Source organism: Nicotiana sylvestris, chromosome 4 (assembly GCF_000393655.2).
Source record: "Nicotiana sylvestris chromosome 4, ASM39365v2, whole genome shotgun sequence".
NCBI lineage: Eukaryota > Viridiplantae > Streptophyta > Magnoliopsida > Solanales > Solanaceae > Nicotiana > Nicotiana sylvestris.
Genome location: NC_091060.1, coordinates 52251940 through 52324028, shown reverse-complemented (window position 1 = coordinate 52324028; position 72089 = coordinate 52251940). Strand labels below are relative to the sequence as shown.

At 36.5% G+C, this 72089-nt stretch overlaps 2 protein-coding genes across 2 annotated transcripts; one reads left to right on the top strand and one right to left on the bottom strand.

Moving 5' to 3' along the window:
• Window positions 1-12403: 12403 nt before the first annotated feature.
• LOC104244239 (uncharacterized) lies at window positions 12404-20740 on the bottom strand. Its single transcript, XM_009799628.2, has 8 exons — window positions 20726-20740; window positions 17918-17974; window positions 16812-16867; window positions 14092-14403; window positions 13905-14010; window positions 13607-13821; window positions 13349-13444; window positions 12404-12908 (listed from the first exon to the last, which is right to left on the bottom strand). Exons 1-8 carry the CDS (start codon window positions 20738-20740, stop codon window positions 12818-12820), a joined length of 948 nt encoding a protein of 315 aa, XP_009797930.1. The 3' UTR covers window positions 12404-12817.
• A 474-nt stretch (window positions 20741-21214) lies between these two features.
• Window positions 21215-69312, top strand: LOC104238347 (agamous-like MADS-box protein AP1). The gene is made up of 8 exons (XM_070171922.1): window positions 21215-21512; window positions 60767-60848; window positions 60956-61020; window positions 61445-61544; window positions 61863-61904; window positions 67339-67380; window positions 67593-67708; window positions 69016-69312. Exons 1-8 carry the CDS (start codon window positions 21328-21330, stop codon window positions 69113-69115), a joined length of 732 nt encoding a protein of 243 aa, XP_070028023.1. The 5' UTR covers window positions 21215-21327; the 3' UTR covers window positions 69116-69312.
• Window positions 69313-72089: the final 2777 nt, after the last annotated feature.

The window sequence follows — 72089 nt, the reverse complement described above, 5'->3', positions numbered from 1 at the left end:
GTTGTTGATTCTCTGTGTTGATCAAGGATTATGATTATTCTCGTGGAAATTAATTATGATTGAGTATCGATGCTAGTTGAGGTAGTTAGATGTTGGAACAAGTTTGGTTATAGCTGAATTTCCCTTGCCGGGACGTACTTACTTATACTGTCGATTCCCTTGCCGGGATAGTGTTGTTTCTTTATTGATCCCTTGTCGGGACTTTCATTGTGATTGGTGTTGAACTGTATATGTGGATCGGGTTGCACGCCGCAATAATATTATATTTGGATCGAGTTGCACGCCGCAACAATTATATAAATGGATCGGGTTGCACGCCATAACAGTGATAAATGATATAGATCGGGTTACACGCCGCAACAATGTTAATATTATATTTGGATCGAGTTGCATGCTGCAAAAATTATATAAATTGATCGGGTTGCACGCGGCAACAGTGATAATGATATGGATCGGGTTGCACACCGCAACACTGTTACTATTTTTTTTGGAACGGGTTGCACATCGCAATAATAGATAATACGAAGTGCTCATAGATTGGTGACGAGTTCCTTATTATTTTGCTATAAATTCTAAGTTGTCCTTATGTTTTTCTATTAAATTACTGTTGGTATTGATATCTCCCCCAGTATGTACCCCCTCCCATCTTTACTTGTCTATTCCTGTTTTATTTTCTGTTGCATAATATATAACTGCACAGGTTTACTTGGTAGTCTTGTCCTAGCCTCATCACTAATTCGACGGGGTTAGGCTATGCACTTACCAGCACATGTGGTCGGTTGTGCTGATACTACACTATGCACTATGTGCAGATTCCGGAGCGGTGGCTTTTGGACCTTAGAATTGGGTGGCTGCCTTCAGTCCAGTTAGAGATCTCGAGGTAGTCCTGCAGGCGTCCGCAGGCCCGACGTTCTCTTCTATCTTTATATGTATTCTGTTTTCATTTACTTCAGAGACAGATTGTACTTTTCTTTCCAGACATTTGTATGTAGTACTCGTAGTTGGTCTGTGATATTGTGACACTGTATTTCGGGTAGAGATGTATGTTGGTATTGTCGTACTGGTTTTGGCTAGTTATCAGATTAAGTCTTCCGCATGTAATTATTTATTGTTAATATTTCATTATTAATTTAAATTGTTAAAAAGGTTAAATAAAAGAGTTAGTGATTCTATATTGTGTGGTTTGCCTAGCTTTCACGAGTAGGCGCCATCACGACTCCCGAGGGTGGGAAATTCGTGTCGTGACAAGTTGGTATCAGAGCTCTAGGTTACATATGTCTCATAATTCATGGACAAGCTTAGTAGAGTCAGAGGGATCAGTACGGAGACGTCTGTATTTATCCCCTAAAGGCTACAGAGTTAGGAAAAACTTCACATTTATTCTTTCTTATCGTGCAGTTTGGTTTCTTAATGCTATTTGAATTTTTACTCTGTTCTTTCGCAGATGGCGAGAACACGTGCTTCCTCATCCACCGATCAGCAGCCCGAGCCCCTAGCAGTAGCTCCCACGAGGGGCAGAGGGCGAGGCCGAGGCTGTGCTAGAGGCCGAGGTAGGAGCATAGCTCAGCCCGGAGCACCAGCACCAGCGGCAGAGCCTCAGGTTGACTTTGATGATGAGGTTCCGGCCCAGATAGTTTCGGTGGGCCCAACTCAGGTCCTAGAGGGGTTTATTGCTACCCTAGTACTCTAGGATGTTCTGGTCCATCTAGTGGGCCTTATGGAGAGTGTCACCCGGTTAGGCTTACTTCCTGTAGCACCAGCCGTCTCTCAGGCTGGAGGAGGAGCCTAGACTCCTGCTACTCGCACTCCGGGACAAACGACTCCCCAGTTTTAGACTCCAGCAGCTTAGCCAGTTGGACTAGTTCAGCAGGGTGTGGTAGCTCAGACCGGTGAGGGAGCAGCTATGTCTGTTGATGCTTTGTGGAGATTGGACAGGTTCACCAAGCTCTTCCCCTACTACTTTCAGCGGTGCATCTTCTGAGGATCCCCGGGATTTTCTAGACAGCTGTCATGAGGTTCTTAGGAACATGGGGATAGTGGAGACCAATGGGGTCGATTTTGCTACTTTTCGCTTATCTGGATCCGCCAAAACTTGGTGGAGATATTACTGTCTGGATAGACCAGCAGATTGCCAACTTTGACTTGGGAGCAGTTTACTCAGCTATTCTTGGAGAAATTTCTCCCCATTACTTAGAGAGAGATCTATAGTAGGCAGTTCGAGCGTCTCTAGTAAGGTTCTATGACTGTTACACAATATGAGACCAGATTCATCGACTTGGCCCATCATGCTCTTATCATACTTCCTACCGAGATAGAGAGAAGGTGAGGAGGTTCATTAAGGGATTTATCCAGCCTATTCAACTTCAGATGGCCAAGGAGACTGGGAGTGAGATTTCTTTCCAAGAGGCGGCTAATGTGGCCAGGAGAGTTGAGATGGTTCTATCGCAGGAAGGTGGTCAGGGGTCTGACAAGAGGCCTCATCATTCAGGCCGATTCAGTGGTATCTCATCTGGAGGTAGAGATTCGTATGGTAGAGGCTATCCTCCTAGGCCTTTTTAGTCAGCCCTTCAGGTTTCTCACGGTGCCTCAGGTGGTCGTGGATCTTATATGCAGTATTCTGATCAGCAGCCCTATAGTGCACCACCAGCTTCTATCAGTGCGTCGTCGCTCCAAAGTTTTTGGGGTGGTCATTCAGGTCTCCAGGGTGATTCTCAGTTTCCTCAGCCACAACATTCAGGTGGATGCTTTGAGTGTTGTGAGTATGGTCACATTCGGAGGGCTTGTCCAAGATTAGTGGGTAATCAGTTGCAGCAGCAGGGTTCTCGTGCTATGGTTCAGGCACCAGGTGTTCCGCCACCCGCTCCACCAACTAGGGGTGGGGGTAGAGGTAGAGGTAGAGGTGTTAGAGGTAGAGCTCAGACCGCTAGAGATGGAGGCTAGCCAGCTGCAGGCCATCCTAGAGATGTAGTCTAGGGTGGTGGGTCCCAGCCCCGATGTTATGCTCTTCCAGCCAAGCCTGAGGTTGAGGCTTCTAATGTAGTTATCACAGGTATTGTTCTGGTTTGTGGCAGAGATGCTTCAGTTTTATTTGATCCAGTATCTACATACTCCTATGTGTCATCTTATTTCGCACCGTATCTGGTCATGCCTAGTGATTCCTTGAGTGTCCCTGTATATGTGTCTACACCGGTGGGTGATTCTATTGTGGTAAATCGAGTCCATCGTTCTTGTGTAGTTATGATTCGCGGTCTTGAGACTCGTGTAGATTTGTTACTTCTGGATATGGTTGATTTTGATGTCATACTAGGATGGACTGGTTATCACCTTACCATGCTATCTTGGATTGTCATGCCAAGACTATGACCTTAGCCTTGCCGGGTTTACCTCGTTTGGATTGGAGAGGGACTCCTGGTCATTCTACCTGTAGTGTCATCTCTTATGTGAAGGTTCGGAGTATGGTCGAGAAGGGGTGTTTGGCCTATTTGGCATATGTTCGTGATTCTAGTGGTGAGGTTCCTCCTATTGATTCTGTGCCGGTTTTTCGTGAGTTCCCTAAGGTATTTCCTTTAGACCTGCTGGGTATGCCACCTGACAAGGATATTGACTTTTGCATTGATTTGGCTCCGGGCACTTAGCCCATTTCTATCCAGCCGTATCGTATGGCCCCGCCTGAGTCGAAAGAGTTGAAGGAGCAGTTGCAAGACTTTCTTGAAAAAGGTTTCATTAGACCTAGTGTTTGGCCTTGGGGTGTGCCCGTGTTGTTTGTTAAGAAGAAGGACGGATTGATGAGGATGTGTATTGATTATCGACAATTGAACAAGGTTACAATCAAGAATATGTATCCTTTGCCGAGGATTGATGATTTGTTTGATCAGCTTTAGGGTGGCAAGGTATTTTCATAGATTGACTTGAGATCTAGCTACCATCAATTGAGGATTAGGGCATCTGATGTCCCTAAGATAGCTTTCTGCACTCGGTATGGGCATTATGAGTTCTTGGTAATGTCATTTGGGTTGACAAATGCCCCAGCAGCTTTTATGGATTTGATGAATCAAGTGTTCAGGCCTTATCTGGATTCATTCGTGATAGTCTTCATTGATGATATTTTGATCTATTCCCACAGCCGGGAGGAGCACGAGCAACACCTTAGAGTGGTTCTTCAGACTCTGAGGGATAGTCAGTTGTATGCCAAGTTTTCGTAGTGTGAGTTCTGGTTGAGTTCAGTTGCATTCCTGGGTCATGTTGCATCCGCAGAGGGTATTCAGGTTGATCTGAAGAAGATTGAGGCAGTCAAGATTTGGCCTAGACCAGCATCAGCTACAGAGATCCGGAGTTTCTTGGGTTTGGCAGGCTATTATCGTCGGTTTGTGGAGGGGGTTTTGTCCATTGCAATCCCAATGACCAGGTTGACCCAGAAGGGTGCCCAGTTTAGGTGGTCGAATGAGTGCGAGGCGAGCTTTCAGAAGCTCAAGAGAGCTTTGATTACGGAACCGGTGTTGGTTATGCCCACAAGTTCAGGGACTTATACAGATTATTGTGATGTATCTCGTATTGGACTTGGTGCGGTGTTGATGTAGGATGGTAAGGTCATTGCCTATGTTTCGTGGCAGTTGAAGATTCATGAGAAGAACTATCCGGTTCATGATTTGGAGTTGGCAGCCATTGTTCACGCATTAAAGATTTGGAGGCATTATCTGTATGGTGTGGCTTGTGAGGTGTTCACGGATCACAAGATCCTGTAGTACTTGTTCAAGCAGAAGGAGTTGAATTTAAGGCAGAGAAGGTGGTTGAAGTTGTTGAAAGACTATGATATCACCATCTTATATCATCCGGGAAAGGCCAATGTGGTGACCGATGCTTAGAGTAGGAAGTCAGCCAGTATGGGCAGCCTTGCTTATATTCCAGTCGGTGACAGGCTGCTTGCTTTGGATGTTCAGTCTTTGGCCAATCAGTTCGTAAGGTTGGATGTTTCTGAGCCAAGCCATGTGTTAGCTTGCACAGTCACTCGTTCTTCTTTATTGGAGCGTATCTGAGATCTGCAGTATGATGATCCCCATTTGTGTGTTCTTAGAGACACGGTGCAGCATGGAGGTGCCAAGCAGGTTACCTTAGGGGATGATGGAGTTCTGAGATTACAGGGTCAAGTTTGTGTGCCTAATGTGGATAGGCTTCGAGAGTTGATTTTAGAGGAGGCCCATAGCTTCCGGTACTCCATTCATCCGAGTGCCACTAAGATGTATCAGGATTTGCGGAAGCATTATTGGTGGAGGAGAATGAAGAAGGATATCATTGCATATATGGCTCGGTGTTTAACTGTCAGCAGGTTAAGTACGAGCATCAGAGGCCCGGTGGTTTATTCAAGAAGATTGAGATTCCCGAGTGGAAGTGGGAGCGTATCACTATGGACTTCGTTTTAGGATTCCCACGGACTCAGAGGAAGTTCGACGCAGTGTGGGTTATTGTTGATAGGCTGACCAAGTCAGCACATTTCATTCCTATGGTAGTCTCCTACTCTTTCGAGAGGTTACCTGAGATCTATATCCAGGAGATTGTTCGTTTTCATGGTGTGCCCGAGTCTATCATTTCGGATCGAGGTATGCAGTTTACCTCCCAATTCTGGAAAGCAGTTAATTGAGGGTTGGGCACATGGGTTGAGTTGAGCACACTGTTTCATCCTCAGACGGACGGGCAGTCCGAGCGGACTATTCAGATTTTGGAAGATATGCTTCGAGCTTGTGTCATTGATTTTGGAGGCTTGTGTGATAAGTTTTTGCCTTTAGCAGAGTTTGCCTACAACAACAGCTACAAGTCGAGTATACATATAGCTCCTTATGAGGCTTTGTATGGTAGGCGGTGTCGGTCGCCGGTTGGATGGTTTAAGCCGGGGAAGGCTCGGTTGTTGGGTACAGATCTGGTTCAGGATGCCTTAAACAAGGTTAGGATTATTCAGGATAGGCTTCGTACAGCTCAGTCCAGGCAAAAGAGTTATGCCGACTGTAAGGTTCGAGATTTGGCATTCATGGTTGGTGAGCGGGTATTGCTTCGGGTGTCGCATATGAAGGGCGTGATGAGATTTGGAAAGAAGGGCAAGCTTAGCCCTAGGTTCATTGGCCCGTTTGAGATTCCTGATTGAGTGGAAGAGGTGGCTTACAGACTTGCGTTGCCGCCGAGCTTATCAGTCGTGCATCCAGTGTTTCATGTGTCCATGCTTCGGAAATATCACGGTGATTCATCCCACGTGTTAGATTTCAGGACTGTCCAATTGGACAAGGACTTGTCTTATGAGGAGGGGCCGGTAGCTATTCTAGACCGGCAGGTTCGTCAGTTGAGACGAAGAGTTTTCCTTCTGTTCGTGTTCAGTGGGGAGGTCAGACCGCTGAGGCATCGACCTAGTAGTCCGAGTCCGATATGCAGAGTTGTTATCCTCATCTTTTCCCCGACTCAAGTGCTTCCTTCTTCTATCCGTTCGAGGACGAACGGTTGTTTTAGAGGTGGAGGATGTGAAGAGTCATCACTTGTTTTAATAGTAAATTTTGCTTTTCGAGGCCTGAAAAACCTCTTTCGACATCACCTCAATTTGTGTGCACAATTCGGTGCATAGCCGGAAAGCTATTATATGAAAATGATGAATTTTGACTTTAAAATGGATTTAAGTTGACTTCGGTCAACATTTTGGGTAAACGGACTCGAACCCATGATTTGATGGTCTCGGAGGGTCCGTAGGAAAATATGGGACTTGGGCATATGCCCGAAATCGAATTCCGAGGTCGCAAGCCCGAGACATGAATTTTTAAAGAAAATTATTTTCTGAAATTATTTATGAGTTTTGAAAATGAAATGTGTTTAAAATTTGATGGTATCGGGCCCATATTTTGGTTCCGGCGCCCGGTGCAGGTCTTATATGTGATTTAAGATAAGTTTGTGAAATTTGTTAAGAAACGGACTTGAAATGACTTGAATCGGATTGTATTTGAGAGAACTAGAAATTTTGAAGTTTTTAAGAAATTTCATTATTTTGATGCTAAATTCATAGTTGTTGATGTTATATTAGTGATTTTAGTGCACGAGCGAGTCTGTATAATGTTTTTAGGTTGGTGTGCATGTTTGGTTTGGGGCCCTGAGGGCTCGGGTGAGTTTTGGATAGGCCACGAGATGAATTTTGGACTTGGAAAGTTGCAGACTTCAGCTGTTTCATTGCAGGCTTCGCATTTGCGAGTTCGCAATTGCGAAGGCTGAGTCGCAAATGCGAAACAGCCCAGGCCAGCCCCTCCTCGCAAATGTGAGATTTTCCTTCGGAAATGCGATGCTCCCCATTCGGGCTTGTCATCACAAATGCGACTGTTTGTTCGCAAATGCGAGCTTAGCAGAGCTTGGGTTCGCAATTGCGAACCCTGATCGCAATTGCGATACCTGCAACCTGTAAGTTCATAACTTAGACGCATTTTCAATCATTTTTCACATCTTTTCAAAACCAAAACATTCTAGGGCGATTTTTCAAAGGCAATTTTTTCTCCAAATCAATTGTAAGTAATTTCTAACTAGTTTTCTTCAATCTTTAACATCTTTTCACATGATTTCAACTCAAAATCAATGATTTTCATGGGGGAAATTGGGTGTTTTGGGTAGAACCTAGGTTTTTCAAAAATTGGGGATTTGGACCTCTATTTGAGGTCCGATTTCAAAACAAGTTATATATTTGAGTTCGTGGGGGGAATGGGTAATCAGGTTTTGGTTCAAACCTCGGGTTTTGACCATGTGGGTCGGGGCAATTTTTGACTTTTTGGGTAAAACTTTAGAAAACTTATTTTAATGCATTAAATTTGATTCATTTAGCGTTTATTGATGTAATTAAGTAACTTGTGGCTAGATACGAGTGAATTGGTGGTGGAATCAAGAGGTAAAGCGATAGTAGAGACTTGAATTGTGTTCATGGCATCGAGGTAAATGTTTAGTCTAATCTTAGCTTGAGGAATTAGGAGTTGTGTCCTATTTGCTATATGTTACTTGTTGAGTACGACATATAGGCATGGTGATAAGTATCTATACGTTGGTGTCAAACATGACTGTGAGTCTTACACTACAAAAATGCTAAATTTGCGGAGGTTTTATTTACATATTGCGGGGGTCAGAAACCTCCGCAATTTGCTTTTACGGCGGTTTCCAAAAACCCCACAAAAATGTTCGCCGCAATCAATTTGTGGGGGTTTTATGGGAGACCGTCGTTATCATATAGCGGCGGATATTTAGCGGCGGTCTAACCTCCGCAATTTGTTAGTTTGACTTTTTAAGACCACACGTTTAAAAATATAGAGGCAGTCAAAACCCCTACAATATTTTCATTTAACTCCGCAAGTTTAAACACAATATTATTATACATTAAATTGCGGTAGTTTTAACCTCCGCTATTCATTGAATATTTTTTTTTGGCAATTGTTATACCCATAACTGATCCAATTTTAACTATGTTAATATAATGAAACATCATCAGATTATATAGAATCAAGTAACATCAATATATTAATAAACCGTAAATACATTAAAGTAAATTATCATTAGTTTCAAAAACTTGATTTAAACACAACTACTCCATCCACTAAACACAAAACATCAGTATTATAGTTAGTCTTAAAACTAACTTTAAACAGAACATCTACTCCAACTATTAATTAAGGACAAAAGATCTCCTATGGCCATTCAATCGAGTAAGATACATTTGCAAGAAACTTCAATGGTTGTCGTTAGGATTACTTCCACTATATGATCTTCTTGCATCCATGGGTGAAATGGATCCGCTAGCCGCATCACCTGGCTAAAAAATCAAAATAAAATATAATTAACGAACCTTGGTTGTTGTAATGATTTGGGCTACTGGAATTCTCCGACTATAAACCACAATAATGTAAAGCTAGTTTTCAATAAGACTACTGCTACTATGTTTATTGTGAATGGAAGCTCAATCATATCTAACATGACAGTAGACCAGCCTTCTCCAGTTCAAGATTATTACCACCTGGAGATGGTCACTGACAAGGGAGGTTTCTAATAGCTTTACTGTAGCAAAGAAAATGGGAACGGTTGGGATGTTGCATGGTAAGCTATCACACAGCCTTGTGTTGTGAGTAACATTTGTGGTGTATATGGCTTTTGCCAATCACCTGATAACAAGGTAATCAATTGCAGTTGCTTGCCAGGCTATTCTCCCAAAGATCACTATGATCCATCTCGAGAGTGTTATCCAAATGAGGTAAAAGATTATTACTACTACTACTTTGGTTGTTGTAATGATTATGATGATGAGATGATGACAAAGACAAAGACAAACCTTGAGCAGTTGTAACATTATTGTTACTATTACTACTGTCATTAATAATAATATTAGTCTCAGGAGATGCAGCAACTGAAGATAATGGTTCTTGTTTATATACCACATCAACATCACTACTATGAAAAGATTGATCAAGAAACCTAAAGTATTGATGACTGTAGAGAAAAGGGTTGCCATTAATTTCTTGAAATGAAACACCATATGATAATTGTAGATCCATCAACTTAAAGCCTTTTTCTTTAGGATAAAAAATAAGAAGCAAATCTAAAGGGATAAGTGAGGGATTATCAACAAACGGAAGTAAACCAGCAGTGAAAACAGAAGGCAACATTGTGAGTGCTAATTTGCTGTAGCTAGAACAACATGAAAGATAAAAAATGCACATTTGATGAGAATGCATGTGCAGATATCGGAGTGAAGAAAGTGAGAAAAAGAGTCAAACACCACATATAGCACAAAAGTTTTCAAAATTAAATAAGAAAGTTATGAACTTTTCTTACCGTTGAATGAGGAGGAGAAACAAAGATCCCTGCAAATTCTTCAGGTATCCTCCCTTCTTTCATTATCATATGCACCTTAAAAGCATTCATCATTTGGGTGTTAGCATTCATCATTTGGGTGTTAATATTCATCATTTCTCTGTAGTTTTCTTGGATTTGATTGTGAGCATTCAACATTTGATTGTACTTCTTTTGGCATTGGGAAAAACATGAACCGTTATTATAACTTGAAGCATTCAAATCACTATAATGAGGTCTTGTTTGTCTAAAAGCTCTACCAGGAACAGCTCCTAATCCCAAGCACCTTACCCTTCCAAAGTGCTCTTTTCCTAGCACCTTACCAATGGTATCATTTGGCGAAATTTCAGACTCATCCACGGTGCTTTGACTCAATACTGGTTCAATTTTTTCCTAAATACATTACACACCAAAAGTTAGTGTCCTAACTTCAATCAGTGATTGATAAGTTATTAAAAAAAGAAAAATAAGAGTAGAAGGATATCCAGCTTCTGAACAAGATCAATTTGCCTCATATAGAAGGTTATGCATTTAGTTTTGCCTCAATGTATATGAATGTAAAGATAAGAAAATTGCTATAAACTGTTACTACCTCCTAATAATCAATTGGCCTCAATTTGTTAAAGGCAAGAAAATCAACAGAAGTAAATATATTTAATCTTATAAAATGATTAAGCCTCCATAAATCAAAATTATTGCTCTTTCCTCTAAAACTCCATATCAAAAATCCACTTTTAACTGGATCACAGAATTGTATTATTCCTTCTGATTCCCATAAAATTTGAGAATAGACACATTTTCTTGATTTTTTTCCACTATGATTTCTTGGCAAAGGAAATAGTGTAAAGAACTCTCCTTTACTATCATATCTTAACAGATTTAGAACCAATAACTTACTAGGTACTAAATAATTGCAAATTTGATGGAAGAAATTAAAAACTTACACATATCTCTTTTGCCGCCTCATTAACATATGATCTATCTTTATTCCTATGTGTAGCGAGATAAAGCTGTCCTCGTCCAGACTTTAGTCCAGTCTCAACCATCTATAAATGAAAAGTTAAAGTCGCATTAACTTAACTAACTAAAATAGTTTTTAGTTCAATTAAAGTATTCAAAATGAATCAACACCATTTCAGCCCTTCTTCTGGAGTTATATTTGGAGCCACCGATATGTGAAACAATTTGTTTCTTCCGGATTTCAGCATTTCTTTTACAAATTTCCTTACAAAAAGATACCACAAATTACACATAATTGCCTGTTGTATATTTGTAAAACCATAATATCTGTTTAACAAAAGAACAAAGGCACAAACAAACTTTAATTTCATTTCTTTATTTGTTTAGATCTTATACATAATAGTTGTTTAGATCTTATACATAACAGATTAGGAGAAAAGTTATAAACTTTGAACAAGTAAAGCAGAATTGGTGATCAAGTAAAGAATAATAATAGGCACGAAGCAATCTCTTATGGAACCTCCGAAGGTTTAACCTCTTGAAATAAATACATGTGTCTTTTCTTTAAAGCGGTAATCAACATAAGAAATCCATTGATCCGGTGGAATTCCCAGTGGAACGCTATCCATTATCTCAGCTCTGCTCTTAAGTGGATCATAGACCTTATCAAACAACTTTAGCCTTCTTGCGCCCCACTTCTTACACATAGAATTATAAACATATCGTCTTGCATTTGACTCAGTTGTTCGAAAACAAAATCGTGGCTTCAAGAATAAACCAATGGTTAGATAATTATTATATGCAAATATAAAATCTAGTGACATAAAATAGAGATATTGTATGCCTCAGAAATACCTTTATAAATCGATCATAACAACGGTTGAAGGTTGTCACAGGTAAATCCAGCCATTTCTCAAAGTGAATTGGAAAAATGGAGCAGTCAGTTGCTAAAATTCCAAAAAAACCTGCAAGAACGCCTTGTCCTTCACTGATGGGAGAATTCATGTCGTCAAAATTAACCACAATAGGTTCTCCATTAGATAAATTTAACATGTACCTTTTCTTCACTTTAAGTATCTTGCTGGATCCTTGTGAATCTTAAAAGATAAAAACAAAAATCAATCTGGTTCTCTATTCTTTGATGGCCAAGTCAACAACGAAATTTATGAAGCTGTTGAATTCCATTCTAAGATCTGAGGGGAAGTGTTTTAAGGTCACTTTTCACAAGAAATACATGGACCTTGCTCTTCACTCTTACTTACCTTATATCATGAAAGAAGCAAAAATATTGCAAAAATATTAAAATAACTCAATCAAGATTTCACACTGGATGATGAGAACATCTATGAATTGATCAAATTCTAGCAACTTCAGAGCTATATGTAATGTTTGTCACCTCCTGGATTATTTATATCCGCACGTGTACTTCTAATTTTTCATCTAAGATATTTTCTTAATATGTTAAAGTAGACTTCTCTACCAAGTATATTAAATAAGGAGAAGGTAGCAAATAAGAGGAGATTTAATTAATTGTCAAATATCATTTTGTGGTTTCACTTTGTCAGAACGTAAAGTCAAACAGAAAACTCTTCAGATGATTAATCCATATCTAAAGCAGACAAATTCAACCCTTGAAGACTAAGGTGACAAAAAAAATATTTTTGGAGAATAAACAGAGAGATTTTTCTGTAAAGTGTACAATAGAGGAAATAGAGAGAGGATTCTTAGTAGGTGGAAGAAGTCACGAAGAAAGAGAATTTGTGGTGGCAGAGAGATTTAAAGTGGTGGCTTTAATGGAAATAACATATATATTGCATCTACAGTCCAATATTGCGAAGACACACGTCCACGACGCTTTCTAGATGGTGGTTGTTGTGACGCGGCCCGGACTGATGGAACCTGCTGTGTTGTTGTCTGATCTGACAGAATTGGATTTGTTGCAACATGACTTGAAGGTGTTGGTCGTGTTATTGGTTGAACTTGTGGTGTATCATCAAAATGCGAAGGTGTTGATTCAGTTGATAAAGGTTGTGTTACACCTTGTGATGCATATGCTGACTGAATTGAGTTCTGGAAGTTCTCGTAACGCTTGGGCTTCGGCATACCTGCAAGCAATAAAAGAAAAGCAGGAGTTCACAAAATTAGTAGAAGAAAAGTCGAATGATTTAAGAAGAAACAATCCACATATGTATTATAAGAAAGATGTTCAAATAATCAAAAAAATTAGATGAATTCTTATATATCTTCAATGCGGGGTAGAACAAAATCTGATGCAAATTTTATAATGATATAAAATTAAATATTTCTTTGACTCTCAGAGGGATGAAAAATACTCACCATGAAGAACTGGAGGAAAACCTAAGGACGGGACTAATTCCTATTCAAACATATGCTCATCTATTGCAAGTTGAACATTTTCATAATTAACATCAAAAAATTGTTCAAATTCTTGAAGTTGGAATGGCTCATTCTCGTATATTTCTCCTTCAACCACCTCTCCCATATCAAATAAATCTCTTGGCTTTAAATGTACCGCCACACTCACCCTTCATCAGTTTCATCATTAACATAGTACACCATATTTGCTTGAGATGCTTCAATATAAGGATCATGCTCCTCACGATCACCAGTGTGAATCAATCTAGAAAAGTTAACACAGTTAAAATTCCAAGCATCTCTTTTGAACCCTTTATATCGAGTAGTGTCAGCCTACTGGCATTTGAAGAGCACAACCTTAAACTGACCATAATAATTAAGCTCAATAATATCTTCCAACTTCCCATAATATGGCAAGTCTGCTTACCTCGCACTTCTGTCAGTGTTGGATGCAATACAAGAGGTGTCAGACATAAGAAAAACTCCACTATTTTGAGTTTGAGATCCTTGTTCTCTAGACAATGTCCGAAATTTGAATTCATTAATATTATAAGCAGTGAACCTTCCCGCATCTGGATATGGACCTTGTGCTAGAAACTCCAAATCAGTCGAGATTGTGTTTGCTAAATCCGGATTCATAATCTAAATAGATAAATTTATTTTTGTCAAATATTCAAAATTAAAACAAGAAAGTTAATTAAGCATAGATAAGCATTTTCACTCACTCGCTTTGGAAACCAATCAGGAAACTCTTTATTAACTCTCCTTTCTACTTCGATTGTCGAAGGTCTCCGGCCTCTTGAATTCCTTCTTATGTAATCCCTAAATTCACTACAAAGGAGTTAATTGTATCAATTTTAATCACTTCACTCAAAGTTTTTGTAAATAATTAAATTAATTTATTTTTCTTACCTAATAAACGGCTTTACTGCTGCACAATTAAGTAACACATATCGATGAGCTTGAGTCTTCTCAAGTTGAGTCATGGTGAATGTTTCAGAACCTCCGATAGGTTTACCTTGTGTAGGGAATATAAATGACATTTCAGAAGCCTCATTAAGATTTGGTCCATTGTTTACACGTTTAGGCCTATTTACCCTCGACTCAATATCCTCAAAATAACGAGAAAAAAGAGTTAGGGCTTCTTCAACAATGTAACCCTCAGCTATGGAACCTTCTTGTTGTGCTTTATTCCCTATAAGGGACTTGAAATGACCTAACAATCTATAACCAAAATAAAAAGGTATTAGAATAAGTATTTACTTTGAATTACTATTATAAGATTGATTGAAATTATGTTGAGTAAGTAATGTTTACCTTTCAACAAAATACATCCACCGCTAATGTACCGGTCTACCTTGTATTACTTCATCCACTAGATGGACAGTTAAATGAATCATTACAGTAAAAAAGGATGTAGGTAACAACATCTCTAAATGGCAAAGTGTGAGTACAATCCGATCTTGAAGCTTTTCTAGGTCCGAGAGGCTCAAGCTTTTCGAACAAAGTTGTCTAAAAAGGATGAAAGCTCTATCAAGACTGCAACAACATGATTTGGAAGCACATTTCGAATTGCTATGGGCAACAATTGTTCCATAATGATATGACAATCATGGATTTTTAGTCCAAATATCCTCTTTTTATCTAGATCAACACAACGAGAGATATTACTTGAATAACCATCCGGCACCGAGATTTTTTTAAAAGTTTTGAGAAAGTCAACTCTTTTATTTGTTGGAATTGCAAATGAAGCAAGCCGGCAATTCTCATTCTCAACTAGCCAAAGATCACGCCATATACCCATATCTTGTAGATCTTTTCGAGCCTTAACATGATCCTTTGATTTGTCTTTATCATGTAGCAAAGTGTATATAATATTACCAAACACATACTTCTCAATGTGCATAACGTCTAAATTATGGCGCAACAAGTTGAATTCCCAATATGGAAGATTGAAGAATATGCTTTTTTCTCAATTGTTGAGTTGCACTTTCCTCGGTACCTTTTTGTTGATTTCTTTTCCTTCTTTCATTCAATTCCGCTGGTTTTCCAAATGTAACATTAATTTCTTCCACTTGATTCAAAATATCTGACCTAGTTAACTTCCTTGGAGGGTTTCTCTCTTCCATATTGCCAAAAAAATGAAGCCTCATCAATCTAAATTTATGGTTTCTTGACAAAAACCGGCGATGACCAATAAAGCACCACTTTCTACTATGACGAAGTCGGCAAGGTTCTGTGTCAAAATTACAAGATCGACATGCAAAACCGGTATGTGTGTTCCAACCAGATAAAATTTCAAGTCCAACAAAGTCACTAACTGTCCATATAAGAGCTGCTCGCATTATAAATATTTCATTCTTTGATGAATCAAAAGTTTCCACACCTTCACACCACAACTCATTCAACTCTTTAATAAGCGGTTGTAGGTATACATCTATATTATTCCCCACCGTACGTGGACCTAGAATGATCATTGAGAGGATAAAATTTGGTTGCTTCATACACAACCAAGGTGGAAGGTTATATGGAACTAAAATCACTGGCCAAATGCTATAATTAGTACTCATCATCCCAAAAGGATTGAAACCATCACTAGCTAGGCCTAATCGAACATTTCTAGGATCAGAAGCAAATTCAGGAAAAGTAATATAAAATCTCTTCCATGCCTCACCATATATGGGATGCCTCATAATTCCATCTCTGTTACTATCTTTCACATGCCATCTCATATGCTCTGCAATTTTAGAGCACATGAACGATCTCTGCAACCTTGGTTTCAGTGGAAAGTAACACAAACTTTTTGCGGGCATCTTTTGCTTCTTTTTCTTCTTTCCTTTAGTAGACATGTGATTATCATTGCTCTTCTTAGTTGGCTTCCATCTAGAAGTATGACAATGCTTGCATGTTTCCCCATTAGTATCATCTCCCCAGTACAACATGCAATCGTTTGGACAAGCATCTATCTTGATATAATCAAGACAAAGCTTTTTTATGGTATTCTTGGCCTCATAAAAAGTATTAGGTATCTTTGCAAATCCAAATGCATCCTTAAGTAAATCTAGCATCATAGTCATTCCTTTGTCACTTAGCCCAGATAAACACTTTATGTGATACAACTTTAACAAAAATTCTAGCTTCGAGTACTTGGACCCTTCATATAATTCTTCACTTCCATCTCTAAGCAACTCAAAAAATTCTTTGTTATTTGAAAAAGATAGATCATTTAACATTTCTTCTTCTCCTACTACTTGTGACGGACCTGAATCAATACCCTCATGCCTTAAACCCGGGAATGCTTCATTTATCAATAATTCCATAGGATTTTCAGGAGCCAGTGCATCTATGATAACCTCTGTGCTTGTAGAGTTCTCCAACACTTCTGCTTTCCCATGAAGAATCCAAGTAATATAATTTTGAGGGAATGGCTTGCTAATCAAATGATCGTACACTATCTCTCTGGTCTGCCACTTCCCAAAACTACATTTAGGACACGAATATTTTATTCTATCTCCTATACAAGCATTCTTAAATGCAAAATTTAGAAATTGATTCAAACCAAGTAAATATTTTGTTGTATTTCTAGGCATTCCAATCCAAGATTTATCCATTGGAGAGTATTGATATATAACCTTTCAGAAGTGATCCACCAATAAGGATTTCTCTGAGCAAGAGTGTTTACTATAACCTACAATATTTCCATGAGAAAGGATGATTTAGTAACCTATCAACGCAATAACATTATAATATTTTGTAAGATAATGTAGCTTGGACTGCTATATGTATAAATAAATGCAAATTAGCAGTTGATGTGAATTGATACAAGAAGTCCAAATTACAAGATAGAACCAAATACATACACATACACATATTGATTGTTATTACCAATCTCTATGTTACTTCGGTCCTTTACTTTGCTTTTCTTCTAAACATTTCCACATTTCCACACTTCTATTATAGGAGAAATGCAGCAGATTTCTCTTAATTTCTTAATTGCTAGGACTCCTCGATGAGTCACTTATATGTTGTTGACCCGTTTTCATACTCATATAGCTATGATTCTACTGATCTTAAACCACTATATAGAAGTGTAGCCAGTTATGATATGTTCCCACTTGTTCTGTGCCTATACTGAAATTTTTATTTGGATAGCTGAAGCCATTTTCCTTGTAGAGGTAATGATATGTTCCTACTTGTTCTGTGCCTATACAAAAGTATTTACATATATGAAAAGAGCCTCAGCACCACCTTAAGAACAACAAAATAATATAGTAAAGGAAAAGAGGGAAATATACAAACTAAAATATCAAAGATAAACAACAAATTAATTACAAAAGGCTCCTCATTGGGGAGTCAGTAACCTGCGATAGGAGGAATAAGAGGTGCCCCAAAAATCACTAAGGTGACTAGAGTTTAGGCTACTATATGATATTTCCTGTCAAAATTAGCATATTTGCAGAACAAACAGCTCTACAGATGCGACTAAGATAGCAATTCAAAAGAAACTACAACCACTTGAAATAAACACAGGCTCAAATGCAGTACTTACTGCACTTCAAATAGGTAATGTTCATTTTCTGCCGGTTGGAAAGTAGTACTGTAGTTTTTGTACAGAAAAATAACTAAAGTTCATATATGTAATATTCAAATAGGTAATGTTCAAATAATGCACTTCAAATAGGTAAGATATATTTTTGTGACTCCAATATTATTAAACAGAAAAACAAAAAAAATTTACCTTGAGAGGAAAAGCAACCAGTGACAATTGTATCCTCTCTGAAGGTCCGCAGGAGTTCTAAAATGCACATGCAAAAGAAAAATATTTCAGTTAAGACCCAAATCACAGAAAGGAACCTACAAAATACACAAAAAATCTAAATTCTAGTACCTATAATACCTAATGCAAAAGGAGAAAGAGGACTTACATCTCGATTTCAACAAAGAGTGTTATATCCTTATTCAAAATGCACTGATTCTACTAAATTTCTGCTACTTTCTGTTGAGAATTGAAAAACATCAAGATGAAAGAAAGAGAAAAAATCAGTAAAGGAAAAATAGAAATTAACTGAGAAAATAAACTTAAAACCCACATGCATGATGAAAGAAAGACAAAAAAGCAAAATCAAAGAATGAAAGAGCAAAATCAGAGCAAAATTAAAGAGGAATTTGTATGAAAGTGGGTTGTTATGAAAGCAAAATCGAAGAGGAATTTTTGAGGAATTTGTTTGCTAATCGAGGAGCAAAATCACATAAACTTAATCCAATTAAAGGAATTTTTGAGGAATTTGTATGCTGCTCATTTTCATCCCTTGTCTGCTAGGTCTGTTATGGATTTGGTTAAAAGAACGTTTCTGAAAATGATAGAGGGGTCTTTTTTAGTTTGTAACTGAAAATGAGAAAGGGGTTTGGGAAAAAAAAGAGGGAAAGAATTAAAAAAACGAGGGAAACATTGGGGTTAGTGGGTGCTATTTCTTTTGTGTTGCGGAGGTTACCGACTGCCATAAATATATTATATTTGCGGAGGTAAATAAACCCCCACAATTTGATATAGATTGCGGAGGTTATAGTAACCGCCACAATAAAACCTACGCAAATTTAGCGTTTTTTTGTAGGGTTAAATTGAAATTTGTTGTGCTCTTAATAAATACTACAAATGTCTAAGTTGTTGATTCTCTATGTTGAGCAAGGATTATGATTATTCTCGTGGAAATTAATTACGATTGAGTATCGGTGCTAGTTGAGGTAGTTAGATGTTGGAACAAGTTTGGTTATAGCTGAAGTTCCCTTGCCGGGATGTACTTACTTATACTGTCGATTTCCTTGCCGGGATAGTGTTGTTTCTTTATTGATCCCTTGTCGGGAATTTCGTTGTGATTGGTATTGAATTGTATATGTGGATCGGGTTGCACGCCGCAACAATATTATATTTGGATCGGGTTGCACGCTGCAACAATTATATAAATGGATCGGGTTGCACGACGCAACAGTGATAAATGATATGGATCGGGTTGCATGCCGCAACAATGTTAATATTATATTTGGATCGGGTTGCACGCCGCAACAGTGATAAATGATATGGATCGGGTTGCACGCCGCAACAGTGTTACTATTTTTATTGGAACGGGTTGCGCGCCGTAACAATAGATAATACGAAGTGCTCATAGATTGGTGACGAGTTCCTTATTGTTTTGCTATGAATTCCAAGTTGTCCTTATGTTTTTCTCTTAAATTACTGTTGGTATTGATATTTCCCCCAGCATGTACTCCTTCCCATCTTTACTTGTCTATTCCTGTTTTATTTTCCGTTGCATATTATATAACTGCACAGGTTTACTTGGTAGTCTGGTCGTAGCATCGTCACTACTTCGTCAGGGTTAGGCAAGACACTAACCAGAACATGGGGCCGGTTGTGCTGATACTACATTATGCACTATGTGCAAATTCCGGAGCGGCAACTTTTGGAACTTAGCATTGGGTGGCTGCCTTCAGTCCAATTAGAGATCCCGAGGTAGTCCTGCAGGCATCCGCCGGCCCGACGTTCTCTTCTATCTTTATATGTATTCTGTTTTCATTTACTTCAGAGACAGATTGTAGTTTTCTTTCCAGACATTTGTATGTTGTACTCGTAGTTGGTCCGTGATATTGTGGCACTGTATTCTGGGTAGGAATGTATGTTGGTATTGCCATACTGGTTTTGGCTAGTTATTAGATTAAGTCTTCCGCATGTAATTATTTATCGTTAATATTTCATTGTTAATTTAAATTGTTAAAAAGGCTAAATAAAAGAGTTAGTGATTATATATTACGCGGCTTGCCTAGCTTTCACGAGTAGGCACCATCACGGCTCCCGAGGATGGGAAATCTGGGTCGTGACACCACTATAATAAAAGAGAATACAAAATATCGAGAGAACAACCTCACGAAGAGGCAAACACAAGTGATACACTAACACTTGTCCCGTAAAGTTCTCCCCCTAAACAGGACTCTCAAATCCCATACGGCTATATTATAGATGCTACTGAATGAGAAGAATGGATCTTCAATTTATAAAACTCCAAACTTTTTCCTACAAGAAAAGGGACTAGCCAAATATGGAAGATTTATAATTTCCTTACAAGAAGGAAAATCGAATCAAGGTAAATATGTTGCACTTCCCTTTAAGAGATAGGAAAATTAAATATGATTAAAAAAAAACAAGACAACGCTTAACAGGTTTAACAATATATAAACGTAAAATACATTATAGACCCAAGTAAATCAAGGGGTCAAATTATTGCACTAATGCATGTTTAAGTGTGTAATCATGTTACGTAGAGGGTTAAATTGTTAGAAAGCACACATTCAATTAATTTAGTTACTATATTATATCCCAACAAAATAAAGCAGATGAAGGAGTTCACTAGTCAAAGCTTAATGAGAAAGAAGCTAAAGAAAGTGAAAGTACAAATAGACTTGACAAAAGAGAAAAAATACAAGAGGCTTTCACATAGCCTTACTCTGAAAAGGACAAATTAAAGAAGTAAAGATCACAAATCAGAAGACATACAGCTACAGTTCCCATTATACGGAAACTTGTATAATAACTGTGAGGGGTGCATGTATCCACCACACTAACGGACTATAGTTGTGTTAGCCATTCACTACTCGACAACAAATCCTTAAAAACACCACCTTGTTCCTTAATACACAACAGACTATATATCTTGTCTTATCTTTTCTTGTACTTTCTTTTTCAGACAATCTCTCCTTTCTTAACCTAATAATCCTCCCCATTTTGAAACAATAAAAAAGTAGTAGTTCTACATTATTTTTCTTTTATAAAAATGTGTATTTGTCCATTTTTGTGAAAAAAAACTCCTACCTAGGGTTGTTGCCCTTTCTTTTTCTCTCTCCCCTTTTGTTCAATAATTTCAAGGTTTTCATTTTTTTTGTTGGCAATTCGCTAGGCAAGTGCCTAGGGCTAGTTTTTATTAATAAAAGAAAATAAAAATACAACAATTGAGAAAAATACAAATAAGGGGAACAATAGCACCGGTCTTGTTACCCATATGTCTTGGCTATATAATCACTCCTCTGCGCCTCACATTGCCTTATGATGACAGCCTCATGTAGAGGATTCATTTTGAGATCATCTGTTGAGAGAGAAAGATGGGAAGAGGGAAAGTGGAACTGAGGCGTATAGAGAATAAGATAAATAGACAAGTGACATTCTCGAAGATGAAAGGTGGTTTAGTGAAGAAAGCTCATGAAATCTCAGTGCTTTGTGATGCAGAGGTGGCTTTGATTGTTTTCTCTCACAAAGGGAAGCTCTTTGACTACTCTTCTGATTCTTGGTACGAATTATAATCCAATCCTCCATTACTATCTTAGTTTGTTTGAGTTCTCCGTTGAGATATGGTCTCGAGTAGGATCTCTTCTTGCATGATTCGGTTCTTAACCTTTTGCGTGATCATGTTTGGCAAAGCATAAAATTTAAGAAAGAAAAAATAATTTCTAAAATTTGTGGTCCGAGACATGTCAAAATGTTTGTGTAATTTTGTGGTGTTTAATGTGCTACTTATAATATTGTGTGACTATAAAAGTATGGAAGTAAAGGTTTTATTGAATGTTTAAGTTATATTATCTTCAAATTTTGGAAAAGGTAATTCTTATTTGAATAGATTAAACGGAAAAGGCCTAAAAATGCCACTCAACTTTCAGAAATGGTCTATCGATGTCATCCGTTAAAAATTTGCTATTTCCATGCCATTGCCGTTAAAGAAATGGCCTGTCTATGCCATTATTTGACTAACAGATGGAATTTGTTTTTAAATTTTTTTTATAAGACTTGAATTTCCACGTGTCCTGTTATTATTTGCCCGAATTAACCCCTGCCCCACTTAATTCTAACCTTAGTTAGATTCATCTACCCATACCCAAACACAACCCGGTTAAAACAAAACAAATCCCTAACCCAAACCTAACCCTTCATACCAAATCCCCACTCTCCAGTCGTCTCTTTCATAAAAAAAACCCCATTTCTCAAAATTCCCTCTTTAGTCTTACTAGGTTTTCGAACGGAAGCAAAGCTATTGTCGAAGGTGGCTTCAAAAATTGATTTTGTTGGAAGATTAATGTAATTATCAAGGTTAGTAGATCCAAAAACTTATTTAATTTGGTGGTTGGGGTTTAATAGGGTGGGTGTAAATTCAGTTCATATGGGGATTGTTGTGCATGTGAGGTTACATGTTTTTGTCTTTTATTTGGAGTTGTCTTTCAAATGTTGTGCATGTGGGGTTTAATTTTATATTTTTGTTCTTTACTATGCCGGTCCCCCCAAAAAATTGTCTTTCTAGGGTTTTGTTATTCTTGTATTTTTAATTGCCGAAATGTGTAATTCTGATTTATTCCTTCAATTTTCTATTTTGTTTTCCTTTTGCATGTGAACTTTATTGAAGCCTGACTGACACAATTGATGTGTATTTCAACTATGGGGGTGAATGGGTAATTTCTCCAGAAGTATTGTATAATAAGAGGCTAGTCCATATATGGAATAAGTTTGACCCAGATTTGTTGTCTTATAAAGATTTACGTGAAGAGTTCACAAAAGAGTTAGGGTTTATTGAAGTGAAACAACTTTTAGTTGTTGGGCTGTCGGGAGGTTCTATATAATTGATGGAGATGATGGTATCAGGGCATTACAGTCTCTTGTTACAGGTTCTATATATAGCTTCAAAATCATAAACTTGTTTGTTGTAGATGAGTTAGAGTCGATTGTCCATACTCAAAGTATTCTGCACCATACTGAAACATTCCGTGTAGATGTTGAAGCAGTATCTGAAAATGAGCATGTTATTGGGGACTATGATTTTGATGTTGATGCTCCATCTGATGTTGAATATGATTCTGAAGGACTTGAGGTTATTAGCAAACAAAGGAGGAGGGTAGTGAGTGATAGGTTTGAGAACTTTAAGGAGTTGGATAAGGGCATGACATTTAAAGATATTGTGGAAGCTAGAAGAGTCGTGAACTATTATGCAATTGCCAATGGATATGGCTTGAAGATTGAAAAAATAGATCCTACTAGAACTAGATATATTTGTGATGTTGGATGCCCTTTTAGATGTTCTATCTCAAGGGATAAAAAGACTAATGAGTTTAGTATCAAAAACTTGAAGGCAAAACATAATTGTAATCCTTGTTATAAAAATCCAAGGGCTGATGCAAAAGACATTAGCACAATACTTTAAGAATAAACTATAAAACAATCCCAAGTATACTATTAAGGATATGATAGGGGAATTAGAGAATGATTTTAAGCTTAATATGACAAGATCTAAGCTTAAAAGGGCTAAGGTGATGATCCTTGAGAAGTTAGATGGGAGTTTCAATGATGAATATAACAAGCTTAAAGCCTATGGTCAAGAACTAAGACTATCTAATCCTGGGAGTAATGTTGCAATCAACATATCAAAGGATACTTTGGAAGAAGGAAAAAGGAGGTTCTTGAGATTGTACATATGTTTCCAAGCTTTGAAGCTAGGCTTCAAAAGTGGTCTGAGACCACTTATTGGTTTGGATGGTACTTTTTTGAAGGGAAAATGCAAGGGTCAGCTATTGGTGGCAATGGGACAGGATTCTATGAATCAGTTCTATCCACTTGCTTAGGCAGTGGTTGACAAGGAAACAAGCAGGACCTGGAGTTGGTTTGTTGATCTTTTGAAGAGGTCTTTGGACCTAAATAATGGGGCTGGAGTGACATTTATATCAGACATGCAAAAGGTACCATACTCTTATTTCAATTCTGATTTTGCTTCTGATTTTTCTTCTGTTTTTATTTGTTTTTATCTGTTTTCAACTGCTGTTTTTACTTCTGTTTTCAACTGCTATTTTTTTTTTTTTTTTCTGCTGTTCTCATCTGTTACAACTGTTGTTTTTACTTCTATTTTTTTCTGTTTTCAACTGCTATTTTTTATTCTGTTTTTTCTTTTGTTCTCTATTGTTTCAATTATGTTCTGTTCTCATCTATTTCAAGTATGTTTAGTTTCTATTTTTTTCTTCTGTTCTCATCTGCCATCACAGGGGTTATTAGATGCTGTGAGTACTGTACTACCTGATGCTCATCACAGGTATTGTGCTAGACACATTGAAGTCAACTGGTTAAAAAAAATAGAGGAGTGGAGAAATGAGGAAGTTGATGTGGTGGTGTACTTGGAGTACTTATGAAGAAGAGTTTAAAGATCAGTTGTTGAAGCTTGGGGGGATGTGAGAGGATGTTGCAAGGGACTTGATCAACTATCCACCAAAAGCATGGTGTAGAGCCTACTTTGATACACAATGTAAAAATCTAATGGTGGATAACAATTTTACTGAGCCCTTCAATTCATGGATTCTAGATGCCAGACATATGCCAATTATCAAGATGTTGGAGAACATAAGGATCAAGGTAATGGAAAGGCTTGCAGACTATTAAGGCAAAGCTATGAGCTGGACTAACAATTTCAGTCCACCATGTATGAAACTATACCATGACTATAGGGCAATATCACATGCTTGCACTTTGAACTTTAATGGAGACAATGGCTATGAAATAATAGAAGGTAAACACAAACATATAGTGAATCTTGAGAAGAAGAGATGTACCTGTAGGTTGTGGGATTTATCTGGAATACCTTGTCCCTATGATATTAAGGCATTGATGCATGAGAAGGTTGAACCAGTGACACAAATACACTGGTGGTATAGTAAGGAGGCTTACTTGCTAACATACAAGTACAAAATTAGCCTGTTAGAGGGGTGCAATTCTGGAAAATTCTGCCTAGTCAAGCCATGAAGCCACCTGAAATTGTCAATATGGTTAGAAGACCCAAAGTAAAGAGGAATAGGGTTGCTGATGAAGATTTGAAGAGAAAAGGTGAGTGGAGTAGTTCAAGGAAGGGAATTATAATGACATGCAGACAATGTGGTGATGAAAATTATAATGCAAGAGGATGTTACAAGGTAAAGCTTTATATTTATTGTAGTTTATGAAAAAATTACAATTTTTGTAGATTATTTACTAACTATTGTCTTTGGTTGGCAGGGTAGTGGGGCTGGACTTGGTTCAAACAAGGGGAAAGTTGTGGACACAACCCCCACATTGATATCTTCATAAGATGAAATACAAGAGTTTGGTGAAGCATTCTTTGAAACTGAAGTGGGAACACAACAGTCACAATAGTTAGTATTTAACAATCAAGCTGGAACACAAGAGTTCAATAGTTATGGACCTGATGAAGACCCAAAAATTAGGCCAATGGTTATAGCTGAAACTAACACAAGACTAGCCATGAGGAAGGTACAGATGATTGCAACTGGTACAAAAAGGATCCAGTTTACTGGAGATGAAACAGGTGCAGCAACACCAACAAACCTGCCTTATTCACCCACAAAGGCTACTTGGAATGGAAAACCAGCAATTACTTCAAGCCAACTTCAAGCAGAAGTTAGAAAAAAGAAGTACAAAATGAAGGCAATGAAGGGCCAAGGAGAACCAGCAGATTGATTGAAAGCTAGTTTACTGTTTTTGTAATTAGCACTAGCAGCTAGACTGTTTAAAGTATTATTTTTTGTAATTAGCACTAGTAACTAGAGTGTTTAAAGTACTATTTTTATAATTAGCACTGGCAGCTAACCTACTATTTTTTGTAATGTTTAGCTAAGCAAAATACTGTGTGAATACAATTTGACACTGCTGAATGTGCAGTTTTTATGTCCAGTTTTTGCAGTATTGTTTAGTTTCAATTATGTGCAGTTATTGCAGTGTTCAGCTTCAATTCTGTGCAGTTTTATGTCCAGTTTTTGCAGTGTTGTATGGCATCAATTATGTGTAGTTTTAATGTCTAGTTATTGCAGTGTTTAGCTTCAATTCTGTGCAGTTTTATGTCCAGTTTTTGCAGTGTTGTATGGCATCAATTATGTGTAGTTTTAATGTCCAGTTATTGCTTCCATGTTTGAAAAGGATAAGAGCAAATTCACAAGTCTTTTTATCTCATGCCATCCAAACAGTCCTAATTCATAAAATGTTCAGCAAGCCTATCAACTTCAAAACTGCACAATGATTGTACATTAGCTTTACCAAGTCTAGCTATTACAAGTTCACAATATAGACTATTACATGATTCGGAAAGATTGGAAACATGTCCAAATTACATAGAACAAACATATACCTAACAAAAGACCAAACTTTTGAAATTCTAAGCAATGATCATTACATTGATCATTTGGTAGCCCATGCTGCCATGAACACAATAAGGCAAGTGAACAACCAAACCAAGAAAATCGACTGTCGGAATACTTTTCCTCTCAACTCCACAATCTTCAAGTTATCCTCAATAGCAGATGCTTCAAGTGCATCCAATCTTTCCCTCAACTCTGTTATCGTTGCAGCATCAATAACAGCAGAAGCTTCTAAATCTTCTATCTTCTTCAACAACCTATTTCTTTTAATTTCAAAAGCTTCCAATTTTCTCTTTTGATTGTTAATGACGATTACAGCTCGCGGGGGAACTTCAACATCGTCCCATTCCCAATACCCACAACCTTGTTTTTGCCAAGTAATTATACAATAAAATCTCCGATTATGTTCCGATAAAAATAAAACATTACACAAAAAATGCCGAATTGCATTATGTAAATTATACTTACTTCAGGCAATGTACACTTGTAAAAACGTCTCCCACAGTTCATAGGAGTTGTCGCCGTAAAATGATGCGCTACAAATCCACAACGACACTTCCTCTTTGAGTCAATTGAGCTGCTTGACCCATCAGACATTTTTGAAGCCACCTTCGACAATAGCTTTGCCTTCATTCGAAAACCTAGTAAGACTAAAGAGGGAATTTTGAGAAATGAGTTTTTTTTTATGAAAGAGACAACTGGAGAGTGAGGATTTGGTATGAAGGGTTAGGTTTGGGTTAGGGATTTGTTTTGTTTTAACCGGGTTGGGTTTGGGTATGGGTAGATGGATCTAACTAAAGTTAGAATTAAGTGGGGCAGGGGTTAATTCGGACAAATAATAATAGGACACGTGGAAATTCAAGTCTTATAAAAAAAAATTAAAAACAAATTCCATCCGTTAGTCAAATAATGGCATAGATAGGTCATTTCTTTAACGGCAATGTCATGGAAATAGCAAATTTTTAACGGATGACATCGATAGGCCATTTCTGAAAGTTGAATGGCATTTATAGGACTTTTCCGTAGATTAAAAAGGAAATAGGATAAGAAAAACTATAATAGGGGTATTTATTTGTTTTGTGCTACAGATTGGTTGTCTTAGAAATACATGGATCTTCGATTTCATCATTTATATGAGTATTTCTGTTGCTTGCAGTAGTGTCTTTTGCTGTTAGTTTTTAGTGTTTGGTTGAATATTACTCCCATGGTCCAAAGTAAGTGATTTTTTGGTTTTTTTTATTGTGATCCAAAATAAGTGATTTTTCCAGATTTCAAGAATAAATTAATTATTTTTTTCTACATTGCCCTTCGAGTAAATAGGGTTGGAGTATGTGTCAGGACTTAAGATTGTTTATGTGAAGAGATAGTAAAGGTTAATATGGTCAATTTTATTGCTAATTAACGTTAAAAGGTGAATTTCTTAATCTGTGTGAAAACAGCCAAAAAATCACTTATTTTGAACCGGAGAGAGTATTACTGATAAAAGAACTTTACTACGTTATCTTGGATCTGATCATCTTTTACTCTGCTAAGTGTCTATGCTTGGAAGGGAAAAGCTATTCTCTTTATGGTGATAATGTCTGAATCATACAGAAATAAATGCATGCATATTTCCGAAGAAAAAGATCGATGGGAATATAAACTGTTCTCTTGTGATTAGGTTGTCTCACAATTTTCATTAATTAAGTTTTCGTACCCTCAGAGATGTAACAAAAATTATTGAGGACCCGTTTAGCCATAGATTTTGCCAAAATGAATTTGAATTTTATTTGGCAAACATATGTTTGGCCATAGATTTTGCCTACATTTTAGAAATATTCCAACTCCCAAAACCAGCTCAATAGCTGGTTTGGTCCAAAATATCACTTTATATCTTTTAAAAATTGCTCCAAATTTTTGTATTTTATAAAAGAGCCCACAATTTATTATTTTGTAACAATATTATATTATTTCGTCTTCTCGATCATATGATAGTGTATCATGTAGTTCATTAATGAAAGCTATGAGACAACCTAATCACAAAAGAACAGTTTAAATTCCCATCGATCTTTTTCTTTTTCTTTAGTATCTCCTCAGAACTACTATTAAATATACTTTGGTACACTGGTTTATAGAGGTAAGAGGTAGGAATTTGTTAGTATCTTCTGTCTATATTATTTGTCGATTTTGATAAATTGAATATGTTGTAATATATGCGATATATAAAAAAAATTGAAGTCACTCTTTTACAAAAATCAATCTTATTGCTCCAATTAGTGGGTGAATTTATGAAGTGGGGCGTTTAGGAAAGAAATAAACGATAATTTATGAATTCTCTTGGCTATTACATATATTTGTTAAATGTGTGTAAAACCTTTAAATACAGATAATATTAATTATACCACTAGTACATGTTAGGTAACTCTATCCAAAATTAAAATAGATGAGAAGAAATCATCTAATGTTTTATCTCTCCTAAAATTTGAGCTCTCACTATAAATTAAGTATTACACATATGTTTGCTTTTTTTTTCAAGAAATCTTTATAGAGGAAAACCAATTTTCTGAAAAACCATTTTCAAAATCCATGGTCACCTGGCCAACATGCCAGACATTTAGCAAAAATGGGGTTAGTTGGACAGCAGTTTGTAACTAGAGAAAAGAGATCAATTGAATAGTATTTAGAGGAAATTTTGAAGGGTCGATAGAATATAAATTTGAAAAGCAAGGGGCTGCTAATAGTATCGAAATATTGTCCATCAAAATTTTTACGAACAATAATCCATCCATGCATAGATGGTTTACTTAAACAATTGCATACCTTTTGGAATGCGAACACATTTGATTAGGAATTCTTTTATGTTATTGAAAAATTATTGGAGCTTTTCACTTTTGGCTATAAGAGATATATTACACAAATAATGTCTGTGCTTCATCTAGATCAAAAAATAACCGTTGTACGTATGATATAGATGTACAATCTGTGTATAATCGTGTATTATTTATGTATACTGGTTAAAAAATCAAACAGTGAATCTAATGGCTATTTGTGTAAAGACCCTTTAAATAGACGGGTTCGATAAAATCTAGTAACTTTGGCCAAATCTTGCGAGGCATTTGCATCTATACCCGCTTTTTGGGTCACGTTTTAACTTGTGGCCGCTTTGTAAAAAAAATTGCAAGCGTACCCACTTTTTCGCATAAATTTAGCATACGGGGCTGAAGTAGCAAAGTCAATCACGCAAAACTTCAACATACTAGTAGACAGGCCTGAAGTAGTAAGTGTGTTGAATCAAGTGTGCTGGAGTTTTTGTTTGTAATTGCTGAACTTAAGCATAGTAGCTGAGGTTTTGTTCTCTATTTGCTGAAGTTTTTTTTTATCCTGGATTCATTAGTTTTGTCACTAAGCTTTTTCAAAAACTTTAGTAGAAGATGCTGAAGTTATTTAGTTCATTTATAAAAACTTTAGCACTAAATAAGCTGAAGTTTTTTTGTCCTGGATAAGCATTTTCAAAAACTTCAGCAGAAGATGCTGAAGTTATTTAGTTCATTTGTAAAAACTTCAGCACTAAATAAGCTGAAGTTTTTTGTCCCGGCTTCATTAGTTTTGTCATAAAGCTTTTTCAAAAACTTCAACAGAAGATGCTAAAGTTATTTAGTTCATTTATAAAAACTTCAACACTATATAAGTTGATGTTTTTGAAAAGCTTTTTAACATACTAGATAAATAATCAGATTGTCAACAGTATCTAAATCATAAATTTTGGAAACAATAAACGTGAAAAGAACAGAATTATCTTGAAAAGAATCACTAAGTGTCACCTTAAACTTTCCGTACGTGGAAATATTCACAAATTATTGTCTACTAACTTACGTAATTATTTATAATTTATTTTTAAATAATCTGATAAACATACTTATGACAATCATCCCATGAATTGAAGTTTCATAGCAGCACCAACAACAGCAGAAGAAAGAAGAAGAAGAAGAAGAAGAAGAAGAAGAAGAAGAAGAAAACGAAGGAGGAGAAGGATGAGGAGAAAAGGGGCTGAAGTTGTTTAAAAAGTGGGTACAAGTTAAAACTTCTAAAAAAAATGGATATAAGTTAAATGGGAGCGACCAAATAGAGCGTCCCCTGCAATTTTTACAAATCCTGCATATATGTTAAAAATTTACTAAATATATACTAGCACTTGAGATCTTTATCCTAGAATCTAATAACCATAAAATTCAATTCATAAATCCACCTCTGATAATGTGAGACAAGTCTAGCCTATTCAAGATATTCAGCGGCAACCTACAGTCCACAACCTGCAAAATTATTGGAGGGTGTTGATCAATAAATCGTACGTTTAGGCTACAGGGGGTAAGATAAGATGTTTCGATAATATCAATCTAAGTTATTCGCACTCTTTCACTTTTGATGCCGTACTAGTATCAACACGACATGGGTATGGGGTAGCTGTGGAATTCATACCGAATATGGTCAACTAATTTTAGGTACTTTGAGAAATATGGACGGAGAATTTGGGACGGATAAAAGGACTTTTGAAATCAAAACAAAAGCTAGGATGAAATTAAAGAAAATAAAATACTGTGTATAGAAGTTTCTATGTTAGTCATTTTCCTTTTATCTCCTTTCCCTCTTGATTAATATTTTATTCTTTTCATAATACATTGAATTTTTTTTTACATAATGTCTCATAATTTAGATATACTTTTATAACTCTATTTTTATATATTTAAATTATTTTAAATTGAGTCCCTGCACTCATGCTTGAATTCATACCCCAGAATCTTATAATTTTGATCATGAAGGATCTGACCTCTAAATCCATACCCGTATCGGATATCCGCAGCACCCGAGTCCAAGCAACATAGATATCAACTTCCTTACAAAATGCACCTGTTTGAGGAATGCATGAAGTATTTCTCTACGGTCCCCTTGAAAGATTGCATATAGGTGTTCGTAACACGCTGCGCAAGACAATAGCAATCCTAGACAGATCTTTTCGTGTTTAAAATTTATTTACATGTCAAAGATCGGATCTAAGACGTACTTGGTGAAGAGAGTCTCGTTTCAAAATTTCTTCGATAGTGCGAAGACTCTATGCGTATCCATACCGATACCGATCCTTGCTATCAACTCTTTGATCAATAAAACCCGCGAACAAATTGAACGAAAAACTTGTGCTGAAATTTTTCTCAAAAATTTCATTTCAAATTAGAAGAACAAGAAACACTTTTCTTGTAATTGTATTTGTCACACTACTTTTTTTACAACCTCACTTAACCCTCTTAAAATAAATAAAAAGATTAGTAAAGCTCAAACAAAGGTTTTCAATTAGAAAGTAACAAAAATTTGTATTCAAAAGGATTAACTCAGAGTCGCCACCTGATATTTAATTTCGGTGTGTCAGGTCACTGTTTTTCTAAAAATAATAATTTTCCTTTCAAAACACTTTGAACTCTAAAACTAAGTCTACACTAGAGATTTGGGCAAGAGTGTTCATTTGACTCGGGGAGAAGGTGTTAGGCACTCCCCAAGTCCCGTAACCAGTACGGTTGCATACTTGATCTAGTCAGCTTTTAAATTATTCAATTGAGGTAATAACACAGAAAAAGAAAACAAACACAAAGAGGCTTGAGGTCATCCCCACCTAAATGAAAGAAAATTAAAAGAAAGAAAATTAAAGTTCTAAATTATCCTACGCTACTTCTTCTACGATGTTCGCCACGGCCTTCAATTACATTCACTTAAGGGCATACCCCTGATAAAAGAACACAAATATATATATATATATATATATATATATATATATATATATATATATATATATATATATATATATATATATATACACACACACAAACTCTACGGGGCATTCCCCTGATGAATTAACTAACTAAAAGGGACGACCTCTCACCTCGAATGAACAAATCCTAAAGAATGCCTACCCAGGTGTGGTCGGCCTAAACATGCTCCTAACGATAATATGTTAAAATGCAATAAATAAAAGAGAACTAAATAAAAGTAGGATTCAATTCATGCTCAAATTCTTTTAATCCATTTAAACCCAAACCCCGTGAGCCATTTCAAGCAATTTATCCAAATTGTCCACACAAATAAAGACAAGGGAAACATCAGAAAAGTAACTATTCAAAAGACACACAATATTTGTAGCAAATGAACGAGCAGACACAGAACACCAAGAATTACTATAGGAGGGGAAAGGAAAGATAAAATGAATTAAAATATTGATACGCACCATAACCCTATATTAATCCCAATTCATGTATATTATCTCTTAATTTGCTAAGAATAGAAAATTCCCAAATGACATCTAACCAGTAATCCTGTCGTAATTCAAGTCCAAAAATAAGATCACAAATCAATTATATAAGCTAATCAATTTACTTTCACCTAATGTAACTTCTATATATATTAATTTCACTCAAAAACAAATACCTACTAATTTTCAGTCCACTCCTAAACTCCACACAATTTTAGAATGCATTTTAAGCTTATCCGAAGCTAGCAGCAAATAAGATCTTGGGAACGAATTTGTCTCACCTTTTAAACGGAAAAGAATAGAAAAGGTACTGGTAAAAAGAATTTTAACTTGAAGCAAGCAATGGAACTATTTCTTAATCTAATAGCAAAAGGTTAATGAAACGGATAACCAAAGGTAGAGTTGATAGAATATATAAGCAGTTTTAAAACATCTATCCAAGCAATATGCCAACTCCGAATTTGAGGTCCAGTTTCTTCACTTACAGCAGCCAAAATAAGACCCGAACAAACACACAACAGGACATACAGAAACTTATAACCAGAAACATCTATAATCAAGCACGAGCCAGCGAATTCGGAGAAATCAGTGGACATTAGCTCGCTCAGATTTCAGAACTTCAAGCACATTATCAAAGGAGTAAACTAATAGTCACAAAAAGGATTCGACATCGCGTCTGACCTTGCAAAAGATAGCCTTGAATAAGAATAAACTCATAAAGCGCACACGTTTCAACTAGACAGGTTTTACAAATACTAAATTCTTCTCAACCTTTGGCTCTTATCACATTGAGATCAGCACCAAGGCAGCAAACAAAACGAGAAGGACAGAGGAATACCTGTAACGAAATCTTCCAATATATTTCTATCCATTAAGAAGTACAAGTAGAAGATCGAATGACGAATTCAACTAGAAATGGATGGAACAACGGCAATCGATTCTGGATCCGCGAGCTCGAACTCGAAGGCCACCTCGACACAGCGTCAAGCTTCAGAAATCTCCATTTTTGAAAATCACCATTAAGCTCCGAATAGAAGAAACAGAAATCTATTTTCAATTTTTGTTCGAAATCAGAAAGAACAAAGAAAAAAAAATCTGAAAACCTCCAAGAAAGAACCCTAGTTTTATTCTCAAACCAAAAATTTCTCCCCACCCTCCCTCTTCTGTCCGAAAAATCCCCATATATATATGGGATCCTAGAAGCTTCTTCTTTCTTCCTTTCCAAGGAATTCGGAAATTATCTCCTCTCTCTTTTTTTTTTTTAAAAATCCGAAAAATACAAAAACCTTAAAAGTAAAATCCGAAATTCTTCTATATAGACAAATTCTAGACAAGTGGAGGTCTAGGATCAAAGAATCTTAATCCTACGGCCTCCAATTTTCCAAAAATCGTCTAAAAAGATTTTGGATTTGATTAATAGAGGAAAAACAATGATGGAAGATTGTGGTGAGTGAGGAGTTTGTTGTGATTTGGGTGACGTAGAAGGAAAGAATGAGAGGAGTGGACCATGAGAGAAGGGACCACAAAGCGCGTCACCGGAAAGGGAGTTTTCCGGCGACTGGACGCAGTGGCACATTGGATTAAAATTGATTGATGGCCAGGATTAAAACAAAAGAGTGGGGCGGGTCAAGCTGACCGGGTCGGCGGATTAGGGGTATTGGGTTGGGTTGTTGAATTTTGGGCTCATATTTGAATTGGGCTCCGAAATTTACAAAATTGGGCCAAAAGCAAGCTGAAAATCCAATTTAAATACCTACAAAAATATAAAACTCTTAATTGAAATTGATAAACTATTCATATTAAAAATAAAAGCTAAAAATGAAAGTTGAAACTATTTTTTGGTATTTTTTAAGGATTATATTAGAATAAAAATAGGTTGAAAGTAATATGTCTTTCTAAAAATACCTAATACTAAATAAAATAAAAAATGATTTTTTTTTGTATTTTTCAATTTTTGTACCTTAAAAATAGAATTAAAACTAGTAATAAAGTAAAATTCTATAGAAATAAACTCATATAAATATCCTAAAAATACTAGGACTATTAAAAGTGATTCTAATGTATGGGTCAAAAATTACATGTCTACAGTATTTTCTCTCTTGGCTTTGTATTGCACTCTGACTTTCACAAAGTGTTTTTCTCTTCTCAAGAATTAATGAGATAAATTTTCTCTATCACCCTTTATATAATATCACATAGAAACCCTTTTTTTATTTGATTGATGTAATGATTTAGTTAGGTTAAAAGTTTAATTAAAAAACAAACTTATGGAAAAATTGAATCACGTTTCCCTCTGCCGAAGGTATTTTATGGACTTTCCATTAGTCTTGGAAAGTCCAATTCCAAATTAGACACCTCAAAGGTTTTTCAATGATAATGTATATTCCATCCCTAATGGGAATTACGCGTACGTCGTGGTCCTTTTGTGGACTTTCATCTAGAATTCCAAATTGGTAAGGGTAAATTAATTTTTATATATAACATTTATATAAATCAATTTTATTTTATATTATATATATCACATATATATTTCGACCAAGAGATATAATTTAATTTTCTATTTCAAATAGAAAACTTCAATTTGTTCACAACATTAATTTTATTCCATGTGATAGCAAGGAATATAATAATATTTCATTTGGACTAATAATTTAATTTAGTTGACTAATTAAATTCTTTAATTTAATTATCAAATAATTTAATTAATCCTTTAGCAAAGATCAGAACACTCGTTAGTGTGTGACTCTATATGTTCAATATTAAATCAGTAGAAAATTGATCACATCAATATACTAGTCAAGGGTGGCGTCTAACAAATTACTTTAACGATCGGATAACATGAAGTGTACAATTTACTCTCAAGAACCCGTAGAAGAATAATATCGTATTTCTGTCTGTCTTTATAGCTCCGGGTCACCCTAGGATATGGTTCAACTGTCAAATCCTAACAAGCGACCAATTATGTGTTCATGTCAAATATAATTAACCATTGAATGACCTAAAAAACTCCTTCTTTCATTCAATTGCCCTGGCCAAGGTCTTAGTTTGGTCGTTTATAATTCATGACAACATAGAGCTTAAACTCATTACCAAGAGTTGACAGATTCCATCTTGATCAATCACTAATTTTACAAATATTCAATCGTACCTAATATCCTTTCAACTATCGCCCTAGGCCATAAGTGTCTAATATCAAAGCAGAATAAATAACTTGTTAATTACTATGACGATCTCAGGTCAAAGGAAACTTTTACATCACATTCTTCAAGAGAATATCCTATTGACGGTTTATGGTAATTCTAACCATCAGGAATTATCCAATGAATCGGTTCAATGATTATATCTCTATATGCATCATCTATCTATGTAATTTAGTTAATAAGATCAGCTAATTTTTATCTCATAAAGACGATCACATAAATATGATCTAACCGAATTACTAATGTCCAAATTAATAATCCTACTATCAAGAACAAAATTTAGATTAAATTGTAAGAAACTTTTCTCTCATTATCTTTTTTTTTTGTCAAAAGAGATATTATATTAGTACTAGTTAAACGGGTGGGGTTACATTTGGGATGTTAATGGGGTACCTTATGGAATCCATTGCTGCAATATTTTGCATAATTGTACTTAAGCTACAACTCACAAAAGATCTAGTAAGTTCAGTTCCTGGGATGTCTGTCCAAAATACATCATTGGCAAACATCGGAGGAACTGATATAGACAAAGACTTGTTCAAAAAACTTTCTTTTGCTGCTTCCTTTGCTAGCACATCAGCTACTCTATTCTACTCCAGGTAGATGTGCCTCACCACCACGCTGCCCATCATTTGGATGATTGATCTGCATTCACAAATTAGAGGGTCAAAAATAAGATTTTCATTTAATAGCATATTTATTGTTTCTGTTGAATCGATGTCTATTTCCAGCGGAACTAGGTTGTTTAGTTCTGCTAGTTGTAGACCCCGGATAAGGGCCTGGATTTCTGCCCTTATGTTTGTTGTTTGAGGTATGTTGTCCATGTAGCCCAATATCCAGTCTCCATTGTGGTTTCTGAATATCCCCCCTGATCCTCCTATTCCTAGATTTCCTTTTGCTGCACCATCAGTGTTCAGTTTAAAGGAGCCTCTGGGTGGGGGTATCCATTTTAGCATAATCTGATGTGTTACCATTGTTGAATTGTTTTTTGTAAGCACATGGTACTCTGTTCCTTTTGATATAGTGTTGTTTGCATTAATGCGTTCTTTTTTGTTATTGAAAACATTGTTGTTTCTCGTCAACCAAATGTGCCAAAGGTATAAAGAGATAAGGTTGTCCCAACAGAGGCAACTGTTGTACTTCATAACTTTGAGAGTTTGCCAAGATGATTGCCACATGTGGCTATCAAAGACTGGTTGGGACGAGGTAGGACCTGAGGATTTTGATAAGATATCATTCCAGAAATGGGCAGCATTGGGACATTGGAAGAAAATGTGGTCAATGTCTTCCTGATCATTGCTACAATAGTGGCATTGAGGGGGACAATTGATTCCAATAGAGTGGAGAAAGCTCCTAGTCGGGAGTCTTTTATGGGTTAAGAGCTATAGAAAGTGCTTGATTTTGTTGGGGGGTTTGAAGCTTCCAGATCCATTTGAAGGGTGCTTCTTCCCCAGAAGGGAGGTCAGTTATATTCCTGCTCATGAAGGAGTAAGCAGAGCTATTGGAGAGCTGGTCATTGGCAGTCAAGTCTCATATTAGGTTGTCCTCCTTAGTGGTAGTACTGAGAATGAACATAGAATTGAGAAGGTTCAGGGCACCTGGGGGATGGTGATGGACAAAGTTGAGGTATCCCAAGTGCCCATATTGTGAATTGATTCAACCCTGACTTGGAGGCCATTTTGGGTTAAGGTGCCTTCTATCATTTGCCTGATTGCTGGCTGGTTAGGGATCCAAGTGTCATTTAAGAAATTTACCCTATTCCCTTTATTAACTACCCATCTGCTCGATTTGCTACAGATCTCCTAACCCTTTAGTATGCCCTTCCAAGTTGGGGATCTAGGGTTCTTTGGATGTTTAAAAGCATGGGCTGGTCTAGTCATGTTACAGTGCTTGTGAATCAGGACTCTAGCCCAAAGACTATTGGTATTCTTATAAGCTCTCCATGCCAGATTTGAGAGAGCAACTTTGTTTTTTATGCTAGATTTTGATACCCTAGCCCTACCTCAGTCTTGGTGTTGACGACTACATCCCACTTAATCAGATAAAGCTTTTTCCTGTCAGGGGTGGTGCCCCAAATTAAATTTCTCTGTATTCTATCAATCTGGTTGGTGACTTTGATAGGAAGGTTGATGTATTGTATTACATGCCTTGGGATGCTGCTCAGGGTGGTCTTGGCCAGGACTGTTCTCCCAGCCATGTTAAGGCATTTGGTTTTCCAGCCAGCCAGTTTGGTTTGCATGTTGTCAATGATGAATTGGAAGTCTGAAGCTACTTGCTTTTTATGGAAAATGGGGAACTCTAGGTATTTTTCAAAGGAGGTTATGTATTTGATGGACAGAAGGTTGGTGAGATGTTAGGAGGTATCTTGGGTAATGTTTGAGCAAAACAGGACTCTAGATTTGGTTAGATTTATTTTTTGTCCTGACTGGTTATTGAAGTTGTGCATTATAGAGAAGATGGTATTGCAGTTCCTGATATTTTCTTTGGCAAAGAGAGTGAGGTCATCTGCAAAGAATATGTGTGAGATTTTTGGTCTAGACCTACTTATGCTTATGGGGTGCCATTGATTTTGCACAACTGCCTTGTCAATGGATCTAGAAAGTCTTTCCATGCACATAATGAATAGATAGGGGGACATAGGGTCTCCTTGTCTAATGCCTCTTGAGGGGTTGAAAGATTAAGTTTTACCCCCATTGACAAGAATGGAGATGGAGGAAGTACTAATGCATGACATGATGAGCTTAGATAAACCCTTGGGGAAGTTGAAGGCATCCAGAGTGTCTCTAATAAAAGACCATTCCAGGCTATCAAAGGCCTTCTCTAGGTCTACTTTTAGAATCATGTTGCTACTCTTGCCCTTCATTTTCCTGAAGTGGTTGATCTATTTCTGGACAATGATGGCATTTTCACAGGCTCTTCTGTTAGTCAGGAAGCTTGCTTGGCTTGGTCCAATGATGTGCGGTAGGATAGGTTTTATCCTGTTCACAATGATTTTTGTGACTGATTTGTAGATGGTGTTGTAGAGGCCAACGGGTCTGAAGTTTTTCAGCATTGAAGCTTGTGGGCATTTAGGTATTAGGCACAAAAGGGTTTGGTTCATAGTGCTATCCATAGAGCTTGTGGAGAAGCATTTTTGGCAAAATTCTGTGACAGAGTCCCCTACAATATCCCAGTACTTTTGATCGAAGAAAGGGTCGAGGCCATCTGGGCCTAGGGATTTGAAAGATTTATTGGAGAAGATAGCCCTTTTTATCTCACTCACTTGAATGGTTCTGTCCATAAAAGCCCTTTGGCTTTGGGACATGATGGGTTCCATGGTGTGGTGATTAGTGGTTGCCCAAGGGTCTTCAGTGTGAGAAGTTGTGTATAGCTCAGTAAAGAAACTTACAATCGCTGACTGAATATCCTTTTGGTCATGAAGCCAATTACTATTCTCTTTTTTGAGGGATAAGATTCTATTTCTCCTTCTTCTATTAAGTGTTGAAGTGTGACAAAATTTAGTGCTAGCATCACCCTCATTTAGCCAGTTGATTCTAGACTTTAGTTTCCAAAAGTCATCCTCACTCCTAAGGATGCGGTTTAGCTTAGCATTTAGATCTGTTTCAAGATTTAGCAGGTAGCTACTGAATTGGTAGCTAGGAGACTTTTGAATACCAGAGATTCTGTCCATTAGTCTCTTTTTTTGATGGAAAATGTTTCCAAAGACTTCCCGGTTCCATTTGGTTACTAGAGTCTTGAAACTTTTAGTGGATTAGAGGAGAGTGGATTGGTCAGAGAAATCCCTATTGATGATGCTGGGGAAAGAAGGGTGGCTAGCCCATATTGTTTCAAATCTGAAGGGCCTTGATGGTTTGTTGTTTGGAGGCCCTACCAATTGAATTTGCAAAGGGCAGTGGTCTGAGTGGATCCTAAGGAGGTGTAGTACAGTAGCCTCAGGGTACTGTTCTATCCAAACTTCATTGGCAAAGTACCTATCTATTCTTTCCATAATTAGGGAGGTTTTGTTGTTATACCTTTTATTAGTCCAAGTGTATTTGCTCCCTTTATACCCTTGGTCTATTAGGTTACACTTGTTTATACAATTCCAGAATAGGTTGCTGCAGCTCAGGTTTATAGGGTTACCCCCAAACTTGTCCCTGGCCTTTAAGACTTCATTGAAGTCTCCTCCTATGAACCAGTTTGTTTTTATGTTGTTAGAAATTGTGATTAACTGCTCCCATATGAGCTTTCTCTCTGTTAAGAGGTTACTAGCATAGCTGAAAAGAGCCATTGAGGGTGGCGTAGTCTTACCTTCACCATTGTGTGGATACCTTGGGAGTAGTTGCCACTTCTTCCACAGCCACGATCTCTACTTTCCACATAAACACAATACCCCTAGATGAGCCTACCACTACTAACAAATCAGGTTTTAGCGACGGACAAATTCTGTAGCTAAACAGAAAAATCCGTCACTAATTTCATTTAGAGACAGATTATCAAAAGATTCTGCTAGCTACGAGCATTTTAGCGACAGATTAGCGAAGACGTTCGTAGCTAATTCCTGGCAGTTGGGGAGATGGTGACTTCCTCTTTAAACTCAGGATTGGGGTTAGGTTTAGCAGTGGTTTCAATGGGCCGTGTGTTTGGGTTGAGACTAAGCTCATTCCACACTTGTTCATTGATTTGGGGCACAGAACCACTACTATCTCGCTTGCTTCCGTGCTGAATTCTATCGACCTTACTGAGTGGAGGAGTAGTGAGTCCGTCCTTGGTGTTGGGTAAGACTGTTCCAGCTCTTTTGAGGCATTCGTCTTCTTGAGTATTGTCACACCTCCTTTTTCCGCCTCCGCGAGGGGCGTAGGGAGTTTTTTCCAATTAAAGGACAGTCGAAACGAGATTTATTTGTTTATTTCAGAGTCGCCACTTGGGAGATTTAGGGTGTCCCAAGTCACCTATTTTAATCCCGAATCGAGGAAAAGAATGACTCTGTATTACAGTCTGCGCATCAGAAATCCGGATAAGGAATTCTGTTAACCCGGGAGAAGGTGTTAGGCATTCCCGAGTTCCGTGGTTCTAGCACGGTCGCTCAACTGTTATATTTGGCTTGATTATCTGATTTTATACAAATATGGACTCATGTGCAAGTTTTATCTTTTTACCGCTTTCATTATTATATTTTTTAAAGAATGTGAACATCGTTTAAAAACATGTCTTTGGATTGGGTCACATAAAATGCATCCACGATCCGGAACGTATTTTTATTCAATGTTTTGGGATTTGGATTTGGGTCGCATAAATGCATACCCGTGTTTAAGAATGTATTATTATTATATCGCGCCTAAAGCAATTAGCGATTTATTACTTTGGGGTAGAGCCGTGAAATTTGCTAAAACGACTCCTCCTTAATTCTAAGCAATTAAATGTACATTTATTGAGGGCCCCGCAATCTATACATTTTATTAAGCGAGGCTCATCTCATTTATTTTCCTAAATGGATAAATCTTAAAGCGACTACATTTTGCTATTTAAAATTAGTCTCTAAAATGAATAAAGAAAATCCTAATTAATTACGTTTTTTTTATTATTATTATTTAAGAAAACATGACACGCTAATTGCTTGATTCATACAAATATTGATGAAAAAGGGATTTTATTCTTAATTTCGAAAATTATAAATTAAATAAAAATTCAACAACTAATATTCAAAATAAACAAATATAGCTAGATTAAAACTTAGCATTGTTATTTTTTTAAAAAAATATTATTGAGATTAATTATTCACAATCATTTGAAACTAGATTTAACCATATTTACTAAAGCTTATTAGAAAGTTTATTAGACTTAAACGTTCTTCTAATCTTGCTTAAGCTTAAGTCATGCCTTAATGCCTAATTTACGATATTTAATTTAAATTCGTGTCTTAGCTAAATTTAGCTACTTGTTCATGATCAACCTATAATCTTGAAACCTTCATAACTAGTGAATTAACCTGTTTTGTCGAACTGATTTATTACAGACTAACTTATGATATTATTTTCTTATTCCAGTTATTATTTAGTAATTCATGAAATAGCTTAAATAAAATCAACAAAAGGAACAAAGAAAAACGAAATTAAAACTTCAAATTTTCATTCTTCATATGTATTCATGCTTCATATTTCGGATTACAATAACCAGCATTTCAGTTGTGTACCTGATATTGGAAGCAAAAGAAAATGAATATGAGAATCAGCAGCAACAGTAAAATCAGTACAACACAGCAACAATAGCCCAGCAACAGTAACAACCCAGGAAAAGAGTTTGCAAACCAGTAGAGCAGTAGTCCCAAAAACAAAAGCTTCAAGCTTTGAATGAAACAACAACAATTAATATTGATTTCAAACAAAGAAAGCAGAAGATTTTTTTTTTTAGCTTTTATTTTATTTTGAAAGCTTAAATATTTTCGGAATTTTTCTTTCTCTTAAATGTTCAGCCCTTTTTTCTCTCTATTTCTGTATTCTCTGTCCGTTTTTTCTCTCTATCTGTATGTGTATTTTTTCTTCTCTCGTATCTCCCTCTGTCCTCTTTGATTTCAAGACTTCTTATATAACTCATCCCATAAATCTTTCAATTAATTAAAATCAATACTTTTTCTCTACCCAACCCATTATCTTCCCACTCATCCCCATTACATTAAATAAACATATCACACCACCCCATTATATTTTGTCCCCCATGCCTAACATAAAATAATGCAAGATTCCCCCCACTAAATTTTGTCTTGTCCCCCCTTTATATTAAATAACCATATCACAACCCACCCCATTTCATTTTGTCCCCCATGCTTCATATAAACAATTACAAAATGTACAATTCCTAAACCACCCCTCCGACCTTACTGAAATTACCAAACTACCCCTGAACGTACTACAAATTACCAAACTACCCATCAGCTATAACACATCATTTAATCAAACTTAACCAAAATATAGACAATATGATTAATTTCTAACAATGTTCAAACAACAAATTTCATGAACATGATTTCTTCAACATTTCAACAACAAAGCACATGAACATGATTTCAACAACATTTCAACAACAAATCACATGAACACAAATTGAACAACAAAGAACAACTAAAATTTGATTGAACAATATTTTAGCAACAAACAATCCTATTTTCGGATTCAACAACTACAACAAACAAGTATATTTAGATTTCTAACTTCAATCATATTGAACTTAAAATCAATTCTAACAACATTACAACCAACAATTCCTATATTAAACTTTATGAGACAAATTCAAGAAATAATCACAAATGGTAAACAAGAAATCAAACTATACAAAATTCGGATTCAAGATCATCCAAACAAAGTATGAACATGAATGAATCTATTTTAACACAACAAACATGACGGATTAAACGATTAAATCAATATATTTCCTTTAACACAACTAAATTCTTTTTAGACAAATAACAAGATCGACGAATAAACAATTATGAACTTAAGCTTGAACTTAACAATATTAACAATTTCTAACAATACATAAACACATGAAACAAATTGAAGAAACAATTAATTAAACTTCAATTTGTATCTAACAAACATTAAACTAACAAATATTCACTTAAACAACAATACAAACATGAAATAAACATGAAAAATAACTAATTAATCTTTCATTTGAAATCTGAAAAATTAATTTAACAAACAACACATGAGCATGAACTAAAAATTAATTCAAACGATAAACAAAACAAACATTTGCCGATTTTAGATTCGAAAATATCAAAGCAAAATACGGACAAAATAAAACTCAAAAACTACTAACCAGATCGAAATGAAATATGTACGGACTGTTTCGACGAACCTCGAATGGGAATGAATCTGTCCGGATTCGACGACGAACTCAACGACGAACTCACCTTCCTTGCAAACTTTGACGAACTCAAAACGACGCTCGACGACCTCGACTAAAACTCAACCGAGCAGCTCGTCTGAAGATACAACAGCTGGAACGAAGGAGAAGTGATGAACGGAAGCAGTTGGAAGTGAAGAAGAAGGTGGAACGGGAAGCAGCAGCAGCAGCTTGGACGCCATGGACGTGAAGCAGAAGCAGCAGCTCGGAGACAGCTTCCATGGCGACGCTCAAGCTGAAGAAGACGAAGAAGAACAGCAGCAGCTGAGGCTTGTTTTGGCCTCAAGCTGCTCGACGGAAGCAGCTGGTCGACGCTCATCCATGGCGGAATGAGCTGGACGACGAGGGCAGCGACGGGGGGGGGGGGGGTGGGGGTCCGGCGGTTCAGGCGTCCATGGTCGTTTGTTTAGGGTGGTGTTGACGACGGACAACGATGACGAGGGAGGGGACTGTTTGGTCGAAGGTCTGGACGACGCCATGGGAGGCAGCCATGGTTATCTTGAGGAAGAAGAAGAAGATATGAGGGGTGGCGGATTGGTTTAGTGTTTTTAGGGTTTTCTTCTTTTAATTTTTGTTTTGTTTTGTAAAATGTAAGACAAAGGGGTTTGGGTCTTTTGGGTTATGGACTGGGTCGATCCAGTTCGAAATGGACTGGGTCGTAGGGAAGATTGGGCCATTTTTTGGGCCTGTGGCTTGAAATTGAAGAAGAGGCCCAATTCCGACTTTCCTTATATTTTCGCTCTCTTTTCTTCTTTTATTTCTCTAAAACTAAATTATAAAAATACTTAAACTATTATTAAGAATTAAATTAAGTTATAAAAGCGCAAATTAACTCCCAATAACAATTAACGCACAATTAAGTAATAATTAAGCATAAAATTGTATATTTGGACATTAAATGCTAAAAATGCAAACGAATGCCTATTTTTGTAATTTTTAATTTTTGTAAAACAAATTTAATTACTAACAATTGTAGAATTAAATCCTACATGCAAAATGCGACATATTTTTGTATTTTTTATTAATTTAGCAAATAAACACGCACAGACAAATACAAATAATTATTCAAAATATCACAAAATTGCACACCAAAGAAAAATCATTTTATTTTTGAATTTTTTGGGAGTAATTCTCATATAGGGCAAAAATCACGTGCTTACAGCTGCCCCTCTTTGCCCGAAGACACGAAGGGTTTTCGTGCAAAGATAAAGCGAGCGATTTTTGCCCATCCGAGTACTCCGTGTGAAGCATTTTTTGAAAAAGATTTGACCGAACCTTTGCTTCAAAGGTTTCCTACATATCCTGGGCTAAACAGGAATCAGGTCAATGTAGTTCGGGAAATTTTGGTAGCTGGGACTACCGTGGGACTGCATTGTTACTGTTGTTGCATGCTATTACCACTGCTTACCGATCTCCTTGTTACACCATGCTTAAAAGAAAACAAGAAGCTAGGCTAGAGTACAATTTGTTTTTGTTTCCTTGTCTGCTTGCATTTCTTCTGGTGCTTTTCTTCTTTTGACACATGTACTTGAGTTTGTACTGTGACCTCTTGTTGCAACCTTCTGTTTCCCGGTGCCGGAGAATTTTATTGTTTCCTGCTGGGGATTCCTATTGTAACCCTCTGTTTTATTGTCCTCTGACTTGATCTTGAAATGTATGCCTCTGTTATCTGGGCGGGCTCCCAACTTCAATACTTGAAAATTAAGGACTTGAAATGTATGCCTCTATTATCTGGGCAGGCTCCCAACTTCAACGCTTGAAATGTAAAGACTGAAATGTATGCCTCTGTTATCTGGGCGGGCTCCCAACTTTAACGTTCGAAATATAAATACTGAAATGTATGCCTCTGTTATCTGGGCGGGCTCCCAACTTCAATGCTTGAAATGTAAAGACTGAAATGTATGCCTCTGTTATCTGGGCGGGCTCCCAACTTCAACAACAACTTTTAAAAATAAACGCCATTCCTCTCTTCAGGCGGGCTCCTGATTTCAACAACAACTTTGAAAATAATCGTCATTCCTCTCTTCAGGCGGGCTCCTGACTTCATCAACAACTTTTAAAATAAAACGTCTTTCCTCTCTTCAGGCGGGCTCCTGACTTCAATAAAAAACTTGGAAAATAAACGTCATTCTATTCTTCAGGGGGGCTCCTGACTTCAACCAATAAATCGCCATTCTGTTCTTCAAGGGGGCTCCTGACTTCAACCGATAAATCGCCATTCTGTTCTTCAGGGGGGCTCCTGACTTCAACAATAACTTCTAAAGTAAAATGTCTTTCCTCTCTTCAGGCGGGCTCCTGACTTCAAATACACAACTTTAAAAATAAACGCCATTCCTCTCTTCAGGCGGGCTCCTGACTTCAACCAATAAATCGTCATTCTATTCTTCAGGGGGGCTCCTGACTTCAACCAATAAATTGTCATTCTATTCTTCAGGGGGGCTCCTGACTTTAACCAATAAATCGCCATTCTATTCTTCAGGGGGCTCCTGACTTCAACCGATAAATCGCCATTCTATTCTTCAGGGGGCTCCTGACTTCAACCAATAAATCGCCATTCTATTCTTTAGGGGGGGCTCCTGACTTCAACCAATACATCGCCATTCCTTTCTTTAGGTTGGCAAGATTTCAACAACTTTTAAAAACGCCTTTCCTCTCTTCAGGCGGGCTCCTGACTTCAACAACAACTTTTAAAAATGCCATTGTTGGCGAGATTTAAACAACTTTAAAAATAAAATCCTATTCGAGGGCGGATGAACCCAAAATATCCTATTCGAGGGCAGATGAACCCAAAATATCCTATTCGAGGGCGGATGAACCCAAAATATCCTATTCGAGGGCGGATGAACCCAAAATATCCTATTCGAGGGCGGATGAACCCAAAATATCCTATTCGAAGGCGGATGAACCCAAAATATCCTATTCGAGGGCGGATGAACCCAAAATATCCTATTCGAGGGCGGATGAACCCAAAATATCCTATTCGAGGGCGGATGAACCCAAAATATCCTATTCGAGGGCGGATGATCCCATTATATCCTATTCGAGGGCGGATGAACCCATTATATCCTATTCGAGGGTGGATGAACCCAAAATATCCTATTCGAGGGCGGATGAACCCAACAATATCCTATTCGAGGGCGGATGAACCCAAAATATCATATTCGAGGGCGGATGAACCCAAAATATCCTATTCGAGGGTGGATGAACCCAAAAATATCCTAATCGAGGGCGGATGAACCCAAAATATCCTATTCGAGGGCGGATGATCCCATTATATCCTATTCGAGGGCGGATGAACCCAAAATATCCTATTCGAGGGCGGATGAACCCACAATATCCTATTCGAGGGCGGATGAACCCAAAATATCCTATTCGAGGGCGGATGAACCCAAAATATCCTATTCGAGGGCGGATGAACCCAAAATATCCTATTCGAGGGCGGATGAACCCAAAAATATCCTATTCGAGGGCGGATGAACCCAAAATATCCTATTCGAGGGCGGATGAACCCAAAATATCCTATTCGAGGGCGGATGAACCCAAAAATATCCTATTCGAGGGCGGATGAACCCAAAATATCCTATTCGAGGGCGGATGAACCCAAAATATCCTATTCGAGGGCGGATGAACCCAAAAATATCCTATTCGAGGGCGGATGAACCCAAAATATCCTATTCGAGGGCGGATGAACCCAAAATATCCTATTCGAGGGCGGATGAACCCAAAAATATCCTATTCGAGGGCGGATGAACCCAAAATATCCTATTCGAGGGCGGATGAACCCAAAATATCCTATTCGAGGGCGGATGAACCCAAAAATATCCTATTCGAGGGCGGATGAACCCAAAATATCCTATTCGAGGGCGGATGAACCCAAAATATCCTATTCGAGGGCGGATGAACCCAAAAATATCCTATTCGAGGGCGGATGAACCCAAAATATCCTATTCGAGGGCGGATGAACCCAAAATATCCTATTCGAGGGCGGATGAACCCAAAAATATCCTATTCGAGGGCGGATGAACCCAAAATATCCTATTCGAGGGCGGATGAACCCAAAATATCCTATTCGAGGGCGGATGATCCCATTATATCCTATTCGAGGGCGGATGAACCCAAAATATCCTATTCGAGGGCGGATGATCCCATTATATCCTATTCGAGGGCGGATGAACCCATTATATCCTATTCGAGGGTGGATGAACCCAAAATATCCTATTCGAGGGCGGATGAACCCAACAATATCCTATTCGAGGGCGGATGAACCCAAAATATCATATTCGAGGGCGGATGAACCCAAAATATCCTATTCGAGGGTGGATGAACCCAAAAATATCCTATTCGAGGGCGGATGAACCCAAAATATCCTATTCGAGGGCGGATGAACCCAAAATATCCTATTCGAGGGCGGATGAACCCAAAATATCCTATTCGAGGGCGGATGAACCCAAAATATCCTATTCGAGGGCGGATGAACCCAAAATATCCTATTCGAAGGCGGATGAACCCAAAATATCCTATTCGAGGGCGGATGAACCCAAAAATATCCTATTCGAGGGCGGATGAACCCAAAATATCCGATTCGAGGGCGGATGATCCCATTATATCCTATTCGAGGGCGGATGAACCCATTATATCCTATTCGAGGGCGGATGAACCCAAAATATCCTATTCGAGGGCGGATGAACCCAACAATATCCTATTCGAGGGCGGATGAACCCAAAATATCCTATTCGAGGGCGGATGAACCCAAAATATCCTATTCGAGGGCGGATGAACCCAAAAATATCCTATTCGAGGGCGGATGAACCCAAAATATCCTATTCGAGGGCGGATGAACCCAAAATATCCTATTCGAGGGCGGATGAACCCAAAAATATCCTATTCGAGGGCGGATGAACCCAAAATATCCTATTCGAGGGCGGATGAACCCAAAATATCCTATTCGAGGGCGGATGAACCCAAAAATATCCTATTCGAGGGCGGATGAACCCAAAATATCCTATTCGAGGGCGGATGAACCCAAAATATCCTATTCGAGGGCGGATGAACCCAAAAATATCCTATTCGAGGGCGGATGAACCCAAAATATCCTATTCGAGGGCGGATGAACCCAAAATATCCTATTCGAGGGCGGATGAACCCAAAAATATCCTATTCGAGGGCGGATGAACCCAAAATATCCTATTCGAGGGCGGATGAACCCAAAATATCCTATTCGAGGGCGGATGAACCCAAAAATATCCTATTCGAGGGCGGATGAACCCAAAATATCCTATTCGAGGGCGGATGAACCCAAAATATCCTATTCGAGGGCGGATGAACCCAAAAATATCCTATTCGAGGGCGGATGAACCCAAAATATCCTATTCGAGGGCGGATGAACCCAAAATATCCTATTCGAGGGCGGATGAACCCAAAAATATCCTATTCGAGGGCGGATGAACCCAAAATATCCTATTCGAGGGCGGATGAACCCAAAATATCCTATTCGAGGGCGGATGAACCCAAAAATATCCTATTCGAGGGCGGATGAACCCAAAATATCCTATTCGAGGGCGGATGAACCCAAAATATCCTATTCGAGGGCGGATGAACCCAAAAATATCCTATTCGAGGGCGGATGAACCCAAAATATCCTATTCGAGGGCGGATGAACCCCTCCATTGGAAACTTATTATGTTGGGGGCAACCCTGCTACAAAGACCACTTCCTTGGTGCTATCTTTATTCTTCCCCAAATGGGTTCCTGATTTCCAGAAAATTTTCTAACTGAAAAGAAAATTTTCTGCCCCAGTTTGACAATCTTTCTTGTGGCATGCATTTCCGTTATGAATGCCATTTCTTTTACCTGTTTCAAATCAAACAAAATTCGTTAGTTTAAAATGCGGTGGTTGGTTATGATACGCCTACTGGGATGGCTTTTCCCTTTCTCCTTCCTTACTCTGCGTCCCACAACTTGTTGGGGATGATATTATTTGCTGGGGATAATCCTTTTCTACTGGGGATATCCCTCTTCTTTCGTGGCATGGCTCGGAAACTTGCATTTTCCCGACCTTTTAGTCTCGCATGAATTTCCCAAATCATGCTTATTGCTCTCCTTGTTTGTCCACGGGCTCTGGTCTTGAGGTTTAATAACCTTTGATTTCGGCAAGGATATCCCTCTTGACACTCGTCAAACCTTTTGTCAATTCCCTCTTGCTGGGGATATCTTTCTTGATACTGGCCTCGCCCTTGTTCCTTGCTGACTATATCATTTGTATGTACTAGTCAGATCTTATCTTGGAAAGCTGATGGCCTATTTTGAAGTCATTTCCTACTGGTTCTGACCAAACAGATTCTACTGGGGAATTTTCTATGAAAGGAGAAAGATAAAAAGGAACAGAATAAAAGACAAAGGAAAAAATGACTCTTCAACAAAAGAAACTATAAATAAAAACCTATCAAACGCAGACACCGACTCTAATGGTCATGACATGCATATGTGGCCTATCCTCCGTCGTCAATCGTCTTTCAAGATCTTCCTTTGACGATTCCCCATCTGATTCCCAATCTTATTCGACTTGTAGTGCCCAAAAGGTTTTCACCATCAAGTCTCTCTCATTTGGTTTTTCTCTCAGCTTTCATCGCCTTATGGTGTCCGTGAAGATTTTCACCGATAAGACTCTCTCATTTGTATCACTTTCCAGCTGGGGATTTTGGAGTGTTGCCGGTATGACTCTCTCTGCTGGAGATTAGAGTCCTTTCTGCTGTAGAACAGAATGTTATGTTCGCCGGTAAGACTCTCATTTGTCTGACTTGGCATCTTTTGCAGACTGGTCAGAAGGTCTTTCTTTGGACCGTAATGTGGGTTTTTGGACAGGCTAGAAAGAAAGGGTATTAAAGGCTCAAAAACAAAATAAACTTGGGGTTTAAAATTACAACATTCGGAACCAATTTTTGCTTCCCACAAGCGCAACCCTTGCCCCAGTTTCTTGCTTGGAGATTATTTATTTATAATTAATTAATTAATTAATTTTTTTATTACACCATGCACACCATGCACACTATGCACACTGTGCACCCTATGACCGAGCCGTGAAGCGCCTACGTATCCTCTTTGAGGAATCAGGTCAAACGTAGTTCCCAATTCCTTTTTTTCTTCTGACTTTCTTTTGTTTTTTTGTTATCATTTTTCGTTTTTTTTTGTTTTTTTTTTTGTTTTTTTTGTTATCATTTTTCTTTTCTTTTACCTTCCAGGCTCGTATTTCCTAGTCGTTGCTATTGATTCCGAACGAGGGGTATGAAAGAAAATAAAATAAGGCTCAAAAGGGGTAACGAAGGATAAAGTGTTTAGGTAGCAGAACAAAATGCCTTCGTCATTCCAGTCTTCAAAACATGCCAAGTGCAAACAACACAATTGAACATAGATTTATAGTCTCTTCCGATGGTGCTGGACTTGACAATTATGTTAAACACTTGCTTTTTCATTTGTCATTTCTAAAGCACTGCTGGGCGACACTCTCACTCTCATGCACGACCCTCATGCCAATTTGGCGAATCTTGCATTTAACGGTTTTCTTTATGTTTTACTTGCCCCAGTTCCACATGACTCGGGCTTCAAATAATCTCAAACCGTTCTTATTTCCTTTAAATGCTTTGATCACCTTCCCAGGGTTTTATGATTAACTTTATAGACTAGGCCCAAACTGTGTGCGCATGTCATGTCCCTAGAATCGGCATTGAACGAAAATGACAAAAGGACTAAATAAAAAGATGACTGGAAATAATAAAAGACCGGCTTTTGTATTAGACTATTGGCGAAATGGTTTGAATAATAAAACAAACAAAATAACCAGAATAAAATCCTAACACAACCTCGACAAAACTTAAACAAACTGATATGACAAACTGGAAAGATTAGAAGGTTTGACACAAGACAATATCTGGATTACAACCTTAAGAATAATCCGGACAACAGAAATGACAACAAAATAAACCACCAAAAGCTTCTCTCTTGGTAACCAAGGAAGAGAGCGTCCTCCCATTTTATCAAAATCGGCATCTCAGCCACTGAGCTTCGCATCAGTATTGCCCAGACCATTGCCAACTTCAATATCATCAACTTTAGTCAACAAGTCCCAATAGGATTCGAGTGCTTCTGTTATCAGGCCTGATCCCCGCAAATTGTGCTTCTGGGTCTTGTATTTCCGGCTTACCACAAACCAACCACCTTAATTTTCTTTGTGATTCAAAGCGAAACAGGTTAGAATGGACTCCGTCGGTTCCCCTTATCAATAACATCTTTTCCTCTTTTTTTCATTTTCTTTTTTTTTCGATTATTTTTTTCATTTTTTTTTCGATTTTTTTTTTCATTTTTTCTTTTCTTTTTTTTTTTCGATTTATTTTCATTTTTTTTTCATTTTTTGTTGTGGTCGAATCTTATGGAGATTGCCTACGTATCATGACCCCGCATGAATCAGACCTTGCGTAGTTCGGACCAATAAAAGGTAACAACAATGAAATATTTTTTTTTGAATTATCAATTTTCATAATAAAACTGGGTTTCAAAGGTTTAAAAATGACCTTCAAACTTGAAAATCAAACGACCCACATATTCTAATCAAAAGTTTTACAAACTCCAAAAACAAACGGCCAGCTTCCTTTCTCCGTTTGACAAATGCAACCAAACAATTATTTTTGCAAATGTGGCCCCTTCCAAATTAGGCCGGAGGAGATTATTTTATGACACTTTACAAACTTGTCCGTTCTTTTACGAAAATAGCCTTTCGACAACTGAAAGATACTCTAAGGCTATTTCGGCAAGAACGGTTTAAGACGCGGCCGAAGCTGGCTTGACTTATTTTGACCAAATATCCAAACGGTATTCACCTGACCGTTGACTCTTTGTTTTTTTTTTTCAAATTATAATAAAAACCGGGTGTTGCAAACACGGCCCTTCAGCGCCTCGGGGACGAAGATTTTTACGGCTGTGTGGGTCAACTGGACCAAAATCCTAAACATGACCCAAAAGGTGGCTGTTTATGCAAAGTCAGCCTTCTGGCGTCCCTTTCGGGAACATTCGGCTATGTCTTGATAAAACAGCGTCACCCGACTTTTCTATGACAAAACTAAAATTTGACATATTTTTTTTTTGGTTATTTTGTTTTAGTAAAAAGTGGAGGCTGGACACTGCCCGACTTATTTATGAAAAAATTAAAATTTTGACATGTTTTTTATTTATTTATTGGTTTTTGGCTATTTTAACAAAAAAGGGGGGTTGGACCCGATGAGGGTTGCCTACGTATCTCACATCCGGTGAGAATCAAACCAGCGTAGTTCGGGCTGATCAAGAATAAGTAAATAAACTAATTTTAAATTATGAATTTGTAAAAGAACTGCTTTAAAAGAAGAAAGGAAATATATATATTTTTTGGATTTTTGATTGATTTTCTTTTTGAAAGAAAGACTTCTAAGAATTCCTTTTCTTTTGATTTGAACTTGGAGAATTTCAAAAGTAAAAGGAAGATATTTTTTTTTCTTATTCTAAGAAGAAAGAAAATATATTTTTTTGGAATTTTACCTTTAATAAAAGAAATGCTTTCTAAAAAAAATATTTTTTAAATTTTGAATTTTCTTTCAATTTTTAAAGAAGAAGGAAAATATTTTCGAATTTGTTTTATTTTATTATATATATATTTTATTTTTTTTATAATTAAAAAGACTCTCTAAAGAAGTCTATAATGGAAAATATTTTTGGATTTTTTGTTTTGAAAATTGGGAGTCTAAAAAAACCTTTTCTAGACTTTTTGGCAGGACAAATATTTTTGCAACAAATAAAGATATATATACATTTTTGGAAATAAAGAAAAACTTTTTGGATTTATATATATATATATATATATATATATATATATATATATATATATATATATATATTTGCAACAAATAATAAAACCACTTTCAACGCGACTCTTTTTATTTTATTATTTTTATTTTTATTTTGGCATCTAAACAAATAAATAAATAAAAACCCATTTTAAAAACAAGACTCTTTTTCATTTTCATTTTTATGGCAAGACAAACTATTTTTTTTTTCTAATTTGTTTTTTTTTGAAAAACAAGACACTTTTTTTTCTTTCTATTTTTCTTTGCTTTTATTAAAACAAACTAATAAACATTTTTTTTTTCATTCTCAAAATTTCGGTAGAGTTTTGACAATATTTTGGCATTGGTTTTTTTTTTCAAAAATAAACAATCAATTCCCTAACAGCTATTTCTTTTTTTTTTTTTCAATTTCAAAATATTATTCCTGATATTCAAAAGTCAGTCAACACACAAATCCGAATCAAATAAATGCGCAAATAGTAGCAAGTAAGATGCATCAGGATGGTCGTTTTCATTTTTTGGTACACCTGTCCTAGACAGACCCAACCCCTATGTTGAGCCTCCAAAGTCAAATGCACGTGATGCAAACAAACGTTCCTACTAGGGATCCGGCATGTAGCTGAGTTATTCTAAGTGAAAAACCTGAGGCATATTGTTCTAGCCCTGGCTTACCCAAGTGGACAGCTTGAGCCGAAATGGGGGCAACGTACCGGGAGCACGAAAGTCTGCCCGGCCTAGTTACTTGTCCCAACTTCGTCTTATTTGGTATGACTTCTAACAGAAAGGTGGGCCACGCGCACGTGTACACCATAAATTTAGAAGACTCAGAAAGAAGAAGGGTTTCGTAGCAGTTTTATATACACAATTCAGATAATATTAAAGCGGTAAAAGCATCATTTAGCACATTAAGCATATATCATGTAAAAATCAGATAATAAATAATGCCAACTATAACAGTTATTTTAAGCTCGAATTCTTAAACCCTGAACCAGTGGTTCAGGACTATTAATCCCCAGCAGAGTCGCCAGAGCTGTCACACCTCCTTTTTCCGCCCCCGCGAGGGGCGTAGGGAGTTTTTTCCAATTAAAGGACAATCGAAACGGGATTTGTTTATTTATTTCAGAGTCGCCACTTGGGAGATTTAGGGTGTCCCAAGTCACCAATTTAATCCCGAATCGAGGAAAAGAATGACTCTGTATTACAGTCCGCGAACCAGAAATCCGGATAAGGAATTCTGTTAACCCGGGAGAAGGTGTTAGGCATTCCCGAGTTCCGTGGTTCTAGCACGGTCGCTCAACTGTTATATTTGGCTTGATTATCTGATTTTATACAAATATGGACTCATGTGCAAGTTTTATCTTTTTACCGCTTTCATTATTATATTTTTTAAAGAATGTGAACATCGTTTAAAAACATGTCTTTGGATTGGGTCACATAAAATGCATCCACGATCCGGAACGTATTTTTATTCAATGTTTTGGGATTTGGATTTGGGTCGCATAAATGCATACCCGTGTTTAAGAATGTATTATTATTATATCGCGCCTAAAGCAATTAGCGATTTATTACTTTGGGGTAGGGCCGTGAAATTTGCTAAAACGACTCCTCCTTAATTCTAAGCAATTAAATGTACATTTATTGAGGGCCCCGCAATCTATACATTTTATTAAGCGAGGCTCATCTCATTTATTTTCCTAAATGGATAAATCTTAAAGCGACTACATTTTGCTATTTAAAATTAGTCTCTAAAATGAATAAAGAAAATCCTAATTAATTACGTTTTTTTAATATTATTATTATTAAGAAAACATGACACGCTAATTGCTTGATTAATACAAATATTGATGAAAAAAAGAATTTTATTCTTAATTTCGAAAATTATAAATAAAATAAAAGTTCAACAACTAATATTCAAAATAAACAAATATAGCTAGATTAAAACTCAGCATTGTTATTTTAAAAAAATATTATTGAGATTAATTATTCACAATCATTTGAAACTAGATTTAACCATATTTACTAAAGCTTATTAGAAAGTTTATTAGACTTAAACGTTCTTCTAATCTTACTTAAGCTTAAGTCATGCCTTAATGCCTAATTTACGATATTTAATTTAAATTCGTGTGTTAGCTAAATTTAGCTACTTGTTCATGATCAACCTATAATCTTGAAACCTTCATAACTAGTGAATTAACCTGTTTTGCCGAACTGATTTATTACAGACTAACTTATGATATTATTTTCTTATTCCAGTTATTATTTAGTAATTCATGAAATAGCTTAAATAAAATCAACAAAAGGAACAAAGAAAAACGAAATTAAAACTTCAAATTTTCATTCTTCATATGTATTCATGCTTCATATTTCGGATTACAATAACCAGCTTTTCAGTTGTGTACCTGATATTGGAAGCAAAAGAAAATGAATATGAGAATCAGCAGCAGCAGTAAAATCAGTACAACACAGCAACAATAGCCCAACAACAGTAACAACCCAGGAAAAGAGTTTGCAAACCAGTAGAGCAGTAGTCCCAAAAACAAAAGCTTCAAGCTTTGAATGAAACAACAACAATTAATACTGATTTCAAACAAAGAAAGCAGAAGATTTTTTTTAATCTTTTATTTTATTTTGAAAGCTTAAATATTTTCGGAATTTTTCTTTCTCTTAAATGTTCAGCCCTTTTTTCTCTCTATTTCTGTATTCTCTGTCCGTTTTTTCTCTCTATCTGTATGTGTATTTTTTCTTCTCTCGTATCTCCCTCTGTCCTCTTTGATTTCAAGACTTCTTATATAACCCATCCCATAAATCTTTCAATTAATTAAAATCAATACTTTTTCTCTACCCAACCCATTATCTTCCCACTCATCCCCATTACATTAAATAAACATATCACACCACCCCATTATATTTTGTCCCCCATGCCTAACATAAAATAATGCAAGATTCCCCCCACTAAATTTTGTCTTGTCCCCCCTTTATATTAAATAACCATATCACAACCCACCCCATTTTATTTTGTCCCCCATGCTTCATATAAACAATTACAAAATGTACAATTCCTAAACTACCCCTCCGACCTTACTGAAATTACCAAACTACCCCTGAACGTACTACAAATTACCAAACTACCCATCAGCTATAACACATCATTTAATCAAACTTAACCAAAATATAGACAATATGATTAATTTCTAACAATGTTCAAACAACAAATTTCATGAACATGATTTCTTCAACATTTCAACAACAAAGCACATGAACATGATTTCAACAACATTTCAACAACAAATCACATGAACACAAATTGAACAACAAAGAACAACTAAAATTTGATTGAACAATATTTTAGCAACAAACAATCCTATTTTCGGATTCAACAACTACAACAAACAAGTATATTTAGATTTCTAACTTCAATCATATTGAACTTAAAATCAATTCTAACAACATTACAACCAACAATTCCTATATTAAACTTTATGAGACAAATTCAAGAAATAATCACAAATGGTAAACAAGAAATCAAACTATACAAAATTCGGATTCAAGATCATCCAAACAAAGTATGAACATGAATGAATCTATTTTAACACAACAAACATGACGGATTAAACGATTAAATCAATATATTTCCTTTAACACAACTAAATTCTTTTTAGACAAATAACAAGATCGACGAATAAACAATTATGAACTTAAGCTTGAACTTAACAATATTAACAATTTCTAACAATACATAAACACATGAAACAAATTGAAGAAACAATTAATTAAACTTCAATTTGTATCTAACAAACATTAAACTAACAAATATTCACTTAAACAACAATACAAACATGAAATAAACATGAAAAATAACTAATTAATCTTTCATTTGAAATCTGAAAAATTAATTTAACAAACAACACATGAGCATGAACTAAAAATTAATTCAAACGATAAACAAAACAAACATTTGCCGATTTTAGATTCGAAAATATCAAAGCAAAATACGGACAAAATAAAACTCAAAAACTACTAACCGGATCGAAATGAAATATGTACGGACTGTTTCGACGAACCTCGAATGGGAATGAATCTGTCCGGATTCGACGACGAACTCAACGACGAACTCACCTTCCTTGTAAACTTTGACGAACTCAAAACGACGCTCGACGACCTCGACTAAAACTCAACCGAGCAGCTCGTCTGAAGATACAACAGCTGGAACGAAGGAGAAGTGATGAACGGAAGCAGCTGGAAGTGAAGAAGAAGGTGGAACGGGAAGCAGCAGCAGCAGCTTGGACGCCATGGACGTGAAGCAGAAACAGCAGCTCGGAGATAGCTTCCATGGAGACGCTCAAGCTGAAGAAGACGAAGAAGAACAGCAGCAGCTGAGGCTTGTTTTGGCCTCAAGCTGCTCGACGGAAGCAGCTGGTCGACGCTCATCCATGGCGGAATGAGCTGGACGACGAGGGCAGCGACGGGGGGTCCGGCGGTTCAGGCGTCCATGGTCGTTTGTTTAGGGTAGTGTTGACGACGGACAATGACGACGAGGGAGGGGACTGTTTGGTCGAAGGTCTGGACGACGCCATGGGAGGCAGCCATGGTTATCTTGAGGAAGAAGAAGAAGATAGGAGGGGTGGCGGATTGGTTTAGTATTTTTAGGGTTTTCTTCTTTTAATTTTTGTTTTGTTTTGTAAAATGTAAGACAAAGGGGTTTGGGTCTTTTGGGTTATGGACTGGGTCGACCCAGTTCGAAATGGACTGGGTCGTAGGGAAGATTGGGCCATTTTTTGGGCCTGTGGCTTGAAATTGAAGAAGAGGCCCAATTCCGACTTTCCTTATATTTTCGCTCTCTTTTCTTATTTTATTTCTCTAAAACTAAATTATAAAAATACTTAAACTATTATTAAGAATTAAATTAAGTTATAAAAGCGCAAATTAACTCCCAATAACAATTAATGCACAATTAAGTAATAATTAAGCATAAAATTGTATATTTGGACATTAAATGCTAAAAATGCAAACGATGCCTATTTTTGTAATTTTTAATTTTTGTGAAACAAATTTAATTACTAAAAATTGTAGAATTAAATCCTACATGCAAAATGCGACATATTTTTGTATTTTTTTATTAATTTAGCAAATAAACACGCACAGACAAATACAAATAATTATTCAAAATATCACAAAATTGCACACCAAAGAAAAATTATTTTATTTTTGAATTTTTTGGGAGTAATTCTCATATAGGGCAAAAATCACGTGCTTACAAGTATCTCCAGTGATTTGGAGATTCCTTTCTGGATGTCTTGGAGGGGTGGTGAGTTGCTCTTTCGTTTTGGAGCAGAAGATGACGGGTTGGTTGGTCTTTTCATTTAGAGATGGAAGGGATAGGAGATAGGGCACTCGATTGTTGTTGGTGACTGTTGGGATTTCTCCATTAGAGGATGTTGTAGTAGATTTGGTAGGGAAATCATAGGTTTGTGTGTTTGGGTGGGGAGTTGGCCTGTCAGTGGTGCCCATGGTGGAGTCCCCGTTTGGAGATAAGGAACCGACCCCATTGGGTGTTTCACCAAGTGTGGTGATTGAGGCATTGGGGTTTGGGCTAGAGGCCCCTTGAGAACTGGGCTCATGATTTGAGCTGGTGGGGTCATCGGATGTTGGCCCCGCTTTTCGTTTGGCTCCCGTATTGGGCTGCTCTCTTGGGCCTGTATGCTGCCCGTGTTTGGACGTATCTTGTGCACCAGTAGAGAGTCTGTTTGGGCCAATTAGCCTCCTTTGGTTTTTTTGTACACTGTTTATTAATATTTTTGAATTATAATGAAGAGTTTGAGTTTGTAAGAATTTTCCTGAATTGGCATCAAACATGTTTACCTATATCTCTTCCGTCTGTGGAGCATGTTGTGGTTTATGCATTTTGCCGTCACTGCTATGTATTGTTTTTGCTTGTCCCTGTTTACGTCTGCGTGGGAAGGTGACAGTTTTCCATTCACTTTCCTCTGGGAATGGTTCCTTTTGATGAACTTCTTGTGGTTCTTTGAATGTTGTGGATGTGTGTATTTTATAGTTGCATTTAAGAGTAGTGTGCCCTATCCTGCCACAAATGGTGCATAGGGTTCCTTCACTTCATAAATCACAGCCTGTTTATGATCTCCTATGATTACTATTGTTTCCACTGGAGTTTCCAGTGGCACTTGGATACAGATGCGTGCATATCTCTCCCTTAGAGTAGAGGATGTACATTGGTCTATCTTGAGGAGTTTGCCTAGCTTCCTCCCAACTTTTTCTAATATATCCTTGTCACAAAATTCTGTTGGCAGTTGGGGTAGCCGGATCCAAATGGCAGTAGAGGTGAGGGTGGCTTCTTGAGGAACAAATTTTGGTTCCCATTTCCTTACAAATAAGAAGTTTCCAGAGATAAACCAAGGTCCTAGGTGTAGAGCCCTCACCATGCTTTCCTCTAAGCTAAACTTTACTATGTAGAAGTCCCACCCTAGGTCAATCAAGATTAACTGGTCGGATGGCTTCCATAGGTCGTTTAACTTAGATCGAAGCATATGGTGTGACATCTTTCTTTTGAATATTTTGATGATTACCGAGTATCTCCATGGTAAATGAAGGCGTTCTTTGTCTTCTTGTGAGAGGGGAATTGAGCCCTCAATATGCTTCCCTTTGTCCAGTTCTGAAATTGATTGGTTATCCATGTCGTAGTAGTTGGTTTGGTTGTTCACTTGTTTATCTAGGAGCATTTCCTTATAGGAGTGTTGAGGTAACTCTACCTCTATTTGGTTGTGTTTATCCGATAGTTCCGGTGGGATTGGTGGCTTAATCGGTGGAGGTTCCATGTTGTTGGGAGATGCTTTTAGGCTAGAGTTGGAGAGAGAATTAGATCACGATGACAAGTCACAAAATTTAATCAAGGACCTTATTATATTAATCAAGCAATTAATAATAACTATGATAAAAGAATATCAAATACAATATATATTTTATATCAAACGACGTTCACCAAAATATGTTCAAATCATCAAACATGATATTTGATCTAGGGCATATCTACTATATCGCTAACAACCCTTGTTACAAATCAAGTATTTTTACATATAATATGTTTACAAAATTATTTGTTCCAAAGATTTTTCTTGGAAAGAGGTAGCTAGTAATTGTACCATTTCTTGCAACAGTATGGAGGAGATTCTTGATCGATATGAAAGATACTCATATGCAGAGAGACGCTTTCTTGCGAGCAATTCTGAATCATCATCAGTATGACTATCAGCTTTTTCTTTCCTTCAATTAATAGGGGTACGTACCTGCAAATACGAGGTTTTCTAGTATCAATGTACTAAGTATGAATTAGATAAGTCTTGCAGGAGAATTGGAGCTTGGAATACACAAAACTCAAGGCTAAGATTGATCTTCTGCAAAGGAACCACAAGTAAGAGCATAATTGCTTCCATGAAATCTTTTGGGAGAGTTTAACTTATATACACCCAGTGATGGACAGTGTAAAGAAACTTTGTATTTTACATGTTTTATAAGGTCATTTCCTTTGCTTTGTTGGTTTCCCATCATGTTTAATTACAACTCTAGAAGTTATAACATGACTTTTAAATGATTTGGTAATAATGGCTGATACATTAGAATTTTTTCTCATGTCAAGGGGATTTCGTTCCTTATATATAACAAAAATATGTTCGTTTTTACCCAATGTGTATGGTATAAGTTTTTGATGAACCGCCTTCCTTCCACTTAGTTCCGTCATTATTTGATAGTGTAAAAATTATTTACACTATCAGTATTTCTTTTTGAAAATGTAGCGTAGAGTGATTCAATGTTCATTTTTCTTTATACTTTTCCAGGCATTATTTGGGAGAAGATCTGGAGTCGTTGAGCTTGAAGGATCTCCAGAACTTGGAGCAACAGCTTGACAGCGCTCTTAAAGCTATTCGATCCAGAAAGGTAAAGGGTCTTTTTTTCTCCATTCAAATTTTGGGCTTTCTTTTTTTTGATTTTTTATCCGGTGTCCATTACCCGCTTTAATATCTTGATTAGTCTGAATTCGTACCGTGTAAGATTTATTAAAGGGAGAAGCTCCTACTAAGATTTTCCATTCTTATAACTCGAATTCGGAACCTTTAATTAAGGATAAAAGGGTCTTGTTTATCCTACCACAATTCTTGGTGGTTTAAGGCCTATTAAAAAGGAAAGCACTACCGACCAAGATTCAAATTTTGGGCTTTCACTAATATGCAACATTTGACTGCTGTTTTCTTGCAGAATCAACTCATGCATGAATCTATCTCTGAGCTACAAAAGAAGGTTTGCTTCTGTTGAATTTGGCAAATTTTGTCCCACATCGGTGGGCTCTTAAGTTTTGGGGGGATTTTCCCCCTATAAAAGAAGGTCTAATGTTTAGGATTTAAACACACCTCTCATTTGCCTTCTCATCTGTTTAAGGCATTTGTATCTTCTCTCTTTAGTATTATTTCACTTGTATTTTTGGAGTGAAATAAAATATTGGTTGTGTCCGAGGAGTAGGCAAAATTAGCCGAACCTCGTAAATTCTGGTGTTCCCTTTATTGTTGTTTTATTGTCTTATTTATTATTTGGTGGCTGTCATAATTTTTGGTATAGTAGTTGTGACTTATTCACACTATATACATTTGGCTTCCGCAACAATTGGTATCAGAGCCAAGGTACTGTCTAAGTATGCTCTGTGGTTGCAGCATAGTCTGATCTTCCACATCAGAAAAGATTTATCTTGGTAACTGAGTCAAGGTTCTGTCTGAGTATGCTCTGTAGTTGCAGCTTAGTCTGATCTTCTACATCAGAAAGGAAATAATCTTGATTTGTGTCGTCAGCTATTAAATAATATTTGTGTCAAAGATGGGAGACAATAAACAAGAAGAATCTACATCAAGTGTCAACAATACGTCATCATTGACATCTTCGCTTATGACAAGAATTGTGTCAAATGCGAAATTTGCGGTCGAAATATTTGACGGGTCCGGACATTTTGGGATGTGGCAAGGCGAGGTTCTAGATGTCCTTTTTCAACAAGGGCTAGATCTGGCCATTGAAGAAAAGAAACCAGATGTTATTGGAGAAGAAGATTGGAGAATTATCAACCGTGTTGCTTGCGGTACCATTCGATCCTACCTTGCTAGAGAGCAGAAATATCCATACACAAAGGAAACTTCTGCAAGTAAATTATGGAAAGCACTGGAGGATAAATTTTTGAAGAAAAACAGTCAAAATAAATTGTACATGAAGAAGAGACTGTTTCACTTCACCTATGTTCCTGGTACCACGATGAATGAACATATCACCAGTTTCAATAAGTTGGTCACAGATTTGCAAAATATGGATACAACTTATGATGATGGTGACTTGGCCTTGATGTTGTTGGCGTCACTTCCTGATGAGTACGAGCACCTTGAAACTACTCTACTCCATGGAAATGACGAAGTTTCTCTCAGAGAAGTTTGTTCGGCTTTGTACAGCTATGAACAAAGAAAGCGAGAAAAACAGAAGGGCGGAGAAGGAGAAGCACTATTTGTGAGGGGTCGTCCTCAAAGTCAAACGAGGACAAAGAAGGGAAGATCCAAGTCAAGATCCAGACCCAGCAAAGATGAATGTGCCTTTTGTCGAGAAAAAGGGCACTGGAAGAAAGACTGTCCGAAGTTGAAGAATAAGGCCAAACATAACAATGGAAAGGCCATTATGGATTCAAATGTAGCTGATTGTGATGATTCAGACTTCTCATTAGTTACAACAGAGTCATCAACATCATCAGACATATGGTTGATGGACTCGGCTTGTAGCTATCATATGTGTCCCAATAGGGACTGGTTCGTGGAATTTCAAGAAGGAGAATATGGAGTCGTCCACACAGCGGATAACAGCCCTCTTACCTCATATGGCATTGGTTCAATACGATTAAGGAACCATGATGGAATGATCAGAACATTAACAGATGTTCGATATGTACCGGATTTGAAGAAGAATCTCATCTCTGTGGGAGCCCTAGAATCAAAAGGGTTCAAAATCATTGCAGAAAATGGAGTGATGAGAGTATGCTCCGGTGCACTAGTGGTAATGAAGGCTAATCGGAAGAATAATAATATGTACCGCTATCGTGGCAGTACAATTATTGGGACAGCGACAGTGACATCCAGTGACGACAAAGAGGCAGAAGCAACCAAGCTATGACACATGCGCTTGGGACATGCTGGAGGAAAATCCTTGAAAACTTTATCAGATCAAGGATTGTTAAAAGGAGTCAAGGCTTGCAACTTGGAGTTTTGTGAGCATTGTGTCAAAGGGAAACAGACAAGGGTTAAATTTGGTACAACGATCCATAATACTAAAGGCATTTTGGATTATGTCACTCTGATGTTTGGGGTCCTTCCAAAACACCTTCATTGGGTGGGAAGCACTATTTTGTAACCTTTGTTGATGATTTTTCTCGAAGAGTATGGGTGTATACAATGAAGAGCAAAGATGAAGTGTTGGGAATTTTTCTCAAATGGAAGACGATGGTGGAGAATCAGACAGGCAGGAGGATCAAGTGTATTCGCACAGACAATGGAGGTGAATACAAAAATGATCATTTCAATAAGGTCTGTGAAAATGATGGCATCGTCCGACACTTCACTGTTAGACATACACCACAACAGAATGGAGTGGCAGAACGTATGAACCGGACCTTGCTGGAGAAGGTACGGTGTATGTTGTCCAATGCTGGCTTGGGCAAAGAATTTTGGGCTGAGGCAATTACATATGCATGCCACCTCATTAATCGTCTACCATCTGCTGCTATTGATGGCAAGACACCATTTGAAAAATGGTATGGAAAACCTGCTGTAGATTATAACTCTTTGCACGTGTTTGACTCAACTGCATATTATCATGTGACGGAGTCAAAATTGGATCCAAGGGCAAAGAAGGCTATTTTTATGGGAATTACTTCTGGAGTCAAAGGATATCGCTTATGGTGTCCTATGACAAAGAAAGTAATATTCAGCAGAGATGTTACCTTTGATGAATCTGCTATGGTAAATAAGGTAACAGAAGACACCAAACAAAATAAAGGTGCTTCTAAGCAGGTGGAGTTTGAGGGAAAATTTATTTTTCCTACACAAGAAGCAGAGGAGGAAACAAATGAAGATTACCCTCTGGAAGGAGAGCCAGTAGAGGAGATTCCAACTCAGGAACCTCAACAACAACTTGAATCAATAGCAACCAGCAGGCCAAAAAGAACAATAACGAAACCTGTTCGTCTCATTGAGACGGTTGCTTGTGCAACCTCAATTGTAGCTGATGATGTTCCTACCACTTATAAAGACGCTGTCCAAAGTTCAGAAGAAGATAAGTGGAGGATTGCCATGAATGATGAAATACAGTCCCTTCATCAGAATCATACATGGAGATTGGCCAATCTCCCGAAGGGAAAGAAAGCAATTGGGTGCAAATGGGTATTTGCAAAGAAGGAAGGATTTCCTAACCAAGTAGATGTTCGCTACAAAGCAAGATTGGTGGCCAAAGGATATGCTCAAAAGGAGGGAATTGATTACAATGAAGTATTTTCTCCAGTTGTAAAACATTCCTCCATTAGAATTATGTTGGCTTTGGTAGCACAATTGGATTTGGAACTAGTTCAGATGGATGTAAAAACTGCGTTTTTACATGGAAACTTGGAGGAGGAAATCTACATGACTCAGCCAGAAGGATTCAAAGTTGCTGGAAAAGAAAATGTGGTGTGCAAACTTGAAAAATCGTTGTACGGATTGAAACAATCTTCTAGACAATGGTACAAGCGATTTGACGAGTTTATGTTGCGGCAAGGGTACAAGAGAAGCAAATACGATCATTGTGTGTATTTGCACAAGCTTAAAGATGGTTCCTTTGTATATCTTCTCCTATATGTTGATGATATGTTGATAGCTTCCAAGAATTCGGAAGAAATTGATAAGTTGAAAATTCAACTGAAGAAGGAGTTCGAGATGAAGGATCTGGGTGAGGCAAAGAAAATTCTTGGCATGGAGATAATTAGAGATAGACGTTCAAAGAAACTCTGTTTATCTCAGAAAGAATATTTGAAGAGAGTACTACAACGTTTTGGCATAGATGACAAGACTAAGCCAGTTAGTACTCCACTTGCTCCCCATTTTAAGCTAAGTACTACTATGTCGCCAATGGATGAAGCTGAACGAGAGTATATGTCAAAGGTACCATACGCAAATGCTGTTGGTAGCTTGATGTATGCAATGGTTTGCACAAGGCCTGACATTTCACAAGCTGTTGGAGTTATTAGCAGATATATGCACAATCCAGGGAAGGAGCATTGGCAAGCTGTGAAGTGGATTCTACGGTATATTCATAATACTGTAGATGTCGGGTTAGTTTTTGAGCAGGAAGACAATCAGTCTGTAGTTGGATATTGTGACTCAGATTTTGCGGGTGATCTGGACAAACGAAGATCAACTACTGGTTATGTGTTTACTTTTGCAAAGGCACCAGTTAGTTGGAAGTCTACTTTGCAGTCAACAGTTGCTTTGTCTACAACAGAGGCAGAGTACATGGCTATTACAGATGCTGTGAAAGAGGCAATTTGGCTTCAAGGATTGCTAAAGGAGCTTGGTGTTGAACAAAAAGGTATCACAATTTTTTGTGATAGTCAAAGTGCTATTCAATTAGCGAAGAACCAAGTTTATCATGCAAGGACGAAGCACATTGATGTTCGGTATCATTTCGTACGAGAAATCATAGAAGAAGGTGGAGTCACAGTGAAGAAAATTCATACTACGGAGAATCCTGCTGATATGCTGACAAAGGTGGTGACTGCGGTCAAGTTTCAACATTGTTTGGATTTGATCAACATTGTTGAAAACTGAAGATTGAAGATGAAGACACAATCAAAATTTGTTATTGAGAGAAAATTGAAGATGTGGAATTTTGCCAAGGTGGAGATTTGTTGAATTTGGCAAATTTTGTCCCACATCGGTGGGTTAGCCATTTGGTTGGGAAATTTTCCCTATAAAAGAAGGCCTAATGTTTAGGATTTAAACACACCTCTCATTTGCCTTCTCATCTGTTTAAGGCATTTGTATCTTCTCTCTTTAGTATTATTTCACTTGTATTTTTGGAGTGAAATAAAATATTGGTTGTGTCCGAGGAGTAGGCAAAATTAGCCGAACCTCGTAAATTCTGGTGTTCCCTTTATTGTTGTTTTATTGTCTTATTTATTATTTGGTGGCTGTCATAATTTTGGTATAGTAGTTGTGACTTATTCACACTATATACATTTAGCTTCCGCAACAGCTTCCTCGTGGAAATTTTGCATTTGATGTACTAGCATTTGTTATTGGAAAAAGTTAGCTAGAGCAAAAGTTATTTTTCAAGAAATATTTTTTTATGAGAAAGTTGTTATTTGGTGTTCGGTTACAAAAAATTAACAGGGAAAAATAACTTTCCTCACTTATATGCATAAGTCATTTTCCTTACAACTATTAATTTCATATTACTTGATCCAACTAAAATTTAGACGTTATAATTAATTAGTACTAAAGATTTCATCAGAACACTTCCAATTTGTCGAACTTATTTATCGTCAATACATTATGTATTTTCTTCAAAAAATATCTGCACTAACTCACCCATAAAAATTATGTCGTTTACCATGCCAATCATAATCTTAATTGAAAAATGGTTCATCATTGATATCTTAAGAATTAGTTCTGCTATTTTACAGGAAAAGGCAATACGGGAGGAAAATAACACGCTAACGAAGAAGGTGAAACTACTTCTGTTAATTGCCGTAAAATTTTCATGAAGTCGCAACTATTGATGAACATTTTACCATTTCTCGATTTGTGCATGCTAATCTTCGCTTATTGTTCCGATTTATCAGATGTCCCCGAAAGGGACTCTTTCCACTTCGTTATCTCTAAGTTATTAAGTAGGCTCATTTTATTTGCATTGTTTGTTCCACTATTTGCTGAACAGATCAAAGATAAGGAGAAGAGAATAGGACAGCAGGCTGAATGGGAAGAGCAAAATGATCATGTCCCTACTTCAACGTCTTTTCTCTTCCCACAAACAATTCCATGCCTAAACATCAGGTAATTAATTACTACTTATCTGCCAAAATAAATGAATGAATAAACAAAATTTATCAGCATTTTATTCTTGGAAAGTGGTACGTCTTAAAAATCGTGTCAAACTTCCGATTTCTATTTGAATGGTATATGAAGTTGGGATTGACCACGAGAAAAGGTTCAAATTAAAGACAAAAATGTTATATAATTTATTTTTATCTATCTAAGCCTTGGTAAATAGACTTCCACAAAACCTGTGCTTCTAGGTAGGATTGTTTACGAAAAGCTGAAGAATCAAACAAATTGAAAATCAAATTAAACCGACAACAAAAAAAACAATAGTTTTTGGTTTCATTTGGTTTTAGTTTTAAATTTAAAAAATCAACAATTATGGTTTGGCTTTGATTTTAAGCAAAAAATAACCTAAACTATCAAACCAAACCGACAAAAGTATATTTATAAAACTTATTATATATTACACATACATATATTTAAAATTTTATGGTACATATTAATCATTTGCACTCTTTGTTTATGGTCTAGTTCTTTGCCTTAACAGTAATGTAGTTCTTTACCTTTACTTTCTATTTGATTGATAGTCTTTATTTTTCTAAGTCTAAGAATCTTGTCACAATAAAAATATCTTGTCTTTAATTAAGTCCTTAAGTTATTCATCACTATTTAATATATTGTCATCAAGATATCTTGCTAAATGACATATTTTCTCAGAAAGCAATTGCTTTGATAGAGTTATGTTGGAATATAATCTTCACAATATGTGTTTCACAGGCCAATGCACCCGTCCTACTTCTAATGATACATTGGAAAAGGTGGGAGAGGGGCTTAGGGTATGTCTCATATTTAAATAAACCCTGACAAAAATTGAAAAGCCAAAATAAATAAATATATATTGATAGACCAACAAAAACCAAAGCTATATTTAATTGGTTCTATTTGATGTCGATATATGAAAAATTGACTTTTAATTGGTTATGGTTTTTAGGGGAAAATCTATCAAAATTGAACCATATATATTTTTATTTGTAGGAAGTATTAGAGACCTTGTAGATTAGTCAAGGTGCATGAAAACTGACCAAAATACCAGTGATATTAATTTTTTGTTGAATGGCATTGTGTTTCTCTTAAAATATTGAATGTTCGCTACGTATTTTTGTCATAGTTAGACTATGTTTATGTTGACCATCAACTTAACGCGACCCTTTTCTTTTATCCCACGTTGAACATGCTTTTCGAAACTTGGATAAAGAAGGTTGATTGAGTGCTATTTGAGAGTCTTGATTAAATTTGGTGTGCGCTAATTATGAATGCAGAGGCAATTACCAAGGGGGAGAAGTAGAGGCAAGGAGGAATGAGCTTGACCTAAATCTTGATTCTTTATATCCAAGCCATCTTGGATGCTTTGCTGCTTGACAATGACGAAAAGGGTGATTTTCAGAAGAACTCTGCTGTTGAATTCTAGTTTTCCAAGTCCGTGTGAACATCTGGATTAAATTGTGTGAAAATAAGAAATTACTTTACTTTTGGAAGTTGGATTCTTTGTAACTTTGCAATGAGTGTGAAGAGAGCTAGTTACATCACATTTGCAACTGAAAGGAAAGTGTAATTCTCTATGGCAATATTTCACACCTTTGATTGTGAATTAACGTGCTGCTATCACACGTGTTTGTTGAGTAATTAGAGTGAATTCTTCACTAATTCAATAATTTGTCTAATTTACTGGTAATACACTTGGCAATTGTCAGCATTCAAGTGAGAATTTCTTTTTGTTCTTAATGGTTGTGTAAGTCTGCTACGAAGGTAGGCAATAAGTGTGTCCTTGGATTATGACGTTCAAGGTGTCATTTCTAATGTTTCTCGGAAATACTTTTCCTCAAAACTTCATTTATGCAAAATTTTATGTGTTGTATCAATGCTAAACAGTCCCTTTTTCAAAAAAAAAAAAAAAAAAGAAAAAGAAAAAAGAAAAACTGCTTTCGGATTGGATGTTTGCTTTAGAACTGAATGTTAACCTGTTACTTTACTAATCTTCATGTCACGACTCAAATCGGAGGTCCGCGACAGGTACCCGGTACTTTACTCAATCGAGTACCAACGTAACTTATTTTCCTTATCATACCATCATGGGTAAATGGGCCGGAAGGGCCGTGATGATATAACCAGAATAAAACATAAGTGAATACTTGACATAGGACGCACTACTAGAAATCCGGAAAAAAGCGACCAAAATTTAGCGACCAAAATTGGTCTGTGGGAAAAAGCGACCAAAGTTGGTCGATAAATTAGCGAAAATAATAAAATAAATAAAAGAAACAAAATAGCGACCAAGGTTGGTCGCTACTTGGTTGCTATATTAGTCAAAATGTTGACTGGACTGGTCAGACTTTCTTGGTCAAACATTTACTGAGATTAGTGACCAATGTTGGTCGCTAAAGTGGGACCCACCTACAAAATTTTAATAATTATATTATTATTTTAAAAAAATTATAAAATATAAATATATATAATATAAAAATGGCGACCAACGTTGGTCGCTACTTAAAGGGTAGGCAGATACCGACCAACTTTGGTCGCTTAAATGGGGCCCAGTTATACAATTTTAATAATTATATTATTAATTTAAATATTATATGAAATATAATTAAATCTGATTTAAATATAGCGACCAACTTTGGTCGCTAAACTAAATTCTTGAATAAATAGCGACCAAAGTTGGTCTCTATTCAGGTCAACAATGGTCAAAATTAAAAATCACTTTTGTATTTACTATCTAAATAATATAAATATAAGCCGTTAATACTTTTGTAATACAAGGGATGAATAGTACTATGAATCGTGCGTGTCTCTCTCTCTCTCTCTCTCTCTCTATATATATATATATATAACTCTTATATATATAATATATACTTACGCTATATTATGCACTGAGTATAAGTCTATTAGGTAATATTATATCGATTATAGCTTACATATATAATATATATACTTACGCTATACTATGCACTAAGTATAATTGTATTAGGTAATACTGTATCGAATATAGCTTATATATATACTTACACTATACTATGCACTAAGTATAAGTGATTTAGGTAATACTGTATCGAATATAGCTTTTATATATATATATATATATATATAATATACTTACGCTATACTATGCACAAACTATAAGTGTATTAGGTAATACTGTATCGAATATAGCTTATATATATAATATATATATACTTACGCTATACTATGCACTGCGTATAAGTGTATTAGGTAATACTGTATCGAATATAGCTTATATATATATATATATATAATATATATACTTACCCTATACTATGCACTAAGTATAAGTGTATTAAGTAGTACTGTATCGAATATAGCTTATATATATATATACTTACGCTATACTATGCACTAAGTATAAGTGTATTAGGTAATACTGTATCGAATATAGCTTATATATATAATATATACATACTTACGCTATACTATGCACTGCGTATAAGTGTATTAGGTAATACTGTATCGAATATAGCTTATATATATATATATAATATATATACTTACCCTATACTATGCACTAAGTATAAGTGTATTAAGTAGTACTGTATCGAATATAGCTTATATATATACTTACGCTATACTATGCACTAAGTATAAGTGTATTAGGTAATACTGTATCGAATATAGCTTATATATATAATATATATATACTTACGCTATACTATGCACTGAGTATAAGTGTATTAGGTCATACTGTATCGAATATAGCTTATATATATTTAATATATATATGCTTACGCTATACTATGCATTGCGTATAAGTGTATTAGGTCATACAGTATCGAATATAGCTTTCATATATATATACTTACGCTATACTATGCACTAAGTATAAGTGTATTAGGTAATGCTGTATCGAATATAGCTTATATATATACTATATATACTTACGCTATACTATGCACTAAGTATAAGTGTATTAAGTAGTATTATATCGAATATAACTTATATATATATATATATAATATATACTTACGCTATACTATGCACTGAGTATAAGTGTATTAGGTCATACTGTATAGAATATAGCTTATATATATATATATATATATATATATATATATATACTTACGCTATACTATGCACTGAGTATAAGTGTATTAGGTAGTACTGTATCGAATATAGCTTATATATATATATATATATATATATATATATATATATATATTATATATACTTACGCTATACTATGCACTAAGTATAAGTGTATTAGGTAATACTGTATCGAATATAGCTTATGTATATATATATATACTTGTTATATATATATATACTATGCACTAAGTATAAGTGTATTAGGTAGTATTATATCGAATATATATATATAGCT

Excerpts from the sequence above, each read along its gene's own strand:
- LOC104244239 (XM_009799628.2), bottom strand. Across the intron at positions 13,445-13,606 it reads AACACTGACAGAAGTGCGAG|ATTGATTCACACTGGTGATC; the intron begins GTAAGCAGACTT and ends TAACTTTTCTAG. Across the intron at positions 12,909-13,348 it reads AATGATGAAACTGATGAAGG|GTATGCCGAAGCCCAAGCGT; the intron begins GTGAGTGTGGCG and ends TATTGCTTGCAG.
- LOC104238347 (XM_070171922.1), top strand. The coding sequence starts at position 21,328 with ATGGGAAGAGGGAAAGTGGAACTGAGGCGTATAGAGAATAAGATAAAT. Across the intron at positions 61,545-61,862 it reads AAGCTATTCGATCCAGAAAG|AATCAACTCATGCATGAATC; the intron begins GTAAAGGGTCTT and ends GTTTTCTTGCAG. Across the intron at positions 67,381-67,592 it reads ATAACACGCTAACGAAGAAG|ATCAAAGATAAGGAGAAGAG; the intron begins GTGAAACTACTT and ends TTTGCTGAACAG.